At 52.6% G+C, this 60,948-nt stretch overlaps 5 protein-coding genes across 10 annotated transcripts; 2 read left to right on the forward strand and 3 right to left on the reverse strand.

Annotated features, from left to right (window-relative positions):
• Positions 1 to 11,200: 11,200 nt before the first annotated feature.
• On the forward strand, positions 11,201 to 17,615 carry ZBTB45 (zinc finger and BTB domain containing 45). The gene is made up of 3 exons (XM_047094415.1): positions 11,201 to 11,441; positions 13,594 to 14,875; positions 16,744 to 17,615. Exons 2-3 carry the CDS (start codon positions 13,594 to 13,596, stop codon positions 16,998 to 17,000), a joined length of 1,539 nt encoding a protein of 512 aa, XP_046950371.1. The 5' UTR covers positions 11,201 to 11,441; the 3' UTR covers positions 17,001 to 17,615.
• A 1,226-nt stretch (positions 17,616 to 18,841) lies between these two features.
• SLC27A5 (solute carrier family 27 member 5) lies at positions 18,842 to 25,975 on the forward strand. 2 transcript variants are annotated; one of them, XM_047094400.1, is made up of 10 exons: positions 18,842 to 19,520; positions 19,815 to 20,024; positions 20,388 to 20,546; positions 22,379 to 22,503; positions 23,295 to 23,489; positions 23,569 to 23,659; positions 24,396 to 24,594; positions 24,837 to 24,934; positions 25,132 to 25,262; positions 25,350 to 25,975. In XM_047094400.1, exons 1-10 carry the CDS (start codon positions 18,842 to 18,844, stop codon positions 25,524 to 25,526), a joined length of 2,064 nt encoding a protein of 687 aa, XP_046950356.1. In that variant the 3' UTR covers positions 25,527 to 25,975. The 2 variants fall into 2 exon arrangements, with proteins under 2 accessions (XP_046950356.1, XP_046950357.1); XM_047094401.1 differs by having other exon boundaries at positions 18,842 to 19,267; positions 19,814 to 20,024.
• Positions 25,976 to 28,340: 2,365 nt separating this feature from the next.
• Positions 28,341 to 60,252, reverse strand: LOC124522782 (zinc finger protein 324A-like). 2 transcript variants are annotated; one of them, XR_006964841.1, is made up of 5 exons: positions 59,430 to 60,252; positions 57,805 to 57,931; positions 57,360 to 57,476; positions 55,122 to 56,952; positions 28,341 to 30,225 (listed from the first exon to the last, which is right to left on the reverse strand). XR_006964841.1 is itself a non-coding variant. In XM_047094403.1 (4 exons), exons 1-4 carry the CDS (start codon positions 59,460 to 59,462, stop codon positions 55,514 to 55,516), a joined length of 1,716 nt encoding a protein of 571 aa, XP_046950359.1. In that variant the 5' UTR covers positions 59,463 to 60,252; the 3' UTR covers positions 54,123 to 55,513. The 2 variants fall into 2 exon arrangements, 1 of the variants encoding a protein (XP_046950359.1); XM_047094403.1 differs by lacking the exon at positions 28,341 to 30,225 and having other exon boundaries at positions 54,123 to 56,952.
• LOC124522683 (zinc finger protein 324A-like) lies at positions 30,217 to 33,968 on the reverse strand. The gene is given in 3 exon segments (XM_047094271.1): positions 30,217 to 31,334; positions 31,337 to 31,709; positions 33,936 to 33,968. Coding segments are annotated over 3 exon segments (1,104 nt in total). The 3' UTR covers positions 30,217 to 30,636.
• On the reverse strand, positions 45,741 to 52,304 carry ZNF446 (zinc finger protein 446). Of its 4 annotated transcripts, XM_047094414.1 has the most exons (7): positions 51,677 to 52,304; positions 50,002 to 50,382; positions 49,724 to 49,925; positions 49,313 to 49,407; positions 47,645 to 47,729; positions 47,326 to 47,418; positions 45,741 to 47,187 (listed from the first exon to the last, which is right to left on the reverse strand). In XM_047094414.1, the coding sequence occupies exons 1-7, from the start codon at positions 51,713 to 51,715 to the stop codon at positions 46,661 to 46,663; spliced, it is 1,422 nt and encodes a 473-aa protein (XP_046950370.1). In that variant the 5' UTR covers positions 51,716 to 52,304; the 3' UTR covers positions 45,741 to 46,660. The 4 variants fall into 4 exon arrangements, with proteins under 4 accessions (XP_046950370.1, XP_046950368.1, XP_046950366.1 ...); XM_047094412.1 differs by having other exon boundaries at positions 45,741 to 47,415; XM_047094410.1 differs by having other exon boundaries at positions 45,741 to 47,418.
• Positions 60,253 to 60,948: the final 696 nt, after the last annotated feature.

Genomic DNA, 60,948 nt, shown 5'->3' on the forward strand with positions numbered 1-60,948 from the left:
AGCTACAAGATGAGGTTAGGGTTTACTGTTTGTTTTTGTTTTTGTTTTTTTTATTTTAAGTAGGCTCTATGCCCTATGTGAGGCTTGAACTCATGACACCAACATCAAGAGTCACATGCTCTACTGACTGAGCCAGTCGGTCACCCCTGGGCTATCTTACTTTTTAATCTTTTTTTTTTTTTAATTGAGTTACAATTCACGTAACATCAAATTTATCATTTTAGCTTCTTTTTTTTTTTTAATGCTTATTCACTTTTGAGAGAGAGAGACAGACAGAGTGTAATCGGGGGAGAGGCAGAGAGGGAGACACAGAATCCCAAGCAGGCTCCAGGCTCTCAGCTGACAGCACAGGTCCCGATGCCAGGCTCAAACCCGCAGACTGCGAGATCATGACCTGAGCCCAAGTCAGATGCTTAACCGACTGAGCCACGCGGGTGCCCCTCATTTCAGCTATTTTAAAGTATACATTCGATGGCATTTCATACATTCACAATGTTGTACAATCACTACTTCTATCTAGTTCTAAAATATGTTCATCACTTCAAAAGAAAACCTTGTATCCATCAGCACTCACTCCCCATTCCCTCTCCCATCAGACCCTAGCAACCACTAATCCACTGTCTCTATGAACTCTTTAATTTTTTGATAAAGGCTTATAATATGGAGAGAAAAGTTTTATTTATTTTTGAGAGTGCAGCAGGGGAGGGACAGAGAGAGAGAGACAGAGGATCTGAACTCTTCAGCGCAGAGCCCAATGTGAGGCTCAAACTCACAAACCATGAGATCATGACCTGAGCTGAAGTTTACTTAATGGACTGAGCCACCCAGGCACCCTATGGTGAGCATTTCATCACGTATATAATTGTTGAATCACTATGTTGTATACCTGAAACAAATATAATATTGTATGCCAATGACACAAGTAACTTTTTTTAATGTTTATTTATTTTCGAGAGAGAGAGAGAGAGAGAGAGAGAGACAGAGCACAAGTGGGGGAGGGGCAGAGAGAGAAGGAGACACAGAATCGGAAGCAGGCTCTGAGCTTTCAGCACAGAACCTGACATGGGGCTAGAACTCACTAACCATGAGATCATGACCTGAGCTGAAGTTGGATACTTAACCGACTGAGCCCCCCAGGCCCAATTTTAAATGAGGGGTAACTGGGTAGCTCAGTTGGTAGAGCATGCAACTCTTGATCTCAGGGTTGTAAGTTCAAGCCCCATATTGGGAATGGAGCCTATTAAAAAAAAATTTTTTTTTGATGTTTTTAAATGAGACACTAGAGAGCTTGCTGTGGTGACAAAGAAGAGCTTATGTGAGCACACAGTGATATAGCAGCCTCCTACCAGCCAAGAGAAGAAGCCTAAGATTGACATCTACTTTGCCAGCACCTTTATCTTGGACTTCCCAGCCTCCAGAACTGTGAGAAGTAAGTTTGGGTTGTTTAAGCCACCCAGCTATGGTACTTTGTAATGGTAGCTTGAGCAAACTGGTTGTCAAATTTCCCTCTGCCTCACTCTGATAAGGATGCGTGTGATTTTACATTAACAGCCCACCCGAATACCTCAGGATAATTTCCCCATTTCAAGATCTTTAATTACAATTGCAAAGATTCCATGGCAACGGATGCAGCAGATCCAGAACCACGACTTCCGCCCGAAGCGGAGGAGCAGGACGTCAGCGCGCTGCCGCTGCCGGTGTCCTGCGCTGGGGAGAGCAGATGAAGCGCCCCCGGCCGCCTGGATTTAACGTGTAGGTGCCGCTCCTGGAGCTGTTAACTTCGAGTCTAGCTTGAATTATGGGATTTGGGGGGACCGTTTCACTTAATTACCACTAGTTTTGAAATGTCTTTGTGAGTAGGGTTGGCACGGATGCACCAATACGGAAGGAGAGGGGTCACTTATCTTTGTTCCTATGGAAACTATTTGAATATTTGTTTTATATGGATTTTTATTCACTTCACTAAAGAATGCCCCTCAGCTGCTGAGCAAGCGTTTGTAGCTTGTGCGTCGGCAGAATGGGCCGAAAGCTTAGTGCTGTGACTTGTTTTAAAAATAAAGTATCTTGGGGGCACCTGAGTGACTCAGTCGGTTAAGCGTCCAACTATGGCTCAGGTCATGATCTCACGGTTTGTGGGTTTGAGCCCCACATGAGGCTCTGTGCTGACAGCTCAGAGCCTGGAGCCTGCTTTGGATTCTCTGTCTCCCTCTCTCTCTCTGCCCCCCCCCCCGCCGTCTCTCGCTCTCAAAAATAAACATTAAATTTTTTTTAATAATAAATAATAATAAATAAAAATAAAGTATCTTGAAATAATTGGGGGAAAAAACACAACAATTGCAAAGATTCCTTTTCTTAATATATAACACTTCAAGGGGCCAGGGATTAGGATGTATATATTTTTAGGGACCATTTTTTTGCCTCCTGCAGTCCACATTTCACAGATGGGAAAACCAATCTTCAGAGAATAGGAGCTGTCCATAGCCCCACGGGCTGCAGGAGTCCAACCCACTTTGGTCTCAGGGTGCCCTCACCCTTTCCATCTGCTTCCTTCCCAAGGGAATCTGCGACTCCCAAGCAGGGCAAGGAGGGAAAGGACAGGAGACTTCCACAGCCCAGAATTTCATCCCTTTTCCTGCAGAAAGGAACCACGCTCCTGGGAGAAATGATTGATTCCAAAACTAAACAGAGAAAGTCCCAGGTGAGCCTGCAACATCTTGTTATGCCACAAAATAAACACCCAAAGAATAACAGGAATATATTAAAAGGACACAGAAACCAAACCTGATGTCACAACTCAAGTATCAGAAAAATACTGATGGTCTTTGGCTGACATACAATGAATCCACCCTACACGAGTCCTTAAGTGTTCTCAAAAAGGAGAGAGCCAGGAAAGTAAGCCCATCTGTCACCATATGATATCACTTTTGACTGGCCCCTTGCTCTGGGAAATCCACACTGATCCTGCCTTTCCAAGGGGAACTGTATTTGATGGTAACACGTGGCCCCAGTTCTTGCTTAGATAATTAAATTCTGGAATTCATAAAATATCATTTTCCAACCCATTGTGAGATTCCTGAGCAGGTCAAGATTATCAATTGTATACAATATGAGGTGACTAGAGGGTGTGGTATGAATATGATCATCTGGGAGGGGACACATGAGTGGAAGTAGACAGTCAGGCTGTCACTACCCCCACATTAGGGTCAGAAACACTAAGATCCTTCATGAGATGCAGTGGGACCCATCCAACATGCTCTGACAGGTTGTAGCCAGTAATGTTTGGCCTGAAACCCAAATCTCTAGATCTAGTTTCTCATCTATGAAATGCTGGAAGAAGGGAGAGAAGTAGCCAGTGGGCCCATCCAGAAGCAAGAGATGTCCTACCAGAAACTGAGGTCCACTGTCCTCTATTTGTTTTCACAGAGGGAACTGTAAATCTCTAGCCAGACACCAGATCAATGGCTTCCAGGGTGGAACAGAAATGGATGCAGACTGTACAAAGGAAGTTTTAAGGTGAAGGATAACGTTCTAAACCTGATTGTGGTGGTGTGCCTGGCTGGCTCACTTGGTGGAGAATGTGACTCTTGATCTCAGGGTTCTGAGTTCACGCTGCACGGTGGGTGTACAGATTACTTAAAAAGAAAAAACTTGGAGTGCTTGAGTGGCTCAGTTCGTTGGGCGTCTGGCTCTTGGTTTTAGGTAGGTTCATGATTTTACAGTTTGTGAGTTTGAGCCCCTCATCGGGCTCTATACTGACAGTGCAGAGCCTGCTTGAGGTTCTCTCTCTCTCCCTCTCTCTCTCTCTGCCCTTTTCCTGCTCTCTCTCTTTCAAAATAAATAAATTATATAAATAAATAAGCAAATAAATAAATATAAATAAATAAATAAATAAATAAATAAATAAATAAATAAATAACTTTGGTGTGGGGCACCTGGGTGGCTCAGTTGGTTAAGCATTGAACTCTTGATTTTGGCTCAGGTCATGATCTCACTGTTCGTGGGATCAAGCCTTACATCAAGCTCTGTGTCGGCAGCACAGAGCCTACTTGAGATTGTCTCTCCCTCTCTCTGTGCCCCTCCCCTGCTTGTGCATGCAGGCACACACTCTCTCTCTCAAAATAAATAAAGATAAAATATTTTTAAAAAAACTTTTTAAATAAAAATAAATTAAACTGGATTGTGGTGATAGCTGCACCATGATGAATATTAATTTGCTCAGAAGCTTTGAAGGCTACCTGCAATGGGTGTATTTTATGGCATATAAACTATACTTTATGGGCATCTGGCTGGCTCAGTCAGAAAAGCATCCAACTCTTGATCTTAGGGTTGTGAGTTCAAGCCCCACATTGGATGTAGAGATTACTTAAAAAAAAATTAATTAATTAATAAAAAAAAATAGTTTAAACTAGGTGCGCCTGGGTGGGTCAATCGGTTAAGCATCTGACTTTGGCTTGGGTCATGATCTCACGGTTTGTGAGTTTGAGCCCCATGTCCGGGCTCTGTGCTGACAAACGGCTCAGAGCCTAGAGCCTGCTTCAGATTCTGTCTCTCTCTCTCTCTCTCTCTCTCTCTCTCTCTCTCTGCCTCTCCCCTGCTGGTGCTCTGTCTCTTTCTCTCTCTCAAAAATAAATAAACATTAAAAAATTATTAAAAAATAGTTTAAACTATACATTAATACAACTTTCATACAAATGGCATGGACAATAATAACATGAAAAGAAATTCTACATTATTCGTCATAAGGGAAGTGCAAATTGAACCAGTTCACATCCACTTAAAAAAAAGAGAGAGAGAGGGGTGCCTGGGTGGCTCAGTCGGGTAAGCATCTGACTTTGGCTCAGGTCAAGATTTCATGGTTTGTGAGTTCAAGCCCCGCCTCGGGCTCTGTGCTGACAGCTCAGAGGCTGGAGCCTGCTTTGGATTCTCTGCCTCCTTCTCTCTCTGCCCTTCCCCAACTTGTGCTCTCTCTCTGTCTCTCAAAATTAATGTAAAAAAAAAATTTTTTTAAAAAAGGACAATAGCAAGTGATGGAAGGGATATGGAGGACTTGGAATACTCCTTTATTGCTGGTGGGAATGTAAAATGGTGCACTACCTATAAAAAAAAAAGTTTGGCTATGCCTCAAACAGTTAAACATAGATTTACCATATGATCCAGCAATTAACTTATAGGTATATACCTCCCCAAATTGAAAACATGTTCAAACAAATCCTTGTACAGGAATTTATAGCAGCACTACATAGCCAAAGGTATAAACAACTCAATGTCCATCAAACGATGGCTGGAAAAATGGATAAATAGATGTATTTCCATACAATGGAGTCTAATTCAGCCGTAAAAAGAAATGAATTGATACGTACTGCAACATAGATGAACCTTGAAAAGATCACACCAATTAAAAGAAATCAGACATGGGTCGCCTGGGTGGCTCAGTCGGTTGAGCCTCCGACTTCAGCTCAGCTCAGGTCATGATCTCATGGTTCGTGAGTTCGAGTCCCGCGTCGGGCTCTGTGCTGACAGCTCAGAGCCTGGAGCCTGCTTCAGATTCTGTGTCTCCTTCTCTCTCTGACCCGCCCCCGTTCATGCTCTGTCTGTCCCAAAAATAAATAAACATTAAAAAAATAATAATAAAATAAAATAAAATAAATAAAAGAAATCAGACATGAAAGATCACATATTATACGATTCCATTTATATGAAATATCCAGAATATGCAAATTTATGGAGACAGGAAGTAGATTAGTCATTGCCAAGGGCTGAGGAAGGGGAAAATGAGGAGTTACTGCCAATGGGTACAAGTTTTTATTTATTTTTTTAAGTTTATTTATTTATTTTGAGAGAGAGAGCAGGGCAGGGGCAGAGAAAGAGGGGAGAGAGAATCTCAAACAGACTCCATGCTGTCAGCACAGAGCCTGATGTGGGGCTCAAACCCACAAACCATGAGATTATTACCTGAGCTGAAACCAAGAACCAAATGCTTAACTGACTGAACCACCCAGGCTCCAAAACAAGTTTTTATTTTGGATTGAGCAAAATGTTTTGGAACTTGATAGAGATACTGGTTACATAACATGTAACTATACTAAAATCCATTGAATTGTTCACTTTAAAATGGTTAATTTTGTGTTATGTGAATTTCACCTTAATTTTAAAAGGGTGAGGGAGCTTCTAGACCAACAGGGAGCAAGGAACCTGAGCAGTTCTGAATGGGTTCCTGGCAGAGACAAATCACCTGTCAAAGCTCATTTGTGAATAGTTGGTGACTTGGGGATGGGGACCAAGCATGCTAAGGAATGAGGAAGCTTCCAAAGACAGGCAACTAGGAAACCACCCTGGTTTTTAAAAGATGCATCCTGACGTTAAAAGAGAAGGATCGATACAGTGTCTCAAGCACGAAGAGGGTAGCATGGAGAATAGACCAAGTCATGAAGGAGGGCATGGGTCCAGCAGGAGGGCAGCTGAAAGAAGCAGGGCTAGAGACTTGTCTGCCTCAGTTGCCTACCGTGACAGGGAAATGCTTTTTAGACCAAAGCCAAGGGCACAACCAAAAATCCAACTAAACAAATTTAACAACATCTAGGTGGCACAGAAGCCTAAAGCAAAGTGACCCAGACCTCGTATTGTGTGATTTCATTGATGTGAAATGTCCAGCACAGGCTAATCTACGGTGACATTAGATTAGTGGTTGCCTGGGACAGGGAATAGGGAATCACAGCAAATGGGTGGAGGTATCTCATTGGGGATGATAGAAATGTTTTAAAACAGGAGGATGCTAAGGATTACACACATGGTAAGTTTACTAAAAATGACTGAATTTTAGGGACACGTGGCTGGCTCGATCAGAAGAGCATGCAACTCTTGGTCTAGGGGTGGTGAGTTTAAGGCTCATTAAAAAAATAAGTAAACTTGGGGTGCCTGGGTGGCTCAGTCGGTTAAGCATCCAACTTCAGCTCGGGTCATGATCTCACAGTCTATGAGTTGGAGCCTCCCCCCTCCCCTGTTGGGCTCTGTGCTGACAGCTCAGAGCAGATTCTGGTTCAGATTCTGTGTCTCCCTCTCTCTCTGCTCCTCCCCTGTTCATGCTCTGTCTCTCTCTGTCTCAAAAATAAATAAACGTTAAAACAATTTTTTTTTAAATTGTTACACGTAAATAAAAACATATTAATCTGGATTCAGTGGATCCTTTAAACTGGGGGTAGGGGTGCCTCATGGCTCAGTCAGTTAATCTTTATGATCAGGTCATGATCTCAGGGCTGGTGAGTGAGTTCGCATCAGCTGTGCTGACAGCTCGGAGCATGGAACCTGCTTCGGATTCTGTCTCCATCTCTCTCTGCCCCTCCTATGCTAACGTCTGTCTGTCTGTCTGTCTGTCTGTCTCTCTCAAATACAAATAAACATTTAAAAAATTTTTTAACTTGGAGTAAAACAAGAGGCCTTTAAGGGACAGAAGTACCCAGGTGTGCTACCTCGAGGGGCTTTCTTCTTTGCCTAAAGGCTTTACTTAAAAAAAAAAGAAAAGAAAATTTTAACTTTTGTTTTCTTGTGTGTGTGTTTATTAAAAATAAGACCAGGGGCGCCTGGGTGGCGCAGTCGGTTAAGCGTCTGACTTCAGCCAGGTCATGATCTCGCGGTCCGTGAGTTCGAGCCCCGCGTCAGGCTCTGGGCTGATGGCTCAGAGCCTGGAGCCTGTTTCCGATTCTGTGTCTCCCTCTCTCTCTGCCCCTCCCCCGTTCATGCTCTGTCTCTCTCTGTCCCAAAAATAAATAAACGTTGAAAAAAAAAATTAAAAAAAAAAAATAAGACCAAAAAAAACAAAAAACAAAAAAACAAAAAAAAAAACCCAAAAAAACAAAAGGGACAAAACAAGAACATTGCTAATTTGGGGATGTGAGTGCTCCAGTGTAGGAGCGCTATATTGTATACGCTACATTGTACTGTAAACACTATATTGTACTCTGCATTTCTTTTTTGTTTTGTTTGTTGTTTTGTTTTAGTTTTCAAAATTAATTCAAAGGCCCAGTACAGGACCCGGTTAAGGGACCCAGAAGAAGTGACAATGGTAGTTGGGTTATTATGATTATTTAGTTTAGGTCTCCTACTTCCTACGTGATTTCCTCAGGCTTTGGTCCACAGACTAGTAGGATGTTCTTGTTTTTTTACATATGAAAGCAAATTAAACTTTTTCTATGTTGCAAATATTCCTCACCCCCATCTCCACCTCCACCCCCTCCTCAACGGTCCTTGATCTTGTCCGGATGTTTCTTTTTTGGTAAGTCCTGTAGGCACCTTGCTTCATCTGACCCATTGCTCCTATCACCTTTATACACTCCACCAAGGCCTGGGTCCGGGTTTCCTGCCAGCCCTCATCCAAGCTGCAACTTCCAAGACCTTATTGGTTTAGAAATGGGATCCTGCCACTGCCCTTCCCCCGTCCCCAAAGGCTCCTCATTTCCTCTCAGTCCTGTCAGGAGAGCTAAATCCCCCACTGCTGGTACCGGCCTTGCCTGGGACGTCCCTCAATCTCTACCCTATCTGCCTTGTACTGGGAAGCATTTTTCCAGAGACGAGCTTTATGGCTGACCCCTGGCAAGGGGAAGCTCCTGACAGATAGAAGTGTGTGAATGCAGGTGAGTCTTGGGGCCTGCGTCCCACATCTGGCACTATCCAGCCCCGCTGGCACCGAGCACTGGGCTTTACCTGGGGGCAGTGGCTGCCACGGAAGGAGGCCCTGTGTGAGAAGCTGGCCTAGTAGTAATGGAGGGTGGAGGGAGGTTGGGAACTCTGAGCTGGGAGTAGAGACCGAGCCTTCTGGCCTAAGCTGTGTGTGTGGTGGTAAGGGTGTGGTAGGGGGTGAGGGGCAGGCCCTGCCTCCCCCGGGCAGCTGATGAGGCCCAGTCAGTTAGGAGCTTAATATCTTCTCCTTTCATGTGTCTGTGACCATTGCAACCTTACAGGTTCTTCCCTTGATGGTCTGTCAGCCAGCGTCACCTGCCTCTTCTCGTCACCTACTGGTTCCAAGACTCCAGGACCTGGCTTAGGATTTTCAACATTTGCAGGTCACGTTGACCCCCCTTGGCTTATTAAACGTGTGTCCTTTGATATACTATTTATCCCTCCAATTGCATGCACAACTACTGAGACAAGGTCTTTGGAGAGGAAAGCAAAATAGATGTCTTCTTGAGGCTTGTGTCACTGGAGGCTGCAGCTCCCACCTCCCTGGCTGCCTGAGCAGGGTCAGGGTTTGTGTTTCTCCCTTCTGCCTCCTACTGGGCCAGTTACTCCATCTCACCCTCAACACTAAGACCTTCTCTGAAGCCACCATGTCCTCTCCTTCCTACTCTGTGTCTGTCCCCTTCTGGCCTTCCCACTAAGGTCTGAGCAGCCATTGCTGTCTTTTAAGCCTCCTGTTTTGCTGCCCCACTAGATCCACTACCTTCCCCTCAGTCCTTCAAACCTACAGATGGGACTTTGGTCCTCCCCCCCTCCACTCTCAACATCCGCAATCTCCATAGCAACTCCCACTGGCCTCACCCTAGGGAAGCCACCCTCCCTCCTCAGAGACCTCATACACGCTTCTCTACTGGCCTGATGCTGTTCCAGCCATGTGTCTGGATGTCTGTTTCCCTCTCTCACCCCCAAGTGCCTCTGCTTGTAGGACGGAGTAATGAGACCACCAAGCTGGATGCTAAATGCTGGTGAGGCAGAAATGAAGCATTCAGCAAGAGAGAGGCAAGGGGAAAGGATTCCTCAGATAGGAAGACAGTGGCATTATCAGACACTTACTGTGTGCAGGCCCTAAGTCTCTGGCAGCTGTATTCATTTTCTATTGTTACTTAACAATTACCACAAATTCAGTAACTTAAAACGACACCCATCTATTAGCTTACTGTTCTGCAGGTTAGACACCCAGGCAGTGGCCTCTGATCCAGGTCTCACAAAGGCTGCAATCAAGTTTGGGGCAGGGCTGGGCTCTTATTCAGAAGCTCTAGGGAAAAATCAGTTTCCCAGTTCATTCAAGTAGTTAGCAGATTGCAATTCCATGCAGTTGTAGACTGGGGCCCCTATTTTTTTTTTTTTTTTTTGCTAGCTGTCATGTGGTCCTCTTCTCAGATTCTAGAACTTCCCCCTATATTTCTTGTCACATGCCCCCCTCCAGCTTCAAATCCCCTGGAATCCTTCTAACTTCAACACATCTATAGATGTGCCCAATACAGTTGCCCAGCAGCTGACCAAGGTGGGAGGCAGGTCCTCTGATCTTGTCCCCATACTGGAGGCTAAGTCAGCACCCCTCCCCCCATGCTGGACCCCACACCTGCTGCATAAGGCATGGGGTCCACTGAGGTCTCAGGGAAATCTGACCTTTACGTCCTCCTGCCTTGCCTCTAGACCCCAGGAACAAAGCATAAGGCTAGGCCAGCCCACCACTCCAGTCTCACCATCCAGCCTGGTTCATAGGTGTCCTGGGTAGCTAGCCCCATCTCAGGGTCTTTGCAGACCAAGTCTGTTTCCTCTGCCCACACAACTCTTCCCACATATTCTGTCCCCTAAAGTGACTTCTGATCTTTGGAGTCTGGCTGGACACCACGGTCTTGGCGGATGTACTATCCATCTCACCCCCACTTTCCTTTTATTCTGAGGTGTGTCCCAGAGCGCTGAGTGCAGAAGGCATTCAGTTCAATATCCATTCATTCGTTCGTTCATTACTCGCCCTGGGGTGGGTGGGCCTGGTGGGTGTGTGAGGAGGTAGGGGTCATAGAGACAGGTTGCCTCCACCTTCTACCTGGGACACAGGCTTGAGGGGCGGAAGGGGTGGAAGATGGGAGCCAGGGCCTGGGGTGGTGTCTGCTCCCTCATTCCACTCGTAGCTACCGGCAGGTGTGGAGTTCGGCTGCAGGAATATCTCTTTTGCAGTCCACGCAGGGCTGGAGTCCGATGGACCAGGGGTGAGCCCTACTCCTGCCTCCACTCTTGCTCTGGGGAGAAGGCCGCCACCTGGGGTCGCAATGGAGTCTAAACCAGCCGAGACCCATCTAGGGCTTCAGACCGCCTTCCCAGCCTTTGTCGCCCTGCAGCAGCTCTACACAGCCGGGAGCGCACGAGGGCGTGGCCCGCAGATTGACAGCGCAGGCCCCGGCGCATCCCAGTCCCTAGGGCGACGCCGGAAGCGTGTCCTGGCCGAGACATTCCTTGCTGCCCCGCAGCCCGAGCCTCGGCGACTTTAGTTGCGACTCGGTCGAGAGCAGGAAGTTCAATACCTACCGGCCTGAAGCGGCGGCTGATCGCCATAGAAACACCGGAAACGTGCTCCGACCTAGCGCTTCCCTGCGCCACAGCGGCTGCGGACTTCGGTTCCGCCGGCGTCGCAGCCTGAAAGTGTGGCCTTGGCGGTGGTGAGCGGGAGAAGGCCAAGTCCCGGCCTGGTGCCTGAGAAGGAGCCGGAGGTGGGGTCGGGCGGGCATCCCCCTGCTGCAGGGCCGGCGGGCAGGCCGGGGCGTGCCCAGGGGAGGGCGCCGGCGCTAGGTTTGGAGTGCACGCTGTGGACGTGAGGGGGCGCTGCAGGATGGGGGCATGGCTCTGGCTAGCGCGCGGAGGCGGGAAATACAGGTTGGCCTGGTCTGGAGCGGGGGCAGCCCGAGCGGATCAGAGAGGGGGCTTTGGGGTTAGGGTAGGGAGCGAGCAATGGAGCAGAGTATGGGAAAGAGTGCTTGGAGCAAAGCGCATGGCGTGGGCAAAGGCGTGGCAGCGAGAATGCGGCGCCATACCCGGGAGGGTGGGCCTTTGTTCTGAGGCGCCAAGAAGACCCTGCTGCGTCTGGACTGAGAGATCACAGACCGGGAGCAGGGTGGAGGTGGGTCGGAAAAGGCAGGCTTCAAGCCGTATGGGTTGATGCGCAGGTTTCTGCCCCAGTCGCCCAGACACAGATTTGAAGGTCTTTAGACGGTGGGTGAATAAAGACGGGGAAAAGTGCTGTGGCATAGATAACGATATGTGCAAAGACTTGGCTTTTTTGACCAATTGCCAAGAATTAATTCATCACCATGGAGGGCTCTGAGCAGAGGAGGGTCCCGATCTGTCAGGTCTGAACAGGCTCCCTCTGGCTGTCGCGTGGGGGAATAGACCGAGGGGGGGGGGGGGGACACAAGGAAATGACTCCCATCAGCCTCCACCAATGGTACCGGGGCAGTGGAGGTGTGCGAAGTGATTTGAGGGTAAGATATAGAACATGCAAGAAAGGGAGGGGTCTGGACCCAGAAGAGGAAAGGTGGTTTGGGTAAGAGGAGCCAGAGGGGGTGAGTCTGAGACCCCATTAGACCAGGAAGGTTAAGAGAAGCCACACTCCAGGGCTGTGTGACCCGGCCTGAGCTAGGCTGGTGGAGTGAGAGTGAGTGTCAGGGTGTGACCTGTGTCCCGACTGTCCTCCCCTAGACTGGAGTTGTGTGTGGCTTGGGTACAGGATGAGCCAAACCCATCTTTGTTTGGTAAAGGGGAAACTTAGCCTAGTGAGCATGGTGCCTACTTGATGAGTGATGACGGGTGAAGTATCAGAGCTTCTCAGATTCCCAGAGTCCCCTGGGGAGCGGTGGCCCCTCCCCTTTCTGGTGTCTGAGCGTGGGCAGTGCTGGGATTAGGAAGCTAAAGTTTTGACAAGAATCATCCGGGTTGCTCAGACATGCTGATCTGGAGGCCGCTGCTATTCCACCTTTCCCTTCCCAATCACACACCCTTCAAAGTCCACACAAGCCCCCTCTCTACACCACACCCACACCTTGTGCCCTCCAGGCTATATCAAGATTCCAAGATGCACCAGGCTGCAGGGGGCACCTCCCTACCTGCTGCGTTGGGGTCTGCCAGAGACCTTGTATTTTTTCTTCTGTGGAATGCCTGCCAGGCTAATGCCCAACTTACTCTCAACCCTTTGTGACCACGCACACCCTGAAACGCTTAGCCCAGGAGGCAGGTCGTGCCATCCCGCCCCTGCGAAGACCTCTGTATACACTAGTTAACATAACCCAATTCCGAGGCAACGGACTTTGGTCTCCACAGGGTCTTGAATGCTCCAAGGTTGGATGATGTAGTAAAGGGAGATCAAAAAGAAGCCGAGAGTGGGAGGAATCACAGCCAGCCCTGATGCGGAGTGGATAAGGTGTGACAGCCAGTTCGGGATGGGCATCCCTGCCCTCTTCTCCACAGAGACTTCTCCACAGTCCCTGGAAGGGGGACATGGGGAAGGTTTATGGATACTGGAGTTAGGGCGAGGAGGGTGTGAACCAGTATAGGGGAAGCTGAGCTCTGGACCCTCCGCTGGGCAGTAAGCAAGACTGGGAGGGAGCCAGATATTTGGTATTCCCAACCTTCTCCCAGGGGTGTGCTGGGAGTTTCCTAGGTGGAGCTGCAGAGGTCCTGGAGTCTGGGGGTGGGAGTTGGGGGTAGTCCTGTATATGGGAACAGGGCTCGAGGGGCCTTTTGGGAAGGGCTGGGACTGTGGTGCGCCCATGGGCCTTGTCCCGCAATAAGGGCTCAAGGGGCAGGGACAATGAGGCAGGGAGGGGGGGGGCCCTGGCTGACCTTCCCCCCCCCCCCAATCCGGTGCAGATGGCTGCAGCAGAGGCGGTGCACCACATACACCTGCAGAACTTCTCCCGCTCGCTGCTCGAGACCCTCAACGGGCAGCGGCTGGGTGGTCACTTCTGCGACGTGACTGTGCGGATCCGTGAGGCTTCGCTGCGTGCCCACCGCTGCGTGTTGGCTGCCGGCTCGCCCTTCTTCCAGGACAAGCTGCTGCTCGGCCACTCCGAGATCCGCGTGCCGCCAGTGGTGCCGGCGCAAACGGTGCGCCAGCTCGTCGAGTTCCTCTACAGCGGCTCGCTTGTAGTGGCACAAGGCGAAGCGCTGCAGGTGCTCACGGCCGCGTCGGTGCTGCGCATCCAGACGGTCATAGACGAGTGCACCCAGATCATCGCCCGCGCCCGAGCCCCGGTCCCCGGCGCGCCCGCGCCCCTGCCCACGCCCGTGCCCCCACCTCTTGCACCTGCGCAGCTACGCCACCGCCTGCGCCACTTGCTGGCCGCGCGCCCTCCGGGCCACCCCGGTGCCGCGCATAGCCGCAAGCAGCGCCAGCCCGCGCGCTTGCAGCTGCCGGCGCCCACTGCGCCCACCAAGGCCGAGGGGTCGGAAGTCGACCCCTCCCTACCCGCGGCCACAGACGACGGCGGTGACGGCGAGGAGGACACCGACGATGAAACCGACGGCGAGGACGGCGAAAGCGGCGGCCCAGGAGAGGGCCAAGCGCCCCCTTCCTTCCCAGACTGCGCTGCCGGCTTCCTCACCGCCGCCCCTGACAGCGCGTGCGAGGAGCCGCCCGCACCCGCCGGCCTTTCGGACTATGGCGGCGCCGGCAGGGACTTTCTTCGGGGCGCTTCGGCGGCCGAGGATGTGTTCCCCGAGAGCTACGTCTCCGCTTGGCAAGATGAGGATGGCACCGCGGCGGAAGCCTGTCCCGCCGAGACGCCGGCCCCGCCTGACTGTGTCCTGTCTGGATCCCGAGCCCCAGGCGTGAAGACCCAGGGGCCACCTGTCTCGCTTTTCCCCTTTCATCTGGGCGCTCCTGGGCCACCTGCGCAACCTCCTCCCGCACCCTCGGGGCCTACTCCTGCGCTCCCTTCCGCCTTCTATCCCACACTCCAGCCGGATGCGGCCCCTAGCGCTCCTGCTCCTCCGGGGGAGGCCCCAGCCCCGCCCACCGCTCCCGCTGCGGCCCCCTCGGCCACCCCTGCCAGAGCCCCGGGTTCCGAGCCGCCTGCCTATGAGTGCAGTCACTGCCGAAAGACGTTCAGCTCGCGGAAAAACTACACCAAGCACATGTTCATCCACTCGGGTGAGCCAGGATGGGTCTCTGAGCCCTTTGGTCATTGGAGATTCAAGCCTGAGGGGTGATTGGGCACTAGGCAAGTGGGGTGGAGGCACTCATGTAGTTATGTTGCTTTTTCTTGACCCCAGTGGAACCTGGAAATTGAGCCCCAAGTGCGATGTGTGCGGGGGAGGGGAAACCCCGTCCACATGGAGAAGCAGGTTCTCCTGCCCAACCCCTATTTCAATGTATTGGTGCAGGGAGAATCCTCAGGCTAGGTTAAGGAGCAGGAACTTGCCCGGAGCTTTTGGAAAGCTGGCAGTGGAGCTTTTAGTCACCACGATGAAGCTTGGGATGGGCAGGAGGGATGGAGCCTTGGCAGGAATATGTGGCCAGGTAGGGGAGTCTCCTTGGTCTCCCTGGCTGTCCGTGGGTCCTGTGACTGGCACTGGATGTGAGGGGAGAGTGGGTTTGCTGGCCTAGCCTTCGGAGCTGGCAGAGAGGTGGCCTGATCGCGGCTGGAGGGAGATGGGGCTGCAGTGTGGGGACCCCACAGCTGCAGAGGGAGGAAAGGGGAGCTCCTCGAAGACCACTGAGAGTACCCCAAAAACCCTTGGAGTGTCTGGGAGGTGGCTCTTTACTGGCTCAGGGAGAGGTAGAGAGTGTGCTAGATGGTGCACTGGAGATTATGGAGCTGGGGCTGAGGTGGTGGCTGGCAGGTCCTGGATGTGTCACAGGGTGTTCAGGGTGCTCCCTAGAGACTCAGGTAGAGGACAAGGGTATGGAATGTCAAAGACTGCTTGCAGGGCCAAACTGGACGTTGTTAGGAAAAGCAAAGGTTTGGCTGGAACACCTGTAGGAGTGGAGTGGGGAGTTCTGCAGGGCCAGGAACTTGGGATTTCACTGGGAATGTTGGAGAAGGCATCAGTGATCTGAGGTGGGAAGTGAGTGAGATGTGATTTAGTTTTAAATCCCTACCTGGCTGTCTTGGGGTTGAAGGAGAGAGGATATAGATGTAGCCTGTGGAGAGCTGTCAGGGGCCCCAAGGTAGTGACAGCCAAGATTTGCCAGCGTCATGTGGCCTTAGCCAGGTGCAAGGCCTGGTCTGGGGGAACTCCCTGCCCAGGCACTGCCCTGCAGCCCTCCGCCGCTGAGATAGCTGGGCGTTTTGTTTTGTTTTGTTTTGTTTTTCTTTGTTAATACCTGATGAATGTAGGGGCCAAACAGCCAGCCTCCCCCTTCTCTGATCAGGGGAAAGGGGGCAGCCTACTCTGGCCACCCCAGGTACGTCATAGCTGCCAGCAGACAAGGGTTTTCTGGGCAACGGGGCTTCCAGCAGGAACCGGGCAGGTATGCCCGCGTCCCTCACAGTGTAAGTGTGCTGGGCCTTGCCAGGCTGTTTCCAGAATGGTGGCCAGCGATCGAAGTACAGAATGCTCCATGGGCATGGCAGGAGTTAGGGGAAGGGAGGTTCCTGGAGGTGGGGGAGACCTCAGCGGTCAGTCCTGTCAGGCAACGATGTCCCAGACCAGCAGGATTCCCTGTTGGGAGGATACCTGTTAGAGTTGAGGGCCCCTGACGGTGGTATCCTGGTATTACGGTAAGGGTCCGGGAAAGCGGCATCCCCGCTGAGTGGGGAGACATACTGGGTCGTGGCCGGGGGGGGGGGGGGGGGGGGGGGGGGCGGGGAGGGGCGGGGGGGGGAGGGGTTCCCTGTTGGGCCGGAAGGTCCAGGAGTGAGGAATGGTCCGGGAGTGGAAGGGGTGTCCCTTAAGGGCAGGGGGATTCAGGGTTGATGGGCAGTTTGGGAGGAGAGGGGAGTCCCTGCCCGTCAAAGGCTCCCCGGGGCTCCTTCCCAGATGACATACGTGCGCGGCATGCCCTGTCGCCCACAGGGGAGAAGCCCCACCAATGCGCCGTGTGCTGGCGATCTTTCTCGCTGCGCGACTACCTGCTGAAGCATATGGTCACGCACACAGGCGTGCGCGCCTTCCAGTGCGCTGTCTGCGCCAAGCGCTTCACGCAGAAGAGCTCACTCAACGTGCACATGCGCACGCATCGGCCCGAGCGCGCGCCGTGCCCCGCCTGCGGCAAGGTCTTCTCGCACCGCGCGCTGCTGGAGCGCCACCTGGCCGCGCACCCTGCACCTTGATCCAGGCCTGGGCCCGGCCACGCCTGCCGCGGGATTGACCACGCTCCCGCGCCGTAGGCCAACCCCTGCAGGTCCGCGACCTCCTGTGGAACTAGGCCACGACCACTGCGGAACCGGTAACACCCCTGCCGAGCCGCTTCACACCTGCCTAGACGCCTTGACCACGTTCCCGCTACCAAACCACGTTTTCCCCAGAGCGCAGGCCCTCCCTCTGCTACCACCCTTCTTTCCAGACCTGACCAGGGGTTCAGCCTGCCTTACTACTGTACTCCTTCGTACTCGGACCCTCCTGATAGTGGCAGGCTGGGGATGGGGTTGGTCAGAGACCCGACCATCCCTGAGAACTGGATCATCTCCAGCCGAAACTGGGCGCTCAGACCCTTGGGCCAGGCCCAAGATTTGTGGCTCTGACTCCTTGCGTGAGTGTGGGTTCTGGAGCTGCTCCTCTCTGCCCCGGTGTCAAGCTGGGTAAGAACCCTGGCTCCCCACCCCGAACTACCCCTCCCTCAATCTGGTGTCTAAGGGGGCTCAGTGGACCCATCATGGACTGGGGTCGGGCCTCGGGACTCCTGCTCTCTAATAAAGTACTGTGGGCCATGGGTCCGAAACCCGGAAGCTCTGAGCTCCCAGATGGGTGCGTTTCTGTCCGTCACACACTGGCTGTGGCAGTCGGGACTCAGTGCCCCCGGCTCTGGGCAACACTGCTGCCACCTACTGGGCTCCCTGGGCAGAGACAGGACGGTAGGCTTGGCCATTTCAGGGAGGGTGTGGGATGCACAAATGACTGGTGCTTGACTCTTCTAGAGCCCTTGCCCTGTGGGGAGAGGTGTAGGCCAGGCCTGAGATGGGTCTGGGAGAGAGAGGCCACATGTGGGAAACCCTCAGAATCCCAGCTGCTGCTGTCCAAGATGCAGAACTGAGGCCCTTCCCCCTAGATCTCACCACCCCCCCCACCTCCGGAATCTCAAGGTCCTTCGGATTTGAGTCTTCCCCTCCCCCATTCTGATGGGCACGATGGTTGAGCACCTTACTTTTGAGGGGGTCCAGGGAGTCTTTGGGGTTAGGCTACCATGTGGGGATCTGAGCCCCAGGATACCTGCCTCGGCCAGTAACTTCTGAAGTGCCAGGCAGGAGGTGGGGGCAGCGGCCAGGACCGTTGGGCTGCCCACTGGGCAGCTGAAGATACTGATACCCAGTAGTGAAGCAGTGTCACAAGACCCCGCATCAGTTCAGCTGCCAGCCAAGAAAGCGGTCACTCTTCTTACTCCAGAGCATTGGCGGCACCTGTCAAGGATTTGAAGCAGGTGGAGAGGGGATTGAGCTGGAGGGTGGTGCTCCGCCCTGACCTGTAGGCTCCTGGGTCAATGGCAACGCCTTTCTGAGCTCCCCCTCTGTGACTGCCTCCCAAAGGTGAAGGGTTAAGGCTTTTCTGTCCAACCATTCATAAACTGCCCTGCCCATGTTCCCCGGGGGGAGGGGGAGTTCAGCCTCCTGAACCCCGAAGACAGTCCCCATCCATGCCAGGGGGGTGAAGCACAGTGTCATAGGGCCCAGCCCATGGGTGGGGATGGGGACATCAGAACTGGGTTTGCATTCAGGCACTGGATTTGTTCATTCAAGTATTTACTCGATGCCTGCCACGTACCTGGTAGGAGGTAGGCACAGTGAAACAAACAGGTCCAAAATGGCTGGGGGTAGAGTCCGGAGGGCGGGAGCATCGCAGTCAACAGCTCCTGGGCTACCGCTAGGGGGTGGGGCTGAAAGGTCAGAGATCAAAGCCAGGCAGCCCCTGGCAGAAGTTACCATTCTGTGGAAGCTTCTCTGAGAAGGGAGCAGGTGCGATGGGCGTCTGGCTGCGACTGGCCATTTTACTGTTGCTGCTGCTGGGCCTGGGACAGTCCGCATGGCCTGCTGCGGTGGCCCTGGCACTGCGCTGGCTCCTGGGGGACTCTATCTTCTGTGTGCTGCTCGGCCTGGCCATGCTGGCGCGGCCCTGGCTCTACCCCTGGATGCCCCACTGGCTGAGTCTGGTGGCCGCGGCACTCATGCTGGCTGTGTTACCCGCACGGCCACCCCCAGGGCTGCGCTGGCTGCCTGCAGACTTGGCCTACGTCTTCGGGATCCTCCACCTGGGGCTAAACATCAAGGCGCGCATGAGCCGCCGGCCGCCCAACACCTTTGTGGATACCTTTGAGCGGCGAGCACAAGCACAACCGGACCGGGCGCCCTTGGTGTGGAAGGGTCCGGGGGGCCGCTCGGTCACCTTCAGGGAGCTGGACGAGAGAGCATGCCAGGCAGTGTGGGCCCTGAAGGCCGAGCTGGGCAGCCTCACAGGCTTGCTTGCTGGGGAGCCTGCCGCCCTCCTAGTGCTGCCCTCCCAGACCATTCCGGCCCTAGGTTTGTGGCTGGGGCTGGCCAAGTTGGGCTGCCCCGTCGCCTGGATTAATCCGCATGCCCGGGGGGCACCCCTGCTACGCTCCGTACTGAGCTCTGGGGCTCGGTTGCTGGTGGTGGACCCAGGTGAGGACCTCAGAGGCTAGTAGAGGACAGAGGGGGATGGAGCAGGGGACAGACTTGGAGAACTGCTGTTCAGTGGTCCTGGTGGGGGCTGACTTTTTTCTTCACCACGTCTGTTTCGATCCTTTTTGCCAACAAATACTAATTATGGGGCTCTTTACATAAGAATGCAAAAGTTCTTCTCTGGGGGCTGCTTTCTGTATTGCTTGCAGTAGACTCTTCTCCCCTATCTTTGGGTCTTGGGTCTCCCCTCTTGATGTCAGATATGGGCCTTTCCCCAATTTCTTTTCCCTGCAGACCTCCAGGAGAATCTGGAAGAGGTCCTTCCCAAGCTACAGGCAGAGAACATCCAATGCTTCTACCTCAGCCACTCCTCCCCAACCCCAGGAGTGGGGGCTCTGGGGGCTGCTCTTGACGTTGCACCCACCGACCCTGTGCCCGCTGACCTACGTGCTCGGATCACATCAAAAAGCCCTGCCCTGTTTATCTACACCTCAGGGACCACTGGTGAGGGTGCCCAGCAACGCTAGCCCTGACCTCTGAACCCTTATGCTGCTCTGACCCCAAGTTGACATGTGCCTCAAACTTGACCTCTGAAACCCATCCTGCCCTTTGATTGTGACACCTGGCCTGAACTCTGATCCCCAGTGTGAATTGAATGGTCAGCACCAGAATCCTGCTTCTGCCCAGTAAACAGCCACTAAATTTGGAATTTTTCTTCCCTGAGCCCACCCTCAAATCCCCATACTTGACCACCTTCTAAGAGCCTCAAGCCTCTCACTGCAGACCTGACCACAGAGATCCACTCCTGCATGCTGGTCCCTCTTGCACTGTCCTTTCACCACCCACCCTTCCCACTCCATTCGCCAGGACTCCCAAAGCCAGCCATTGTCACACAGGAACGGCTGCTACAGATGTGCAAGATGCTGTCCCTGGGTGGGGTCACAGCTGATGACGTGGTCTACACAGTCTTGCCTCTGTACCATGTGATGGGGCTTATCCTTGGAATTCTTGGCTGCCTGGAGCTTGGTAAGACCTTTTCTGAAGACCTCTCCAATCCATGGGACCTCCAGACTCAATATCAGAGTGGGCTTTCAGGGTGACAAGTCCCCACAGGTTACCCAGCACCAAGGTTCTCACCTTTGACAAGGGACACGCAATAGCAGGCCCCAGGGCTACTGGGACAGAAACTTGGTCACTTAGTCCCTAATGGCTTTGCTGTGGTCCGAAGGTAATGAGGTGGTATGAATGCTGGGATAGTCAGTGAAGGGTAGGTATTCACCAAGAATTCCACTGGGCTATCATCCTGGACACCTGATTAGCAATTCAGACTGGGACCTCTCTAATATTTTCTTTTCAATTTTTTATAAAAATTTTGAAACACATACAAATTTTTAGATATTTCTACATGATCCTCATGTACCCAACCACCCAGCTTCGGCCACCATCAGCATTTTGCTTTCAAATATACACAGTAAACAAAAGTAGAGAAAATAGTTTGATGATATCCCACATATCCTCATCCACCCTTGACAATTGTTAACATGTTACTAGTTTTATTTCATATATAATTCCCCTCTTCATTTCTGGATTATTTTAGAACAAATTTTAGCCACTGTATCTTTTTGTTTATATCAGTATGTATCTCTAATATATAATGACAAAAACTGTCACCATAGAGGTGGCTGGGTGGCTTAGTTGGTTAAGCATCTGACTTTGGCTCAGGTCATGATCTCATGGTTCATGGGTTCAAGCCCCGTATTGGACTCAGTGCTGACAGCTCAGAGCCTGGAGCCTGCCTCAGATTCTGTGTATTCCTCTCTCTCTGCCCCTCCCCTGCTCGCACTCTATCTCTTTCTGTCTCTCAAAAATAATACATAAAGCTTAAAAAAAAAAAAAACCTGTCACCATAGTGATATCACACCTGACAAAATTAACAGTAACTTTAATATCATCTGATGCACAGGTCATGTTCAAATCTTCCCAATTGTCTAATTGTCTTTTTACAGTTAAAGTCCCCTCACAGTACTTGTTTGTTCTTTGCTCCCCTTTACCCTGCAGATTTTAAAGTTTTATTTATTTATTTATTTATTTATTTATAGAGACAACAGGAGTGGGCAGGGGCAGAGAGAGGGAGAGAGAATCCCAAGCAGGCTCCACACAGCCAGCACAGAGCCCGACGTGGGGCTTGAACTCACAAAATGGGGGATCATGACCTGATTCAAAATGAAGAGTTGGACTATTAACCAACTGAGCCACCTAGGTGCCCCTCCCCTGGAAATTCCCTCTAGAGATATTAGATTCAGTTCAATTATTAGATTCAGTTCAATTATTGTTGGCAAGAACCTTGGTGGGGTGCATTGTACTTCCTAATACATCACATTGAGGGCAGCCCATAACTATTATCCTACCTTAGGGAGGCTAAGATAAATAGGGGAGATTGATTGATTGATAGTTGGCACAATGTTACACTAGTTTCAGGTGTAGAACCTTATGATTTATATACTGGGGAGCTTTATTTGGAAAACTCCCTATCAACGTTCCCCCTGGTTTTACCAGTTCTTGAAGACCTTTATGACATTCATAAAACATTTCTAATAATCATTAATGGTTAATATCCATAGCCCTTACTTAGCAGTGCTCACTTTGTACCAAGCATTGAGCTTGGTACACATTCTGAAGATAGGATTCGAACCCATGCCCATCTATGCTCGTCTCATGCAGGTAGTCCTGGCTCCACCAGGGACACACAGATCGGCTCCAAAACCTGTGCTTCAGAGGGTCACAGTCATATGATCAGAGCAGCTTATCACAGTGGCACGGAAGCATGACCTGAAACCCTTTCTTCTCTCCCCTCTCAGGAGCAACCTGTGTCCTGGCCCCCAAGTTCTCTGCTTCCTGCTTCTGGGATGACTGTCGGCAGCATGGTGTGACTGTGATCCTGTATGTAGGCGAGGTCCTGCGGTACCTGTGTAACACTCCACAGGTGAGGTGCTAATATTAGGGCTCCATGGTGAACACCTAGGGTATGAAATCCCAGATGTCATACCAGGTAAAGGTTTCAGGTAGATTCACATACAGGAGTCAAGCAAGGTCCCTTAGGTAAAACTCCCCAGGTAACAGCCACAGATGATGAATCTCACACAAAGTTTCCAATCATGGCTCCTTTGATGATCAGCAGTGCTACCTTGGGCAGGTGACTTCACCTCTCTCAGCAGCCTCAGTGTCCTCATTTGGAAAATGGGGAAAATAATTCAAAGGGAATATTTGTGAGAATAAAACATATATAAAGAGCCTAGAACAGGGGGTGGCTCAGGGTAAACTCACCAGATGTGAACTTATACAGCAATGAGGTATGGATCCCAGGTAAAATGCTCCACATAAGGCCCCCAGGTATCACCTTCCCCAAGGTGAAGTTTCAAGTCACTCCCCAATTTGCCTCTAAGAAAGGCCCCTGAGTAACCCCTCCAGATAACTTCCCCCAGGTAAAAGTTCCAGGTACTACCCCTATATAAAATCCCAGATAGTTCCTCTAGGTAAGGACCTGGATTAGCCCTGCAGTCACCCCTAGGTATCTCTCCAGGTAAGGCTTCTAGGTAACTTCCCCCCAGGTAACCTCTGCAGGTAACCCTCCAAGTACAGACTCCAAATAAGAACCCTTGGTAGATGCCCTAGGTATAGACCCTCCAATCGCCTCCCAGGTAAAGACGGAAAGATGGAAAGATAGCCTCCATCCATAGTCACTTCCTCTTCATTGTTCTTGGGATGTTCCTGCAGCGACCAGAGGACCGGACACATACAATCCGCTTGGCAATGGGCAATGGACTCCGAGCAGATGTGTGGGAGTCCTTCCAGCAGCGCTTTGGCCCCATTCGGATCTTGGAAACCTATGGCTCCACGGAAGGCAACATTGGCTTCATCAACTATCCAGGGCGCTGTGGGGCCCTGGGCAAGATGAGCTGCTTGCTTCGAGTGGGTTGGGTGGGACAGTGGCCCTGATTGAAGCTGAGCTCACAGGACCTCTGCTGACCCTTCTCCATCCCCCACTCAGATGCTGTCCCCCTTTGAGCTTGTACAATTTGACACGGAGGCTGAGGAGCCTGTCAGAGACAGTCAGGGATTCTGCATCCCTGTGGGACTAGGTACGAGGGTCAGGAAGCCTTCCCTGGGTGTGGGAAGGACGGGGATCATCTGCTTCTTGGCTGGAACAAGTTGCCCAAAGCCTTGAGTTCAGTGCTCTGTGGTGGTGTCTACTGCCTCACCCAGAACCTGTCCTTGGCCTGTCTGACTACTGCCTGGGACCCTCTACCTCTCAGTTCTGCCCAGCTACCCTGCCTGAATCTCTTTTTCTGCTGGGTCTCTGGGTGTCTATTTGGGTTGTTCTCTTGAGCTCTCAGTGGAAGTCATGTCTTCCCAGGCATCAATCTCTTGTCAATATCTTCTCCTAGGGTCTTCTCTCTTGGGGGGTCTTACACAGTCCTGGCTATATCTCTTTCTTCCCAGCACCATTTGTCTCTGTCCTTCCTCTACCCCTTGTTATCCTTTTTCAAGATTTTATATTTCATCTCATCTTATCTCATTTCATGTAATCTCATTTCATGTATCCAACATGGGGTTGGAACTAACCACCGAGATCAAGAATCACATGTTCTACTGACTGAGCCAGCCAGGTGCCCTGCTTGTTATCCTTTGTCTAGGCATCCCAATGCCTCCTTCTGTCTCTCCCTCCCTCTGTAACTCCAGGTCTCTTTCTGTCTCTTCTCTGGCAGGATCTCGATGATGGAGTCCATCATGGTTGGAAACCTCCTGGCTGGGGGCTAGTGGGCTCCTGAGGTTCTTTACCATTGTTAATGCCCTAATTCCTGCTTCTACCCCCAGGGGAGGCGGGGCTCCTGTTAACCCAGATAGTGGGCCACCACCCTTTCCTGGGCTACCGCGGGGCACGAGAGCTGTCGGAACGGAAGTTGGTGCGGAATGTGCGGCGCAGGGGCGACGTTTACTTCAACACCGGAGACGTGCTGGCCATGGACCGAGAAGGCTTCCTTTACTTTCGGGACCGCCTGGGGGACACCTTCCGGTCGGGTCCCCAGGGAACTGGGAGGGCGGATGGCCCGGGTTCCCCGATTCTTTGAGGGAGCCAGGCCGGAGAGGCGGGATTTCCGGATTCCAGAGGGGGATGGCTTCCCGATCCTGAAGGATCCTGAAGGAGTTGGGCAGAGCCGGCAATCAGATCTCGTTGGAGGAGGGGCTTGGTGGCCAAGAGGCGGGACATCCTGTTTGCCAGGGTTGTGGTCACAAGCATTGGCTTCAACCCCACAGATGGAAAGGTGAGAACGTATCTACGCGGGAGGTGGAGAGCGTTTTATCCCTTGTGGACTTCTTGCAGGAGGTGAACGTCTACGGCGTCTCTGTACCAGGTGTGGAGGATTCAACTCATTAAACCTCCAAGAGCTTTATCCAGATTTTATCTGGATTTTGTCTGTGGGTGTTATCCAGATTTTAAAGGTGGGGGAGCTGCAGGGGCACATCCAGTGAGAAGAGATGGGCCAAGGAAGAGGGTCAGCCATGAGCACTGTGAGGTGGGTGAGTGGAGAATGACTGTTGTGCTTCTCAGGTTGTGAGGGCAAGGTGGGGATGGCTGCTGTGCGGCTGGCCCCAGGCCAGACCTTCGATGGTCAGAGGATGTACCAACATGTCCGCACTTGGCTCCCTGCCTATGCTGCACCCCATTTCATCCGTATCCAGGTGAGCCCAGGGTGGTGGAAGTAGGGGGGGGGGGGGAAGGTCTTGGCCAGGGATCCACAATAGGGATTATGCTTACTGTCCCTGCAGGACGCCCTGGAGATCACAAGCACGTTCAAACTGGTGAAGTCCCGGTTGGTGCGTGAGGGCTTCAATGTAGGCGTCATTGCTGACCCCTTGTTCGTGTTGGACAACCAGGCTAAGACCTTCCAGCCCCTGACACCGGAAACGTACCAGGCCGTGTGCAATGGAACCTGGAGACTCTGACCATCTGGCCTGTCCACATCTGAAGTGGCAGTGCCCAATGCAGACTACCACTCATATTGGCAGGATCCTCTCCACCACCAATCTGCTGAGGGTTATCATGAATCGCAGCCTGGCCATAACCCCAGTTGAAGAGAGTAAGATAACTGTGGGCCCAGTAGTGGAGTGAGAATAAACTTGGATGTGTACACACATGTCTGCGTGTGTAGGGCTAAGGGCAGGCAGCCCTAAGATGGGCCATTTTGGCATAAAGATGATTTTATGATAAAAGCAATAAAAACCCGGCAGATTCAGGAGTTCTTTATCTCTCCCACAACTGTCTAAAAGGATTTGATAGAGGATCTGCTCTAAGAGAGCTATCACCACAGATAACTACATTATGACAGAGAGGAACCAAGGAAGGCCTTTTTTTTTTTTTCAACATTTTTTATTTATTTTGGGGACAGAGAGAGACAGAGCATGAACGGGGGAGGGGCAGAGAGAGAGGGAGACACAGAATCGGAAACAGGCTCCAGGCTCCGAGCCATCAGCCCAGAGCCCGACGCGGGGCTCGAACTCACGGACCGCGAGATCGTGACCTGGCTGATGTCGGACGCTTAACCGACTGCGCCACCCAGGCGCCCCAAGGAAGGCCTTTTTAATCGAATTCTTGTGTCCTGTTTCTGAATGCCCACCCCCCAAATATTTACTTTTTCATCTTCCTTTTAAAAATTTTTTGAGAGAGAGAGAGAGAGAGAGAGAGAGAGAGAGCAGGGGAGAGGGGCAGGAGAATCTCAAGCAGGCTCCACTCTCAGTGCAGAGCCCAATGCAGCACTTGATCAAGAACCCTGGAATTGTGACCTGAGCCAAAATCAAGAGTCAGACGCTCAACCGACTAAGCCACCCAGGCGTCCCTTTCATTTTCCTTTAAATTGCATTTCTTCCTATTGCAGTCATGGACCCCTACACCTTTCTCTGTTTAGTATGATATATGCCTCCTTTTGCCTGTCTTTGGAATTTTATGGCTGTGTGCACACTGTATATATACCAAATTAGATCTTCTCCTGTTAACATATCTCTTGTCAATTTGATTCTTAGACAAGCCAGAGAGACCTTGAAGTGCAGAGGAAATTCTTCCTCCCCAACAGTGGATGGAGATACAAGCGAGGAATTCAGGGCCTACTGTCCTCCAGAGACCTTACTTCAGGGTTCCCCCTGCTTCCCTACCAAGGATCTTGACAAGCCTCAAGGAATGGCCCTGTCTGGGCAAGGCCAGAAGTGTGATAGGATTCAGCAGCCTTGAAGCCATTCCAGGGTTGAGAGATGAGGCTAGCCTCAGGCAAAACAGATAAGTATATGGTCTGTAGGATGTAAGATGTGCTATCATGGCAGTATGACAAGGACATCAGGCTAAGCCAAGAAATGTGGGCAAATAACTGGAAAAAGAGCATCCATGGAAGAATGCACCTGCAAAAAGGACGTGGAACAGGTCCAGAGCCCTCTGGTAAACGAAATCCAGTGTCTTAGGGGCCAGAAGAGCTCTCTGGGCACTGTAGGCAGGTACACGCTTTTGCTAGTTTCAGAAAAGAGTAGTGCATGCTGTGTTGGGGGCTTTAAATGTTACTTGATCATTATGGGAACTATGAACTGTAGGCCAAGGGAAAGATGTTGTCGTGAGTGGCAAAGCCTAGGGGAAGTGTAGTCCTCACTGTCTGAAGAACTGGAAGGGCTTCTTTGGAATTAGGATAAATGCAGATAGGAATTTGAGGGCACTGAACCTCTGGTTAGTACATTCCACCCATGTCTGGGGCTTTAGGTGCTGCCCAGTGATGTTAAGACCTGTAGACCTGGAAAAGGGGAATAGCACATATTAATCCTCAGTGAAGTGGTCTGTGCCCTCTCCATGGCAGGAATCACACCTGACCATTATGGGTGTTGTAGGCTGGGGCACATGTGCGTGTCAAGACTGAGATGACATAGGCCATGAGAGGTCAGATACTGCAAGTGACACCTGGGTCATTGTGGGAGCTGTTAGGTATAGTCTAGTGGTCATGAAGAACTCTATGATGTATATATTCCAAGTGGGCTCAGGGCTTGAGCTGCTGTCTTCAAGTCCTCTGGAGTTCTGCAGCATAAGCCTGAAGGGACCACCCTCCACTTCCCCCAGTGCCAACTTTGTATGTGGCTTTCACTAAATCAGTGAAAGCTCACCCATGCCCATCTGATTCTAGCTTCAGAATGCCATTTCCTGACACCTCTTACTCCATCCTCCTATTTGTAGGTTTATGTTCTGAAGACTCCTCCCTGTGGATTCATTGGGTTTCTGAACCAAGTAAGATGTGTTTGTTTTATCCATCTTGCACCAGAAAGCCAGGGAAGCCACAGCCAGCTCTAGGTTAAGAGCAGAGGGGTCAGCCTGGCAGCAGAGGGCCCAACATGAACACATTAGTTTGGAAGAGGGCAATGTAAGGGCCAAGACATGGGGGAAGGCAGGTGATCATAGTTGTTTCCATAGGATCCAGATGGGAGCCACTGACCAGACCTGGGCATTGGGAGGGGTGGATTTGAGGAGGGTGGAGTAAATGAGTGATAGCAGGAGCCAACCACACAGGTGGGAAGGAGACTAGTGGGGAGATGGGCAGGGAACAGGCTGAGCTCAAGGGATCAGGAGGGATTAGGTTGGAAACAGCTCCAGGAACTTCAGTTCAAGATGCAGAAAAGCTTGGGGCTACCTACATTGCTCAGGTGGTTGAGCGTTTGACTTCGGCTCAGGTCATGAACTCATGGTTTGTGACTTTAAGCCCTGCATCGGGTTCACTGCTGTCAGCACAGAGCCAGCTTCCAATCCTGTGTCCCTCTCTTCAAAAGTAAACCTTTTTTTTTAATCTTAAAAAAAAAAGATGCAGAAAAGATTGTATATGACTTGCTGAATACCCACTAGGTGTTTGACACATGCCTTTGCTCCTTTCCCCAGAAAGCTCTCTATCAGTTAGAGTGGGGGATGTGTCTGCATTTCACAGCTGTGCAGACTGAGTCTGTGACCTAATCAAGGCTCCCTCGTGGTGGTGAATCTGGGGGAAGGTGTGGAGGGGATAAGACCAGAGTGTGCACTAGAGAAGAGAGGATGAGTACAGCAGAGGTGGGCAGTTCCTCAGAGGCCTACAGGGTACCAGGAGGCTTACTTCAGTGGACTTGCACTCCAAGGATCTCGGAGAGCCAGATGCTGCAAGACAGCTCTCCCTGCCACCCTATCTCCCCTGCTTGTAGGACTTGTGAGGCTCCAGAAGTGGAAGATGGGTCTGAAACTGTTGGCAGGTGGGGAGTGAGGAAAACGTCATGTCTGTGCTCACTCTGTGTGGCAGATGGCTGCCAGACCTTGCAGGTGATGGGACTACAGAAGCACCTTGCCTCAGATTCCCAAGTCTGGATCCATAGACTCCTCTCCTGGTAGAGCTGAGACTTGGGGTAGCCTCACGATGTCCACCTTGCCCAAGTCTCCTAGAACACTGCCCCCCACACACACCTCTGGTTGCCAAGAAGATACGTCCCAGCACCTCACTGGGAAATAGGCAAATTTCATCTCTACCCTTTGGACTCTCACAAGGACATGAATTGAAGCCAAGGCTTCAAAGTTCTGTGATGATCATACTTAAATTGTGTTGTTAGGTGCACCTGGCTGGCTCGGGATCTTGGGGTGGTGACTTAAAGCCCCATGTTGGGTGTAGAGATCACCTAAATAAATAAACTTAAAAAAAAAAAAAGATGATATTGTTAAACCCTTCTGAACCATGACCTGGAGGCTGGGAGGAGAGACTGAGGTTGTGGATTTCCACAGTGCTGTGCAGGGATTTACACAATGTACATCCACTCCAACTTATAATTTTTGGTCTTTTCTTTTTTGTTCCCAAGAAAAGAGACCACTAACATCCCTAGGGGTGAGGCCTGAGGTCAAGACAGGGCCTGCTCTGCTGAGGGCCACAGGGAGAAACCTGGGCCCCAGTCCACCACGTGTCCCAGCCACGTGGAGGTGTCCCATGATGGGAGGGCATCACACACACGTGGCCTTAGGTAACAGCAAATCCTCTTTCCAACTGAGGGAAGAGAACAGGTGGGCACCTGCCCACTGACCCTGCAGAAACAAGTAGTCCCATCTGGTCTCCTCCAACCTGTTACCGTGGTCACCTCTCACCAGGGCAGTGGGGATATAGACACCCCTGTAATGGTGACTTTGGTAACAACAGGGCATGGCCAGGGCTGAGGCTTGGGTGAAACCTGAATGAACACATTGATGTTTGTCTCCCTCCTCCCACCCCAGGGACCTCCACCTCTACTTCCTCCACGTCCTGTGGGACTGCCATGTGCAGGAAGCCAGGCCTGGCATCGCCCAGCCTTCACACTGGCAGACTAGAGCACGAGTGCCAGAGCATGGGGGCAGAGAGATGAGCTGGGCCTGTGACCTGGATTTAAGTCCTGGGCTCTGCTCTGTGCAGCAGCACACTCCCACTCTCTGCCTCAGTTTCCTCAACTGGGAAGTGGGGATACCAGCCATAGTAGCCATCTCACAGGACTGGCAGTTGGCACACGTTGGCCCTTATCGAGATCCTGCTTGTCACGGTGCTGCAAATACCCTCTGTAGCCTGACTCTCTCTCCCTCTCTCTCCCTTTCTTTCCCCCAGAGGTGGAAACTCAGGCTCAGAGCCCAAGGCCAACACCAGACCCCAACCTGACTTCCTATCCACTGGGCCTGCTCCCAGAAGCCTCTGATGAACTGAGGTCTTGAGAGAATATCCTGAGGGTCAGCCTGTTGGCCAGTACGTGCGCGGGCGGCAGAAATTTCTAGGACTGCCTCCCCAACATTCCAGCATTCCCCTCCTCACCTGAGTGCTCACAGTCATAACAGGCATGAGGCGGCACTCTGATTGCCCAGTCTCTGCCCACCAGAGTCCCAGCCTGCACGTCCATCCCCCTGATCTTTCTGTAGTCAGATCTCTTAGAGTTGGAGTGAGCTGGTGCTGAGATGGCAAATATCGTCACCGTGTGCAGACGGCACCACAGGGCACGCACAGGGCTTCTCCAGAATGTGCAGGGAACAAGGGCATTTTCCCACAGCCTGGGGGAGGCTGGAGCTGTGAGCTCAGGCGTCGGCAGGCTTCGCAACTGCCGGTGGGCCTGAGGTGGGAGTGGGCCCAGCTACTCTGCCCAGCGTGCCCTCTGATGGTGCCCCTGAAGAAGGCCTGGCCTGGGGGCACAGGCCCGCCCCACGCCGCGGTCGCCGCACGGGCTTCTCTCCCGTGTGGATCCTCTGGTGGTGGAAGAGGGCCGGGCGCTCGCGGAAGGCACGGCCGCAGTGTGCGCACACAAAGGGCTTCTCGCCCGTGTGGATGCGTCGGTGGCTGAGCAACACTGCGCCCTTGGCGAAAGCCTTGCCACAGTCCCCGCAGCGGAAGGGCCGCTCCCCAGTGTGCAGCAGCTGGTGCTGCGTGAGGTTAGAGCTGTGGCTGAAGGCGCGGCCACACTGTGTGCAGGCGAAGGGCTTCTCACCCGTGTGCACGCGCTGGTGCTTGAAGAGGGACGAACCCTGGCTGAAGGCGGCACCACAAAGGGCACAGGTGTAAGGCTTCTCACCCGTGTGCGTGCGCTCGTGCTGGATCAGGTGCGAGTTGCGGCAGAAACGGCGGCCACACTGAGCACATGCGTAGGGCCGCCCGCCTGCGTGGATCTTGCGGTGCTGGCTGAGGTTGGAGCCGTGGCTGAAGGCCTTGCCGCACTCGCTGCAGCGGAAGGACTTCTCAGCGGTGTGTATGCGCTGGTGCCGCACCAGCGAGGAGCTATGCCACAGGCCGGGCACGCATAGGGTGTCTCACCGCTGTGGATGCGCTGGTGCTGCGTCAGGTGTGATGTCTGGCTGAAGGCCTTGCCACACTGAGAGCACTCGTATGGCCGCTCTCCAGTGTGGGTGCGCAGGTGCTTGAGCAGGTCAGAGCTCTTCAGAAACACTTTGGTGCACGCCCTGCATTCGAAGGGCTTCTCCCCGGACAGGAAGCTGGGGCCTGTGTGGAGGGCCTTGCCCAGCTGATCCCAGGTGGGGGGCTCTTGGCTAGCAGGGAGTCCATGAGGCTTCTCACAATCCACCCCTGCTTTTCCTCCATACCTAGCACAATTAACTTCGAGGTCTGGAATACATGGGAGGACTCTGCTACTGGCCTCCTATGAGTATGGCTTCTACCTATCAGATGCCCTCGGGTGCTAGCCTGGCGAGAGGGCTTCTATGATGGCCAAATCCCTGGGTTGGCCATCCTGTGGAGTCCTAAGTGATGAGGTCAGCTACAGGTTAACAGTAGCCTCACCAGAGCTCTGGATTAGGAGAAGTCTATCCCCAAAAATACAGACACCCCTGTGGTCTTTTTCTCCTGAGAGAGGGAGGTGCCCTGCCAACCCACTGAGCTTTTCCCACGTTCACAGGTACCTGTGAAGGTAGGTGCTGGAGGGGAGCCATTCTAGAATGTCACTGGCAATGCTGCTTCTTCAAGAACAACCTGTCATATGCAGAAGAAGGCATAGAAAAGATATATACTGAGTCATCCTGGCCAAGAGGAGGTGATCAGGGAAGGCCTAGTGGGTAAGCAAGGGGGATTCTAAGGATGAGGTATGCAAGCCAGGGAGAAAAGCCATGGCCAGACACCTTTCCTGTATGTAGTCACTTCCATCTCAGGGCACTCCTCAAGCCTGCTTTTGCTTGAGGCTACCTATCCTATAGGCTTTACTCACAAACCCCATTTCCCCAATGCCTCTTCCCTAGTGTGGTGAACCCTATGAGGGCAGGAGCAGGAGAGACCTGCTAGATAGAGGCTGTGCCCCAGTGCCTGGAATGGGGTACCGTGGGAGCTCCCCCTTGAATGGCAAGCCAAGGCCAGAGCCGCCAGGAGAGGCTGATGGTAGGAAAACAGGAGGGAGTCAGGTCGGAAGCAGGAGATGAAAGTGTCCAGGAAAGCAGGGACCGGGGGACAGAAGCCTGGCCATTGGTTAGCCCCAAGCTCACACCCGCTGAGCCCCCACTCACCAGGGCTGGGCTTTCTCTGAGCATTCCTGGCTGGTGTCACAACTGTCCCACTGAGAACCCAGGGCTCCTCGCCACGCTCAAGCTGCAGGACCACCCGGGGTCGTGAGGCAGAGAGTCCTGTGAGAAAACACAAGCAAGTGAGGGGCCAGGCCCAGCTCAGGACAACCTACTGCCCAAGAGATGGCAGGGGTGAGGGGCTTTGTGGGACATAGATGGTGTCATCTGATGCCTCACTGCAGGGCAGGACTCACAGGAAAAGTTCAATGGTCCCTGTGAGGAGAACTGTGTTGGCAGCACCAGATGAAAGGGGCCGAGCCTAGACACAGGCGCCACAGTGGCACAGGGACACTCAGCCAAATGGTGTGATAATCCCCTCCAGTCACTATAGGACTGGCCCCAAGAGTCTGGTCGCCACACAGGAAGCCAGTTCCCCTCTCCCTCTATAGCCACGTGCTCCTCGCCCCGCATTTCCTTGGCCAAAACCCTCCCTTCAGCCACTTGCCAGACCTCCCCTGAGAGCCCCAGGGGCCACCAGCCTCTTTGCATCTCCCTGGAGCACTACCCATCCCTGGCTGAATCTACCCTATTCCCTCCTCCTAAGTCTGATTCCCAGGCCCTGCCTTGGTTCCGAATACCAGGACTCTGTCCTTGGACACCTGCAATTCCAGGTCCACATGATACCTCCACTCTGGGACATCACAGACTCCCTGATTTTACTCTGAAACCTCTTTTCCCTTCAAATTCCTGTTTCTGTCTACAGCAACTCCATTCTCCTGGGTGCTCAGGCTTAAACACTTGGGACTGTGCTCCACTCGGGGCACTCGCTCACACGCCGCACCTGAGACATCAGATCGTTCCAGAATCCAGCCACTTTCCCATCTCCACTGGCCCCGTGTGCAGCGGGTGCCGTCTTCGGCCACCTGGACTGTGGTGCTGCCTGCTCCCTGCACACAGCCACCCCCTCTGCGTCATTCCTCCGCCAAGCAAACGGTGGGTTACTTTAAAGTCTCTAACTTAAAGCACATCCAGGCTCTGTTAGAATCATCCCATGGCCCCCGATGCAACTCAAGCCTGCCATTTCTCTCCCGTGCTCACGTCAGGAAGCTCAGCTCCGGAACCACCTAGGCTCAGTCTCCCCTCCCAGCTTTTGCACGTGCGGGACCCTCTGCTTGGAACTTCCTTCTACACCTCACTCCCTTGGCTGCCAGAAGTGGGGATCTCACACGTGCACGCTCCACTGGCCTGAACGCCGGGGCCTAGGACGAACCGACAGGGGAGACAAAACGTGCAGGTAAAGTCTCTCCCTGCGTCGAGGATCGGGTCCTTCGAGGAGGGATCCGGGCGGATGGGAGCCTTACGCTTCCTCTACTCACCTGGGCCCGGTCTGTCAGCGCCGCGGTCGCCATCAGAACCTGTACTTGGGGACTCGCCGGCTCCTGGTCTCAGCCTCCCGGGCCGTCTAAGGCAGGGTCGCTCAGGGCGCCGCCTCCCCCGCCGTCCCGGGGTCGGACAGCACGTGACTCGGGGCGCCGCCCCACAGCCCCGCGGAGCGGCCCAGGCTCCTCACGGAGAAGCCTAGGCTCGGGGCGCGACCGTCGCCCGCAATCAGGGCGTGCGCGAGACGGTCCACCGCTCGGGTCTTCCTCCCAGCCCTCGCCTCGGGTCTCCAAACCTTCTAAGAAACCGGCCTGGGGGCTCGCGGCGCTCCAGTTCACCAATACCGGTGCGGCCCAACGCCCGGTAGCAAAGTGACAGTCCGGGACGCCGGAAGTCCAGCCCCCGAAAGTCCTCATAGGCCCAGTGCACGCTGCGGACGCACGCGCGGCGGCTTCTGGGAAGCGCAGTTCCCGTCCCGCGTGGGCGGAGCCCGGCTTGATCTCCGCGGCAACGTCTAGGCATCCCCGCGCGGCGCGCTGGGAAATGGAGTCCCGCAGGCGCTCCCCAGCTTCCGTGGATCCCGGGGAGTGAAGTGTGCGATCGCCCGGCTCGGCGTCCTGCGCTCGGGGTCCTGGGCTCTAGACGCTCGCCCACGCGGCGGACTAGACGTAACGCGGGACGCGCAGAAGCGGAAATTGCTGAGGTCCCTGGAGGCGACCCCGGCACCGGGCTTTAAAGACAAAGCGTGAAGGGGGGGAGCGGGGGGAGAAGACAAAGCCTGATAGGGGCCCCTGGGTGGCTCAGTTGGTTGAGCAGCCGACTTCGGCTCAAGTCATGATACCGGGGTTTGTGAGTTTGGTCCGTCGTCCGGCTCCTTGCTGACAGCTCAGACCCTGGAGTCGGCTTCAGATTCTGAATCTCCCTCTCTCTCTGCCCTCCCCTGCTCGTTCTCTCCCTCTCAAAATATATAAACATATATATTCTTAAAAAATATATATCCCTCTCAAAAATAAATAAACAAATAAATAAAAGGACATAGCCTGATGAGAGGGGCGAGTTAGGAGGGACGGTGCTTTGGCACAGAGCCTGGCTCTACCTCTGGAGGCCTGTGCCCTGGATTGACCTCTCCGTGTTTTGTAAAGGGGTTAACATCAGGTTTGCAAGCCCCTAGGCTAAATTTTTCTGGAGTCTGAATTGTTTTCTGACACTTTGCTAAGCCATCTGTTTTCCCTGCTAAACTGGACCGCGCAAAGTGTACTTTCCCAGACTTGCCTGTCTTTGGGTCGTCTAGGTGTGGCTGGCACATCAGGATATTGATGCCTTGGTCCTGTCTCCCGGGGACCAACCTGAGTTTCTGCCACACGTGAAAACAAAAGGAAGGGCGGTCTCAGTACACGCCCACGACTGCTGGAGAACGAGAGCTTTCCTCTTTGTTGCTCTAGTGTGAGGGTTTGTTTTAGGTTTTGTTGTCAGGGTCCTTCATCTTCGTACATAAAATGGTACAATGACGTTACCCATCGTAGAGCTGTTATAAGGAAATACGGAATTAATCTGTAGAGTTCGTTCATTCTTGCCGCCTTCCTTCCTCCCTTCCTCCGTCCTTATATATGCATCTATGTCAGCAACAACTGTCCTTAGAATTAACACTATTTGTAAATCGTCGTAATGCAAGAGAGCACGGTCATATAGATTTAAATAGGACACATCTAGCAATATTAATGAGTCACATTATACTACAAGTGAGGTCACACAGTTCATATCTGATTACTCCCACGAATAGAAAGGCAGCAGCTGATGTAAAGGTGCAGCTAAACCAAAGGCCGATTCTTAACCACCGAAACCTGTTTATGTGCTTTCATTTCATACTTGTGTCTAAGTATTTAGGTGAGAATTGATGTAAATTCACATGAGATAAAGAAATGTGCTCTCCAGATAATCACAATGCAAGAGACCACAACAATTTTGGAATATTTGTGTGTAAATGTTGCTCACTTTGAAAGAATTTAAGAAAATGTAAGTATTAAATTCGTGATTTTATCCAAAGCTTAGAGGCTTAACATTTCAAGCACTCTTTGAATGTTTGGAGACACTTAATTTCTTATTTAAAAAGTATCCCTATGGGGGCACCTGGCCGACTCAGTCACTAGAGCTTGCAACTTTGGATCTCAGGGTTGTGAATTTGAGCCCCATGTTGGGTGTAGAGGTTACTGACAAATAAATCTTGAAAAAATAAAGTAAAATAATATAAAATCATCCCTATAATGTGGAATTAGTTAGACTACAGGGATCTTGATGCCTAATATTGAGAGAAATGCTCATTGTTTGATAAATTCATAATTTAATGAATTGGAAATGAATAGCAGCAACAAATCTTCCTCTGTACACAAAATAGCTCCAATACATATACCTGGCTCCCATTCTACCCTGAACAAGATGGCACGGGAGATGGGGGGTTATGGGGGGTGTTGTCTGTGGCAGGTGCTTGGACCCTAACCACTTGGTTGGACATCTGTGAGCTCCTGTTCCCCTATCAGTAAAAGCAAAACAGATAGTAGTAAACACTCGCCTTGGGCTGAATTGTGTAGCGCACTGATTCTTTCCTTGGCTGGGTTGAGCCTACTGATGAGCTCATTGAAGGCACTCTTTGTTTCTATTACAGTGTTTTTTATTTCTAGCCCTAACTTTTGATCTTTTCTTAAGAGTTTCCATCTCTGCTCACATTATCCGTCTATTCCTGTATTTTGTCAATTTTTTCATCTAGAGCCCTTAACATCTTAATCATTGCTATTTTACGCCCGTCTGATAATTCCAACATCTGTTCACATCTGAGTGTCATTCTGATGACTGCTTTGTGTGTCTTCGGGCTGCCTTTTTTCTTGCCTTTTGACATGCCTTGTCATTTGTTGTTGAACACCAGACACATGTTTGTTAAGAGGAACTAAGGCGACAGGAGGTTTGTATGAGGATTTATGGTAATATGGATAGGAGGAGGGCTGTGTTTAATGTTTGCTGTAGCAGGGGGTGCTGGAGGCTTCAAATTCCTCTAGTGCCCTAGTTGTTGTCTCTTCTCTAGACTTTGTGCTCTGGTAAGTATTCTTCTTTGGAGAGAGTCTGTGTCTTGCATCTGTTTTAGTTATAATGCACTGTTGTTACACTGGAACTCCACTGATGTGGTGTATGGGTGACAGGGGAGAGGAGCATACTAAATCTCCCAATGACTACTCGGTCTTTAGTGGGACTGGGCCTCAGGAGTATATCTCCACTCCTATAGTTTTCTTCCCTTCTTTCTTTCTTTCTTCTTTCTTTCTTTTTTCTTTTCTTTCTTTCTTCTTTCTTTCTTTCTTTCTTTCTTTCTTTCTTTCTTTCTTTCTTCCTTTCTTCTTCTTGACCCCAATTGCCTTCCCTGGCATTTCTCAATGTATTTCCTTGTAGCCCTGGCCCCTGTTGACTATGACCTCTCTCACTTAGGTGAAAGAAGAAGACTAGTGGGACCTGGAATGGGAGCACTGTCTTTCCCCAAATGGAAATGGCTCCACAGTCTTTATTCCTGTAGTGTATGGAAGTATAACAAGGGTTATCTCTCTGTTCATATGACACCTCCTCTTCCTCTGCTCCATGCTAACAACTTAAAAACAGGAAATGCCAGTTCACTGAGTGCATATTGGACATACCCAGTATAGAGTCCATGGGGTCACTGTCAAGTGGCCAGGAATTAGGTTCACTGCAGGCCTGGACAGCCCAGACTTGGGGCCCCTCAACAGGTGCGACTATAAAGTGATATGGTAATTCTCTTGCTCACTTATATGTTTGGGGGATTTGGTACAGCCTTAACCTCTGGTCACAGGGGAGCACCATGTTGGGTGGTAGGTCTTTGTGCTAGGTATACCTGGACCCTAACCCCTTGGAATGCACAAGTGGCTGTCATCCAATAGCATGTTAATAAGACATTTCAAAGATGCTTGACCAAGTCAGGACACACTAAGGGGAGACTGGTGTTGGAAGACCCGAGATAAAGAGATCAGGGAGTGAGGGGAAAGGGTGAGATATGAGCCTCAGATGGTGGGCACAGCATGGGGCTGGAATCAGGAGAGAAAAGGAGAGTGGGAAGACAATCTGGAGTGTCCAGTGTATAAAAAGACACAACAAGCCCTAATCGGGTAACTTGCCCCCATCAAGACAGCACACATAGACACAATTGAACCAAAGTGGCTAAGTAATAGGATACGTATAATAGAATATGTATGGGCCACCTGGGTGGCTCAGCCTGGTAAGTGTCTGACTGTTAATTTGGCTCAGGTCATGATCTCGCTATGGATGTGCAGATTTACAGGTTCATCAGCACCTTATACAAATCCCTGCTCCCCCAAGCCCAGACAGCTTGGGGCATTCACTCTTTTTGCTATTATATTTGCAAGGTTTAAAACATAATTATCTACTTTTCTTATTCCCGCCCCAGACTAGAAACACAATGAATTAATATTTATTTCATAGATCACACACATATTTTTTTTCTTTTTCTTTTGTTTTTTAAAGTAAACTCTGCACCCAATGTGGGACTCAAACTCAAGACCCCGAGATCAAGAGTTGCTAGCTCCACTGACTGTACTAGCCAGGTGCCCAGATCATACACATATTTTTTTCTCCCCCACCCTAATCACACACATATTTTATTCTTACTTTATTCAATTGATGTTTCTGAGTTTTTTTGTTCCACACCACTCTAATTAGCATGGCTTAGTAATAAGTTTTAACATCTGAAAAGGAATTTTCTCCTTACTTAAAAAAATATTTTTTAAATTTTTTGAAGTTTATTTATTTATTTGGAGAGCAATAAGAAGTGTGAATGGGGGAGGGGCAGAGAGAGAGAGGGAGACAGAGAATCCTAAGCAGGGTCTGTCCTGCCACCACAGAGCTTGATGCGGGGTTCGATCCTATGAACTGTGAGATCATGACCTGAGCTGAAACCCAGAGTGGGTTAACCAACTGAGCCACCCAGGCGCCCCTAAAGTTTTTTCTAATTAAAATTTATTTATTTATTTTGAGAGAGAGAGAGAGAGAGAGACAGAGAGAGAGAGGGCCTGAGCGAGGGAGTGGCAGAGAGAGAATCCCCAGCACGCTCCACACTGTCAACACGGAGCCGATGTGTGGCTCGATCACATGAGCCATGGGATTATGACCCAAGCTGAAAACAAGAGTAGGATGCTCAACAGAATGAGCCACCCAGGTGCTCCTCTCCTTACCTTTTTTTAAAGTTTATTTTTTTTTATTTTGAGAAAGACAGAGAGAGTGAGCAGGGAGGGGCAGAGAGAGAGGGTGGAGAGAATCCCAAGCAGGTTCCGTGCTCAGAGGGAGGAGCCTGATTAGGGTTCAGTCTCATGAACCATGAGATCATGACCTGAACCAAAATCAGAGTTGGACTCATAACCAACTGAGACACCCAGGCGCCCCATCCTTACTTTTATTTCAAAATATGCTTAGGTAGTTTTCTTAGTCTGTTTGGGCTGGTGTAACAGAATGCCACCAACTCAATGGCTTATAAACAACAGAAATTTATTTCTAACAGTTCTTGAGGCTGCAAGGTCCAAGATCAAGGCACTATCATATTCATTGTCTGGTGAGAGCCTGCTTCCTGGCTCACAGAGGGCCATCTTTCCACTGGCACAAGAGGAAAAGGAACTTTCTCGGGTCTCTTTTATGAGAGCACAATTTCACTCATGGGAGCTCTGCCCTCATAACCTAATCACCCCCCAAAGGCCCATCACCAAATACCACCACATTGGGGATCAGCCTTCAATATGAATTTGGTGGAGACACAAACATTCAGACTAGAGTAGCACTGGTCACGTGTCAGAACTCTTCCCCAGTTCTTCCTTCCATCCCCCAACAAAAACCCCACTGCTTAAGTGAAAGGTAGTAGAGGCACCATGCTTTTGTTCTGTTCTTATAGGGTGGCTGCTGTGGCAGGGATCCCTGTACGGGGTGGTGGACGCCCTTGTAGTTGGGCCATGAATCCCAGGAACAACAGATCCTGGCCTAGGGAATAAATCATGCCTGGCACATAAGCATGTGAGCTTTCCAAGTACAGTCAGAGGCTATAGTGATGACTTAGGTGGTGAAGTTTCTTAAAGACTACCAAGTCCACAGGGTCTTCTTGTCCCATCTTTCCCTTACTATTCACTCCACCCCCTTCCCTCTTTGGGCTCCACTTCCACCCTCTTCCCTCTTTGGGCCTCTGCTTTCAGGTTTAATGATTCTAAATGAGATTTTCTCTTTCAGTAAATGAGCCGTGGTGATAAACAATATTGATAACTAGAGGCATCTTATGTTTGTCTCCCTCCTTCTTCTTTGGCTCTTTTCTCTAGACTGCTTGTCCCTGGGGAAGGGGTTCTGAGGAGATGTGGACGTGGTTGCCAGCTGCCCTGGAGTGAGACCTCACTGAATTTGGGTCTCCTGTGTTTCCTGACGTGCCACCCATCCAAGGAAGGCCAGGCAGAGCCACATGGGTTGGAGTTGTGGCCAGGTCTCTGCTGTGAGAGGTTGGGTGACAGGAGGCCCACAGGGAGAAACTTCTGAGAATGGTGTGGTGCAGGGAAAAACCTTTGGAAAGGGTAGGGTGGGAAGTTCTTCTGGGAATGGTGAGGTGGGTGGGACTTCTGGGAAGGGTAGGCTAGGCAGAACATTCTGGGAAGGGTATAGGGTGGGGGGATCTTTGGGGAAGAATGGGGGGACTATTCATGGCTTGAGAGGCCAGATCTTAGGGGACAGCAGATGTGGTAGGAGAGGAGGTCTCCAGGGTGTGTTTAGTGCTGGGGAGTAGGAAAGGCAGACATGGTCCAGACAGCCCATTGCAGAGTCAGGACAGGATGGGTGGGGCCTTCACAGAATGGGAAGTGGGGTGGAGCACATACTCGTGGGCAGACACTTGTTCAGATACCCTTAGTATTTCTGAGACCATGGGAAAACACAAGTCTCCTGTAAAAGTGAACTGCCTCGTTGAGGACCCATGGCTCATTAGGAGACGGGTCCACCCATAGGCATCTGCCATTGTAGGAAGAGACTGTGGCCTGTGCAGACCCCAGAAAAGCCTTTGATTCTCCAAAAGATGGTGCTCACTTGAGGGGTGTTGGAGTTGGTGATGGGCACGGGTGGGTGAGACTTCCCAGGTGTGGTTTAGGTGGTAAAACAGGATTATGTGGATGAACATCTGTTAATTTAGAAGTTCTCTATTTTAAAGTGACTGGAAGAGTGTTTATTTGTTTATTGTATGATGTGAGTTTGCTTTATAATTAACGTATGGATCTTTTGAAAGAAAAGTATGTCACAAACAAAGCTGATGCTCCAAGGAGAAGGGGATGGGTCCACCGGTATAGGGCATAGTGTGTATCTAGCCCACTGCCCTCACACAGGAGACCTGACCTTTCTTGGGCTGTGTCTCCTCATCTGTCAAGGGGATAGTTGTGCTTCTGGTATAGGGAAGGGTTGGGGGGGGGGGGTGTTGAGTATAGTGCTCAGAGCAGGCCTAGCATGTAGATAGTACTGGAGTGCCATCTGCCCTGGTGTAGCATCTGTCAGTCCTTCATTCCTTGTTTTTGCTGAATGCTATTCGCTATTCCACTGTATGTTTATCCCACAATTTATTCATCCATTTCTCTGTTGATGGACATTTGGGTTGTTTCCACCTTTGGCTATTTTGAGTATGAACTTTGTTTTTGGTTTTTGTTTGTTTGTTTGTTTGTTTGTTTTTTTTGGATGAACATTCTTTTAATACATTTAAATTTTTTTTACCTTTATTTTTTGAGAGAAAGAGTGAATGTGAACAGGGAGTTGGGGCAGAGGGAGAGAGAGAATCTTAAACAGGCTCCATGCCCAGTACAGAGCCCAATGTGGGGCTCAACCAACTAAGCCACCCAGGTGCCCCAAGTATGAATAATCTTGTACATGTACTCGTTTTGAGTACCTGTTTTCAATTCCTTGTTGTATATATCTGGAGTACTGACTAAAGCTTTAGCAGGACCCCTTTAGCTGTTGTGGAGCAAAAAGAACATGGAGGACAGGATGTGGTGAGAGAGAAGCCAATTCAGTTAAGGGACTAGTGCCATGATATGGGAAACAAGGATGGCAGCAGTGGGAGAGTGAAGGGTGATCAGATCGTGGACCCCAGATGAAGATTATGGGGGCCCCCTTTGTTTCAGCTCTGAGCAACTAGAGGGAGAGAGTTACCACTGAGATAGGAAGTGGCTGTAGGGGTAGGTAGCATTGAGCCAATAAAGTCTAGGCTGTCTAGGGACTTCTGGGTGGGACTGGAGGGGCAGTTGGCCTGGGGAATCAGGAGCTGAACATAATGTGACTGTGGTATAAGGGCTGGCAAAAGTGGAGGGGAGGGAAGAGCATGTCCCCAAGGCAGGGATAGACCAAAGGTGCAAGGGATGAAGAGCAGTCTTGTGGGTGGGATGGAATTCCCTGGGAATGTGTGTCCACTCTTCCAGTGCCTCTCTGGGCTGGGGTCCCTCTCATCTCTGGGCACTATGGAATCCTGCCTGTTCTGCCCCCTCCCCTGAATCCGCTCAAAGCAAGGATGGAGAGGAGATGACCTAGGTCTGGCTGGACAGATGTGTCCCAGTCCCAGGGACCTGTGACTTTTGAGGACATGGTCATGGCCTTCACCAAGGAGTGGGGGGGCCTGGGGGTTGCGCAGAGGACCCTGTACTGGGAGGTGAAGCTGGAGAGGCTTTAGAACTCTGCACTGCTGGGTGAGGTCAAGCCCTGTCCCTCCCTTCCATTCATGCATGAGATTCAACAGTGTTGCATGTAGCAATCACTTGTTTTTGGCCATTACTGTCTGCATAGTATTTCACTGCATGGATATCCAGTGTAATTATCCACACTGCTATTGGTGGGTATATCAGTGAGTGTCCATTCAGGAGGCAGAGGAAATTTTCAAACAGTAATTTGAACAGGGTAAATTTGATATAAAAAGTTATTAATTAGGGGCATCTGGGTGGCTCAGTCAGTTAAGCATCTGACTCTTGATTTCGGCTCAGGTCATGATCTCCTCGTTTGTGGGTTCAAGCCCCGTGTTGGGCTATGCGCTGGCAACGCAGAGCCTACTTGGGATTCTCTCTCCCTCTGTCTCTGCCCCTTTCCCCACCAAAATAAACCAGTAAACTTAAAAAAAGTTATTAACTCTAACAGGGATAACTCTAAAAATTCTAGGGTTGAGAGAGAGAGAGAGTGCCAAAGGTAAGAATAAACTTTCAAGGTGGGAGCTCTGTCCTCAAGGTTGGGGGTTGGGGTTCAGACTTTGTTGGGGAAGGTGTGTTTGGAGCGCACTGGGTGGCAGAGAAATTCTCTGGGTTGCCCAAGCCAAGCAGGAATCACCACCTTGGTGTGGCGGTAGGCCAAGGCTACAAGCAGGCATGCAGAGGGGATTAAGATGCCACTACACGTATGAGGCCTACAGCATGATGTTATCTGTTGGGAGAGGCATTGGGAATGTCCTGCTAGCAGGGCACCTTGGGGTGCAGGGTATCCACATCAGGAGGGCCGTGGTGAGGTGGTTACTAGGTCAGGACAAGGCTTGGAGCTTGCCCAAAGAATGCCTACTTTGGGCAGTCTTCCACATGTGCCGCGGCTGTTGTGCAGTTGCAGGAAGAGAAACAGACACTCTTGTGGTTCTCCTCCAGTGCCCTCTGCTGACAAAGCTTAACAATGTGCTTTCTGCAAAGGAGAAATGCCTACAGGGTCCAGCCCACTACTGCAGAGCAGGTAAGAACATGGAGCTGAGAGGCAATAAATTGATAACTGCAGTGGGCTTGGGGCTGTTTTCTGATCTTTTACTTTTATAAACAGTTGCTCTAAATGTTTTTGTACACGTGTTTTGGTGCTCATAAGCATTCATTTCTGTTGGGTGCATACCCAGGAGTGGAATTGCTGAGTCAGAGTACACATGTATTTAGTTGTAGTAAATACTGCCAAAGTTTTCCAAAATCATTATGTGCTTCATTTCTTAGTCTTAAAAATTTTATTGAAAAACACTATCACCATTTCACTCCACGCTCCATTCATCACCAGATACAGGCCCGTTTTCTACCTTTGGCTATGAACAGTACTAAACCCATTAATTATACATTATTGTATTAGTTTTCTATGCTGTTTAACAAATTGCCACAAACTTGGTGGCTTAAAACAACATCCATTCATTAGCTCACAGTTCTATAAGTCAGAAGTCTGGGAGATAGTGGCTGGGTTCTCTGCTCAGAGTATCACAAAGCTGAAATCAAGATGTTGCCTGGGCTAGGCTTTTACCTGGAGGACCTGGGAATTATCTGCTTCCAAACTCATTCAGGTTGTTGGCAGACTGCAGTTCCTTGTGGTTGTAGGACTGAGGTCTCTGTTTCTTTGCTGGCTGTTGATTTCTTTGCTGGCTGTTTAGCCAGGGGTTGTTCTTACCTTCTAGAGGCCACAATGTTGTTCCCCTATCTTCAAAGCCAGCAATGCATATCAAATTCTTCTCATGCTTCAACTCTTTTGGACTCTTTTCTGCCACCAGCCAGAGAAAACTCCATGCTTTAAAAGGGTTCATGTGATTAGGCCACACCTACTGGAATCATTTCCGTATTTTAAGGTCAACTTAACCCAATGACAAGAGTGATAGCTCATCATATTTACAGGTTCCAGTTCTGAGCTTCCTCACCAATATTTGTTATTGTCAGGGTTCTTATTTGCTATTTTGAAGACTGAGAAACCCATCATATTATTTAAGATTTGTATCTTAATTATTCACAGTGGCCATGCTACGAATACCAAGCATAATGCCAGGAGCAGGTTATTAAACACAGCAGGCCAGGCCCTGCCTTTTCAGCACTGGTATTTCTCTGATTACTTCTGAGCATGTTTGTCTTTTCTGGTTTGTTGGTCCAATCAAGTTTTTTTCTGATGTGAATTACTGATTCACAGCTTTTATCCACATTTCTAATAGGTTTTTAGTCATTTTCTTATTGATTTCGAGTTAAAAAATATTTTTTGTTGGAGAACTTCTTGGTGTTGTGGGGGGAGGAGAGGACTTGGAATTGGGGCAAGGAATCCAGTGTTGTTTCAAGGGAAAAACAAAATGAAACAAAAATCCCATGTTTCCTAAAACTCAATCCCACTTTGAGAGATTTACTCTAAGGAAATAACGCCTGGGCGCCTGGCTGTCTCAGTTGCTAGAGTGCACAACTCTTAATCTCAGGGTCATTAGTTCAAGCTCCACATTGGGTATACTTAAAAAAAAACAAAAAACAAAGAGAAAACAACAACAACAACAACAAACAAACAAAAGAAAATAACCAGAGTTGCATCCAAAGTGTGTGCTCAGGAGTGTGCATCACAGTATTGGACACCATGAGGCAGAAAATGAAATATCTGGGCTTGGTAGAAATGATAGTGCTGGACAGACGGGGAATTTTCACCCACGCATTAAAAAACATGTTTTTAATAACAGGGAAATGAGGGAGTGAGAAAAGCATGACATACACAGTATCTCCACAAGAAGCTTTATCAAACACCCTTGGAGTGCCCAGGTGACTCAGTCACTTGAGCATCAGACTCTTGATTTTGGCTCAGGTCATGATTTCACAGTTCCTGAGTTCGAGCCCCAAATCAGGCTCTGTGTGGACAGTGCAGAGCCTGCTTGGGATCTGCTCTCTCCCTCTCTCTGCTCCTCCCCTGCTCACTTGCTCTCTCTCAATATAAATAAGCATTAACAAAAACACTCCTGCAAACACCTGGAATAAGCACTGCTATCAGACAGTGGAATTGGGGATCATTTTCATCATCTTTGCCCTCTTATAGATTTCAAATTTTTCTAAGTGAACACCAACTACTTTAAAATCACATGGCCTACGGGACATCTGTTTGTGGCCCCTTTTCTCAGAGACCACCCTCCTTGTCCATCCATACTTGCAAAGGAGGTCCCCTTAGTGTCCACTCAAGCTGGGACTCAAGGGCTCAAAGGACAAGGACAAGGAGGCCAGGGAGTGATGTGGGTGGCTCAGGAACAAAGTCGGGCGGGATACCAGGACTGCTGGCCCTTCTGGTGAGCACGGCCTGCTCTGTGGCTCCAGCTGCCAGGCAGGAGAAGTGCCGTTGCTGATATTATGGCCAGCAAGAAAGCAGAGATCGGGATTCTTATGTAGAAACTTCCCATTATAGAAGTGCAACTTGTTACAAATCTAAAATGTAGAGGGCCATGAGTTTTCCACCTGTCTGCAAACAAAGCAAGGCATGCTTTCCTGAGCTTTCTGGACTGTCTACGCCAAGACATCAGGCCCAGCAGCTTCGGAAGGGGTAGAAAGGGCAGTTTTTGAGCAGCCACCTGGGGCCAACAAGGTCCCAGGGGTAAGGAGAGTCCTTAACCTGTCCATCTGCATCAGGTCACAGCTGGGGACCTCGGAGCTTGGAAGTCACTCAGCTTAGGCAGTTTATTGCGGCCCAGGCCTCGCTAGGCTATTGAGGGAGCAGTGGCTTCTTTTACTTACACCCAGGTGGCTGTTTTGGGGAGACTGAACTGGGGTCAGGGGACTCTCCTGGGAACTCTGATTCACGAATGTCCTCTGTTGCCTCCACATGTCTCACACGGAGACCAAGCAGCCCAAGGAAGGCTGGAACCAGATTGCCAGGAACTGTGTCCAGGACCTGGAGGCTGCAAGGCTCCCGAGACGAGGCTGCCTTCTGGAGCCACTCATGGGGCCTCCGGCCGGTGGCTCTTCCTGTGGATGACCAGCTGGGACTTCCAGTCGAAGCTGCGGCCACAGTCGCCACAGAAGTGGCGCCGCTGGCCTGCGTGGCTCTTGCGGTGGATGACCAATTGAGACTTCCAGCTGAAGCTGCGCCCACATTCCTCACACGCATAGCTCCGGGGGCCTGGGAGTGCACGCCGGGGGTGGCGTGGTGTGCCCGGCTCCCGGGAACCTGGTGGCAGCTTCTGAGCACCCCCAACAGCCAGCACCGGGGCCCGCGTGGCCTGCCCATCCGCATGCGTCCGGTGGTGGATGACAAACACCGATTTCCAATCAAAGCCTCGGCCGCACAACTCACAGGTGTAAGGCTTCCTCCGCGGGGCGCCGGCCTCCAGCCCTGCTCCCGGTGTAGCCCTGGTGGAGACGGAGGCCCCAGATGGGCCCTCCCAGGTGACAGGCCCGGGGCCCTGGGGTGGCTGGGCCTCTGGGCAGCGGGGTGGACCCTCACAGTGACTCTCACTCTCATCTCCTGGGGAAGGAGAGTTGGCAGTCCCAGGTAGCCCAGCATCCTTGACATTCCCATCCCCTCCCACCAGGTGTGTGGGGGCAGACAAGCTCCCACTCCACCAGGCAACAGGCGGTTCAGATCGCATGGAGAAGCACTCACCCGGGTGGAGGCTTCTTTGACCCTCTGTCCCCGAGCGCAGTACCCCTGGCTCCGACTCAACCCGTGCCTCTGGCAAGGGGGCCGGTAACCCTGCTGGGGTGAGGGACAGTCAGGTAGCAGTCCTGGCATGGGGGCCGGTGAGGGGTTCTCATACATTAGGGGCAGGGGTGGGGATCCTGGCAAATGACAGGGTGCCCCTAGGTAAGGAGGGCAAACATGAGTAAAAGCTGGGAAGCGTGCACAGGAAAGGGTCGGGCAGGGAGCCCTATAGCCAAGGTGGTACACAGGCACCAAAGGAGGGGCTGTGGCTGGTCCTCACCCAGGGAGACCACCGTGCCATACTTCTCCAGCATCGCGTCCCAGTACAGTTCCTTCTGTGACCGGTCCAGTAGCCCCCACTCCTCCTGCCAGGATGCAGCCCATCACCCTTGGTGCCTGTCCACCCCGCATCCTCTTCCCTGCTCTGCAGTGCCCTACCCTACCCATGTTCCCTGGCCACAACCTTACTAGTTACCTGGGGAAGCGGCCAGGTTACCTAAGGCTCTTTGCTTCTTAAGGATGAAGCTGAGAAAGGTGTATGAAGGTTGGGAAATAAGGCAGAGAGGAGTTGTCCTTCAGCTCACTGGGGGGTGGGGTGGGGATGCTACTAGCACTTGTCCCCCTGAGAAGCCCCACGCCATATTCTAGTCAGACGCTTTGAAGCTGAGGACCCCTGGATGGGTTTTGGGGGAAGCCTAGGTGGGGACAGATGTGGCTGGCCTCACCCTCTTGCCTTGAACAGTGTGTGATGCACCGAGACCAAAAGGCCTGGGGACCCAAGAGGACCCAGCCACCTCTCACCGAGCCTCTGGTTACAAAAGTAACAGAGATCCTCCCTGGGGGAGCTGCTGAGGGCTGTCAGCATTCCTAGACGTGTCGACCTGGCTGTGGAGAGGTCGAGGGCAGGAGGACTCACGTCAGGAGGTGCAGCCAAGCATCTCAGGCTCAGGTGACGTACGTGGGACAGGTGGTGGGCTGGCTCCTGCCTGTTGCCAGAGGGTGAACTCTGGTAGTTGAAGCTGGACCCCTGTGGGCTTCACCAGGTGATGCACTCTCTGTTCCCAGGTCTGCTCTCCTTGCCTCCCCAAATCCCATCATCTGGGGCTTTGCTGGGGTGGGAAACAAGCCTGACAGACAAGCCACTGCAGCTCCAGGGACAAGAAGGTGGCAGCCACTGCTGGAATGCTACCGGAAGTCAAGAGGCTCTGGAGGGAGTGGCCTTCCCACCCAGTTGTTTCCCACTGTACCATCAGGCTGTGGAGGGCCTGGAGGGACTTTTTAGCCTTGAAGCACATCTCAACTAGCTCTTCCCTTGGGGACGGTCCCCAATGGAATGGCTTAGGAGCAAAGTTGCTAGGAGAGGACAGGACCCCTGCTGTCCGCACTCAGGAACCAAGCGTTCCAGGTAGCAGGGGCCTCAGTGGAGTTTCTGTGCCCAGCTGGCCACAGCCCAGGGCTGGTTGGCCTTTTAGAGAAGCCCCAGGAAAGAAGTGGCTGCAGGTTATTTCCTAGGTATCTCCATTCTGATCTCAGGTGTGCAGGGGAGGCCAGACTGCTGTGTGAAGCTCAGGCTTTCCTGCCAGGGTTCGTCATCTTGACCCCTCACCACCTGCATATGAGGGTTCAAATCTCCAGGGGCCAGCTTAAGACTGCTGGAAACATCAAAATCACCATTTCCCTGTAAGTGAGGGAGCCAACCCCTACGAATTTCAGTCACTCAACCAGATTCCATGGCCCGAGGTTCAAATCCTTCCCAATTTTAGAGACCACCGGCCTGTCCCTGTCTCCCAGGACCCACAGGAGGGACCCTGACAGCAACTCCACTTCTGGGCAGCAAAGAGCACAAAAGCTGCTGGCCAAGAAGCCTGAAAAACTGACAGAATAGAGTGTCCACCAAGGACATGCTCCTCCCACTGGGGGCCTGTACCTCCCACCTGGGGCTGCTCACCTGAATCCTGGGTGGGTGGAAGGAGGTGGCGGCTGGTTCCCGGTGTCCTGGGTACCCCTCGCGGGACTGGGATGGATGTGGGGGGCTGGAAGGTGCTAGGAAATGAGGCAGGCGAGGATCATCAGGTGGGCCAGGGCAGGTGAGCTGGTGTTGGTGCTGCAGCTTTGGCCTTCCTCTGCCAGCAGGCAGGAGGCTACTCTGTGTGTCAGTGCCAGCCAGTCCTTTCCTCCTGCTTCCTGGGGACCCATCTCTGAAGTCTGCAGTCCCTCCTGAGTCCCATCGAGGACATTCACATTCCCCCTAGGAAACCCCCAGCCCCAGCACAACCCCTCCTAGAATCCCCTACCCTAGCTAGCGATGTCCACATATCGTCCAGGAATCCCCTGGACCTCATGTGGCTCCCACTCTCACCCATCTCCTGCCCATCAGCATCAGGCTCCTCCTTCACACTGCAGCTGAGCTGGGGAGACCCCTCCATCTGGGTGTCCTGTGGCTCCTCCCCAGAGGTTGCCCTGAGAAGTTCCACTGTCCCTGAAGGCTGGGGTCTCCCCAAGGACTCCTCTATCTTCTGTGCCGCTGGGAGCACCACTTGCTTCAGGACATGGGCTGTGATCTGAGGGGGAGAGGCAAGTCACAGAGGCTCTAGTCTTGCTCTGTCCCTCCAAGAAGTCAATGCTGGCCACACTCACCCAGCCCAGCAGCTGCCCAGGGTTATGCTGTAGGCCCTCGACCAGGGCTACAGCCTCCTCAGGGCTGCCTGGCCGCTGGCCCCGCACCCAGGCCTGGATCTCAGGGGGCAGCGTGCCCAGGAACTGCTCCAGCACCAGCAGCTCCAGCATCTGCTCCTTGGAGCATGCCTCCGGCCGCAGCCACTGGCGGCACAGTTCTCGCAGCCGCGCCAGGGCCTCTCGGGGACCTGCCACCTCCTGGTAGCAGAATCCCCGGAAACGCAGGCGTGCTGCCTCGGGCTCCTCCAGAGTGGCCACAGGGTCCACAGAGGGCAGGCGTGGGGGGCCCAGTGGGGATGGCATTGTTGTACTGGGTGTCTTCTTGTAGCCAACAAAAGAGACCTGCAGGAAAGGAGGGGTCAGGGTGGGGGCCAAGAGGCCATGGCTAGGGTAAGGCAGACAGGCCCAGCCCAGGGGGCTGGTTCAGAGAGGACTCTTGCCACAGGGAAGCATGAGGCTAGGAAAACTTCAGGGAGGGAAGGGTCACGGGAGCTGGCTGCTGAAAGGAACTGAATGCAGAAGAAAGCCTTGTGGATGAATGCTTGGAGGCAAGTTGTCCAATGGCATTTCCAGGAAACTGCAGGAGATGATGGTTAAGAGGTAGATAAGTGAAAGATCATCACAGGCTTCCAGGGTCTGACTCAGGAGCCAGGGAAAGTGAGCAGCACAGGAGGAAGGGGAGTGGTCAGTCAGGCAGGAGGCCAAGGGACAAGCAGCCAGGGAGGGTCCTGGTAGGGCCTTAATCCCTGGTGAGCAGGAGAAATGAAGGTGGGAAGAGCCATGCTAGGTTATGGTGGAATGTATGTCCCCACGATCTCCAGGACATCAGGACATGTTGACTTAAGTGGCACGTCTGCGCCATGGATCGAGGCGGGGGGTGGACTCTGAAACACCGTGCTCGCTAACCACAGAGAAATGTGAATGACTCACGCCGCCTGCACTAAGCACGTGAAAAGCAAAACAAAACAAAACCACGAGTTGCAGTTGCGTGGAGTCGTGAGCGGACACCGTGTCCCGGCCCTCAAGAGGTTCTAAATGAAACACGCCCACCTGGGCGGCCTGTCAGACCAGCTACACCAAGGCCTGACCCCCCGGAATCTATCTTCCAAAAAGGATAGGAGAGAAGACGTTCTGCCCAAGGACGGGGAACCTGTTGTGGGCGGAAAGGCCTAGGCCTAGGCTCGGAGGTGGGGCGCGACGGGCAGGTCGGGAGGTAGGCGGGCACTCTGGAGTGCAGACAGCATCTAGCGGCCGGGTCCCCAGGGGGTGGAAAAAGCCGCGCCCAATCCGGCCAGGCCCGCGCTCACCTCAACCGTTGTGTCCTGGCCGGGAGGCCACTTCCGGTAAGAGCCCCCGCCACTCCCGCCCCGCCGCGCGTCGCCATGGCGACTTCGCCCTGGCCAATCACATGCCTGCTCGGCAAGTACGGCCCCCCCCCCCCGCCCCCTTCGGACTACGTTTCCCGTGAGACCCAGCAAGCAAGGACGGGCGCGGCCTCCGCCAGCGGATGCTCATTTCCAAAGGCCTCTCAGAACTGAGAGCTGTTCCTCTTAGAGGAATCTGAAGAATCGCAGAGTTTGGGGGCTCCCTCCCGTCACTAGCTACCTCTTCCTTTGCATCCGAGCCCTAGACTCACCAACAGCCGTGATGGAGGGTACGTTAGGATCCTGCGCATGTGCACAGCGGACCCGGCTCCTATTGGCAAGTGAGGTGGGGGGGGAGGAGCGTGACCTTATGGCCATTCAGAGCTAGCACCCCACCTCCGCCCCTCCCCAGCCCCCTCTTGTGGCTTAGTTCTTGTCGCGGAGCTATCCTCTTGGTAACCGCTAGAGGACACCAGCCCGCCTCCATCTGTTTCCAAGGCAACGGCCAGAGCGTCACCCTGTCCTCCTGGGAGGCCGGAAGTGATGGCCTGGGTAGTATGGTTTGGCAGAGACTCGCCTCCCGGCGGTCCCTGAAGGAAGCCGACTCCGACCCATTAAGACAGCCTGATCTGTCGACCTCTGCCAACTCTCGAGCATGACTCCAGTGAGTCCCCTGATGGGGTCCTCCATTCGACCTCTGCTGGGGACATGCGGGAACAAGGAACAGGGAACACTCATTTACACATCAAGAAGCTGTCCCATGATTTATACACCCTCAGAGTCTCAGACGTGTCTTCAGATGCCAGTACTGCAAAGTGAGGGATGATTTCTATCCAGTTATGGGACGCTAACTTTTTACTTTGGGTACCAAAGCTAGTAAGAATGATCTTTAGTTTAAATCTCAGTAGGCAAAGTTAGTTTGTTAAAATCACTGTGGAAAGGGGTGTTTTGCTTCCAGGAATCAAGTAGTTGAACAGTGACTTATTCAATCCTAATTTGCATATGCGTGTTTTGATTTCTTGTGATACCTAGTAATCCCTGGCTACAAGCACTCAATAAACAGCATTGGTCTTACACACCAATTGGAAGCTCTGACCATGTGCATGGCTGGGACTTGTCAACTCTTCTAAGTAATGTCATCAGACTGGGCTGTTTTGTGGGGACTTAGATCGTTTCTCTGTGTGGATTCCCCAGAAACGACTCTTCCACCAACCACTCTATGGGGAAGAACTGGTGTTCTAACAGCTTCAGTAGTTCTCTTTCTAGCCCTGTTTTAGGACTCCTCTCCCAGGGGGCTGCTGGTTTTCAAGCCTTCTGGAGTTCTGCAGTATAGGCCTTAGGGGACCTCTGTCCATTTCCCCCAGTACCAAATCAGTATTTAGCTTTCTCTAAATCAGAGATAGATCCCACATCCACTTCTAGTTTCAGAATGCCATTGCTGTTGACCTCTTTCACCATCCTTATACTTGTGGGTTTATGTTCTTAAACACTCTCATCTCTGTACCTTCGGTGGGTTTCTGAACCAAGTGAAATGTATGTGTTCAATTCATCATCTTGACCCAGAGAGCTCAAGGACACTTTTACACTCAGCCTGTTTGGGATAAAGAGCAGAAGGATTAGCCTGACAGGCCAAGGTCCAACATGACCACAGATGTTTGGGGGAGATAAATGTAAAGGCCAAATCAAGGGGGAAAGCAGGTAATCATGGTTGCTGCTCCTTAAGGACCTGGGTGGAGGGCACTGACCAGACCTCAGTACTAGGAGGGGTGGATTTGAGGAGGGTGGAGGAAGTGAGGGATAGCAGGGGCCAAACGCACAGGTGAAAATAATGGTTAAGTGGGGAGGAGACCGGTGAGGAAATGGGATAGGGCATCAGGCACAGCTCAAGGGGTCAGAACTCCAGGAGCTTCAGTCCAAGATGCAGAAAAGGTTGGATAACACTTGCTGAGTACCCACTAGATGTTTGACAGATGCCCTTGCTCCTGAATACCATGGGCTCCTGAGAAGAGCTATCAGAGTGGGGGTTGTCTGCATTGCACATCTGGGCAAACCGAGGCTGTGACCTAGGGACCCTCATGGAAGCCACTCTGGGGGAAAGATGGGGGTGACGCAAAAGTGTGTACCAAAGCAGAGGAGAGAGAATGAGTCCAGGAGGGGTGGACAGTGGTTCAGGGGCCTGTAGGATACCACGAGGCCTGGCACAGAGGACCTGGACCCAAGGATCTTTGGGAGTGGGTCCAGCAGGACTCCTCTCCTTGCAAGAAGTGAGATTCCAAAAGCAAATGACAGGTCTGGCCCTGATGGCAGGGTGCGAGAATGGGAGGGTGAAAGGTCTGTGTGCATTGTACATGGCACATGGCTGCCAATCTTGGAGGTGGAGGGACTAGAGACCCACCAGGCTGGAGTCAATCTTTCTGGCCACCACTGGTGAACCCTGCCTCAGATTCCCCAACCAGATTCACAAAGACTCATATCAGATAGAATTCCTGCTTGGGGCAGCCCCATGCTATCTACCCTCCTGGCTGGTGCACACCCATTCTGGCTGCCAAGGGGCACAGGTATTCCAGCCCCTCAGTGGATCTCAGACAGGCTACATATGTAGCCTTTGGTCTCTCAAAGATGTGGAACAAAGCCAACCCTGCAGCTCAATGACAACACACAGAAGGCATGACTACAATGTCCTAGGATGAAACAGGCATCAGACTGTTACACCTCACATGTTTGACAAAGAAATTTTTATCAGGAAGCCTCTCTAGACTGTGTTGTTAAAGCTGTCTGAACCATGACCTGGAGGCTGGGAGGAGAGACTGAGGTTGTGGATTTCCACAGTGCTGTGCAGGGATTTACACAATGTACATCCACTCCAACTTATAATTTTTGGTCTTTTCTTTTTTGTTCCCAAGAAAAGAGACCACTAACATCCCTAGGGGTGAGGCCTGAGGTCAAGACAGGGCCTGCTCTGCTGAGGGCCACAGGGAGAAACCTGGGCCCCAGTCCACCACGTGTCCCAGCCACGTGGAGGTGTCCCATGATGGGAGGGCATCACACACACGTGGCCTTAGGTAACAGCAAATCCTCTTTCCAACTGAGGGAAGAGAACAGGTGGGCACCTGCCCACTGACCCTGCAGAAACAAGTAGTCCCATCTGGTCTCCTCCAACCTGTTACCGTGGTCACCTCTCACCAGGGCAGTGGGGATATAGACACCCCTGTAATGGTGACTTTGGTAACAACAGGGCATGGCCAGGGCTGAGGCTTGGGTGAAACCTGAATGAACACATTGATGTTTGTCTCCCTCCTCCCACCCCAGGGACCTCCACCTCTACTTCCTCCACGTCCTGTGGGACTGCCATGTGCAGGAAGCCAGGCCTGGCATCGCCCAGCCTTCACACTGGCAGACTAGAGCACGAGTGCCAGAGCATGGGGGCAGAGAGATGAGCTGGGCCTGTGACCTGGATTTAAGTCCTGGGCTCTGCTCTGTGCAGCAGCACACTCCCACTCTCTGCCTCAGTTTCCTCAACTGGGAAGTGGGGATACCAGCCATAGTAGCCATCTCACAGGACTGGCAGTTGGCACACGTTGGCCCTTATCGAGATCCTGCTTGTCACGGTGCTGCAAATACCCTCTGTAGCCTGACTCTCTCTCCCTCTCTCTCCCTTTCTTTCCCCCAGAGGTGGAAACTCAGGCTCAGAGCCCAAGGCCAACACCAGACCCCAACCTGACTTCCCAGAAGCCTCTGATGAACTGAGGTCTTGAGAGAATATCCTGAGGGTCAGCCTGTTGGCCAGTACGTGCGCGGGCGGCAGAAATTTCTAGGACTGCCTCCCCAACATTCCAGCATTCCCCTCCTCACCTGAGTGCTCACAGTCATAACAGGCATGAGGCGGCACTCTGATTGCCCAGTCTCTGCCCACCAGAGTCCCAGCCTGCACGTCCATCCCCCTGATCTTTCTGTAGTCAGATCTCTTAGAGTTGGAGTGAGCTGGTGCTGAGATGGCAAATATCGTCACCGTGTGCAGACGGCACCACAGGGCACGCACAGGGCTTCTCCAGAATGTGCAGGGAACAAGGGCATTTTCCCACAGCCTGGGGGAGGCTGGAGCTGTGAGCTCAGGCGTCGGCAGGCTTCGCAACTGCCGGTGGGCCTGAGGTGGGAGTGGGCCCAGCTACTCTGCCCAGCGTGCCCTCTGATGGTGCCCCTGAAGAAGGCCTGGCCTGGGGGCACAGGCCCACCCCACGCCGCGGTCGCCGCACGGGCTTCTCTCCCGTGTGGATCCTCTGGTGGTGGAAGAGGGCCGGGCGCTCGCGGAAGGCACGGCCGCAGTGTGCGCACACAAAGGGCTTCTCGCCCGTGTGGATGCGTCGGTGGCTGAGCAACACTGCGCCCTTGGCGAAAGCCTTGCCACAGTCCCCGCAGCGGAAGGGCCGCTCCCCAGTGTGCAGCAGCTGGTGCTGCGTGAGGTTAGAGCTGTGGCTGAAGGCGCGGCCACACTGTGTGCAGGCGAAGGGCTTCTCACCCGTGTGCACGCGCTGGTGCTTGAAGAGGGACGAACCCTGGCTGAAGGCGGCACCACAAAGGGCACAGGTGTAAGGCTTCTCACCCGTGTGCGTGCGCTCGTGCTGGATCAGGTGCGAGTTGCGGCAGAAACGGCGGCCACACTGAGCACATGCGTAGGGCCGCCCGCCTGCGTGGATCTTGCGGTGCTGGCTGAGGTTGGAGCCGTGGCTGAAGGCCTTGCCGCACTCGCTGCAGCGGAAGGACTTCTCAGCGGTGTGTATGCGCTGGTGCCGCACCAGCGAGGAGCTATGCCTGAAGGCCTTGCCGCAGGCCGGGCACGCATAGGGTGTCTCACCGCTGTGGATGCGCTGGTGCTGCGTCAGGTGTGATGTCTGGCTGAAGGCCTTGCCACACTGAGAGCACTCGTATGGCCGCTCTCCAGTGTGGGTGCGCAGGTGCTTGAGCAGGTCAGAGCTCTTCAGAAACACTTTGGTGCACGCCCTGCATTCGAAGGGCTTCTCCCCGGACAGGAAGCTGGGGCCTGTGTGGAGGGCCTTGCCCAGCTGATCCCAGGTGGGGGGCTCTTGGCTAGCAGGGAGTCCATGAGGCTTGAGGCTAGTTCCACCCTTTTCTCTTTCCCCAGAGGTGAGACCAGCCTCAAATTCTGGAATTTTGGGGCAGCCTCTTCCAGGGCCATCCTGCCCAAATGGCTTCTGGCCCCCATATGGCCTCGGCTGCTTGTCTGGCATGGGGCGGTTCATGAGGGATTTCTCCCTAGGCGGGCTGTCCTCAGGAGTCCTCAGTGGAGAGGTTAACCGCAGACTGACATTGGCTTCCCCGCTGCCAGGACCCAGCAGGAGCCTTTCCCAATAGATTACCGACACGCCTGTGGACTTTTTCTCCTGAGAGAGGGAGGTGCCCTGCCAACCCACTGAGCTTTTCCCACGTTCGCAGGTGCCTGTGAAGGTAGGTGCTGGAAGGGAGCCATTCTGGAAGGTCACTGGCAAAGCTGCTTCAGGAACAACCTTGTCATATGCCAGATGACAGGGACCTGAAGGCATAGAAATGGTATATCCTGGGTCATCCTGGCCAAGAGGGGGTGATCAGGATGGGCCTAGTGGGTAGGCCTTCGCTGGAGGCTACCGAATCCTATAGGCTTTACTCACAAACCCCATTTCCCCAATGCCTCTTCCCTAGTGTGGTGAACTCTATGAGGGCAGGAGCAGGAGAGACCTGCTAGATAGAGGCTGTGCCCCAGTGTCTGGAATGGGGTACCCTGGGAGCTCCCCCTTTAATGGCAAGCCAAGGCCAGAGCCACCAGGAGAGGCTGATGGTAGGAAAACAGGAGGGAGTCAGGTCGGAAGCAGGAGATGAAAGTGTCCAGGAAAGCAGGGACCGGGGGACAGAAGCCTGGCCATTGGTTAGCCCCAAGCTCACACCCTCTGAGCCCCCACTCACCAGGGCTGGGCTTTCTCTGAGCATTCCTGGCTGGTGTCACAACTGTCCCACTGAGAACCCAGGGCTCCTCGCCACGCTCAAGCTGCAGGACCACCCGGGGTCGTGAGGCAGAGAGTCCTGTGAGAAAACACAAGCAAGTGAGGGGCCAGGCCCAGCTCAGGACAACCTACTGCCCAAGAGATGGCAGGGGTGAGGGGCTTTGTGGGACATAGATGGTGTCATCTGATGCCTCACTGCAGGGCAGGACTCACAGGAAAAGTTCAATGGTCCCTGTGAGGAGAACTGTGTTGGCAGCACCAGATGAAAGGGGCCGAGCCTAGACACAGGCGCCACAGTGGCACAGGGACACTCAGCCAAATGGTGTGAAGCTGCTCACAGGCCAACAGGAGAGAAGGGGTTAGTGCTGGCAACGACTGAGCTTCCCACGGAAAACCCAGGGCCTTACCCAGCGAGGACACAAGCGCGAAGTTCTCTAACATCACGTGGCAGTACAAGGCCCTCTGGGCTGCGTCCAGGAGCTCCCACTCCTCCTGGGAGAAGTACACGGCCACATCCTCAAAGGCCATCAGGCCCTACAAGAGTGGGCAGGGGAAGGCAGACACAATCTAAGCTCTGGCTGTGGGACCCAGGACCCGCCTCCCTGTCCCAATGGCTACCCCAACTAGTGTCCCTCAGATGCTTACCTTCCCCCCGGCCCCACCCCAGGGCTCTGCAACTCTGCAGACGAAACTTCCCTCCCCTCCCCTCCCCTCCCCCCTACCTGTCTAGGGCATACAGGTCTTCTCAGACTCCCTACTAGCCACTCTATACAAGGCAGCCAGAGCGAGCCCGTGGCCTTCAGATGGCTGCCACTCCAAAGGCAGGCCCAGGTGTCCACTCGTGCTCCAGTCTTTGCACAAGTTGACCCTCTCCAGACGTGCCACGCCCTTACCTGTTCTTGTCATTAGCAATTGTACAAGTCCTAGCTGTGGACCCAAGAGACATGCCCATCCCCGTAAGGATGCCCGCCTCTGCTGAACCTGCCTGACATTCCAAGGCTGCTCCTTCAGCCTCAAGGACCGGCTAATCCCCTCCAGTCACTATAGGACTGGCCCCAAGAGTCTGGTCGCCACACAGGAAGCCAGTTCCCCTCTCCCTCTATAGCCACGTGCTCCTCGCCCCGCATTTCCTTGGCCAAAACCCTCCCTTCAGCCACTTGCCAGACCTCCCCTGAGAGCCCCAGGGGCCACCAGCCTCTTTGCATCTCCCTGGAGCACTACCCATCCCTGGCTGAATCTACCCTATTCCCTCCTCCTAAGTCTGATTCCCAGGCCCTGCCTTGGTTCCGAATACCAGGACTCTGTCCTTGGACACCTGCAATTCCAGGTCCACATGATACCTCCACTCTGGGACATCACAGACTCCCTGATTTTACTCTGAAACCTCTTTTCCCTTCAAATTCCTGTTTCTGTCTACAGCAACTCCATTCTCCTGGGTGCTCAGGCTTAAACACTTGGGACTGTGCTCCACTCGGGGCACTCGCTCACACGCCGCACCTGAGACATCAGATCGTTCCAGAATCCAGCCACTTTCCCATCTCCACTGGCCCCGTGTGCAGCGGGTGCCGTCTTCGGCCACCTGGACTGTGGTGCTGCCTGCTCCCTGCACACAGCCACCCCCTCTGCGTCATTTCTCCGCCAAGCAAACGGTGGGTTACTTTAAAGTCTCTAACTTAAAGCACATCCAGGCTCTGTTAGAATCATCCCATGGCCCCCGATGCAACTCAAGCCTGCCATTTCTCTCCCGTGCTCACGTCAGGAAGCTCAGCTCCGGAACCACCTAGGCTCAGTCTCCCCTCCCAGCTTTTGCACGTGCGGGACCCTCTGCTTGGAACTTCCTTCTACACCTCACTCCCTTGGCTGCCAGAAGTGGGGATCTCACACGTGCACGCTCCACTGGCCTGAACGCCGGGGCCTAGGACGAACCGACAGGGGAGACAAAACGTGCAGGTAAAGTCTCTCCCTGCGTCGAGGATCGGGTCCTTCGAGGAGGGATCCGGGCGGATGGGAGCCTTACGCTTCCTCTACTCACCTGGGCCCGGTCTGTCAGCGCCGCGGTCGCCATCAGAACCTGTACTTGGGGACTCGCCGGCTCCTGGTCTCAGCCTCCCGGGCCGTCTAAGGCAGGGTCGCTCAGGGCGCCGCCTCCCCCGCCGTCCCGGGGTCGGACAGCACGTGACTCGGGGCGCCGCCCCACAGCCCCGCGGAGCGGCCCAGGCTCCTCACGGAGAAGCCTAGGCTCGGGGCGCGACCGTCGCCCGCAATCAGGGCGTGCGCGAGACGGTCCACCGCTCGGGTCTTCCTCCCAGCCCTCGCCTCGGGTCTCCAAACCTTCTAAGAAACCGGCCTGGGGGCTCGCGGCGCTCCAGTTCACCAATACCGGTGCGGCCCAACGCCCGGTAGCAAAGTGACAGTCCGGGACGCCGGAAGTCCAGCCCCCGAAAGTCCTCATAGGCCCAGTGCACGCTGCGGACGCACGCGCGGCGGCTTCTGGGAAGCGCAGTTCCCGTCCCGCGTGGGCGGAGCCCGGCTTGATCTCCGCGGCAACGTCTAGGCATCCCCGCGCGGCGCGCTGGGAAATGGAGTCCCGCAGGCGCTCCCCAGCTTCCGTGGATCCCGGGGAGTGAAGTGTGCGATCGCCCGGCTCGGCGTCCTGCGCTCGGGGTCCTGGGCTCTAGACGCTCGCCCACGCGGCGGACTAGACGTAACGCGGGACGCGCAGAAGCGGAAATTGCTGAGGTCCCAGGAGGCGACCCCGGCACCGGGCTTTAAAGACAAAGCGTGAAGGGGGGGAGCGGGGGGAGAAGACAAAGCCTGATAGGGGCCCCTGGGTGGCTCAGTTGGTTGAGCAGCCGACTTCGGCTCAAGTCATGATACCGGGGTTTGTGAGTTTGGTCCGTCGTCCGGCTCCTTGCTGACAGCTCAGACCCTGGAGTCGGCTTCAGATTCTGAATCTCCCTCTCTCTCTGCCCTCCCCTGCTCGTTCTCTCCCTCTCAAAATATATAAACATATATATTCTTAAAATATATATATCCCTCTCAAAAATAAATAAACATTAAAAAAATGTTTTTAATGAATAAATAAATAAACAAATAAATAAAAGGACATAGCCTGATGAGAGGGGCGAGTTAGGAGGGACGGTGCTTTGGCACAGAGCCTGGCTCTACCTCTGGAGGCCTGTGCCCTGGATTGACCTCTCCGTGTTTTGTAAAGGGGTTAACATCAGGTTTGCAAGCCCCTAGGCTAAATTTTTCTGGAGTCTGAATTGTTTTCTGACACTTTGCTAAGCCATCTGTTTTCCCTGCTAAACTGGACCGCGCAAAGTGTACTTTCCCAGACTTGCCTGTCTTTGGGTCGTCTAGGTGTGGCTGGCACATCAGGATATTGATGCCTTGGTCCTGTCTCCCGGGGACCAACCTGAGTTTCTGCCACACGTGAAAACAAAAGGAAGGGCGGTCTCAGTACACGCCCACGACTGCTGGAGAACGAGAGCTTTCCTCTTTGTTGCTCTAGTGTGAGGGTTTGTTTTAGGTTTTGTTGTCAGGGTCCT

The sequence above is a fragment of the Lynx rufus genome, unplaced genomic scaffold (genome assembly GCF_022079265.1).
Source record: "Lynx rufus isolate CCGP_SWC_20201006 ecotype Redwood Valley unplaced genomic scaffold, mLynRuf1.p SCAF_39, whole genome shotgun sequence".
NCBI lineage: Eukaryota > Metazoa > Chordata > Mammalia > Carnivora > Felidae > Lynx > Lynx rufus.

Excerpts from the sequence above, each read along its gene's own strand:
- ZNF446 (XM_047094410.1), bottom strand. The coding sequence starts at position 51,715 with ATGCGCAGGATCCTAACGTACCCTCCATCACGGCTGTTG. Across the intron at positions 50,383-51,676 it reads ACCCTCCATCACGGCTGTTG|GTCTCTTTTGTTGGCTACAA; the intron begins GTGAGTCTAGGG and ends CCTTTCCTGCAG. Across the intron at positions 49,408-49,723 it reads TGCTGATGGGCAGGAGATGG|CACCTTCCAGCCCCCCACAT; the intron begins GTGAGAGTGGGA and ends CTCATTTCCTAG.
- ZBTB45 (XM_047094415.1), top strand. The coding sequence starts at position 13,594 with ATGGCTGCAGCAGAGGCGGTGCACCACATACACCTGCAGAACTTCTCC. Across the intron at positions 14,876-16,743 it reads GCACATGTTCATCCACTCGG|GGGAGAAGCCCCACCAATGC; the intron begins GTGAGCCAGGAT and ends TGTCGCCCACAG.
- LOC124522782 (XM_047094403.1), bottom strand. The coding sequence starts at position 59,462 with ATGGCGACCGCGGCGCTGACAGACCGGGCCCAG. Across the intron at positions 57,932-59,429 it reads CGCTGACAGACCGGGCCCAG|GGCCTGATGGCCTTTGAGGA; the intron begins GTGAGTAGAGGA and ends CCACTCTTGTAG. Across the intron at positions 56,953-57,359 it reads TCAGAGAAAGCCCAGCCCTG|GTCCCTGTCATCTGGCATAT; the intron begins GTGAGTGGGGGC and ends CTATGCCTTCAG.
- SLC27A5 (XM_047094400.1), top strand. The coding sequence starts at position 18,842 with ATGGGCGTCTGGCTGCGACTGGCCATTTTACTGTTGCTGCTGCTGGGC. Across the intron at positions 23,490-23,568 it reads AGATGAGCTGCTTGCTTCGA|ATGCTGTCCCCCTTTGAGCT; the intron begins GTGGGTTGGGTG and ends TCCCCCACTCAG. Across the intron at positions 24,935-25,131 it reads CTACGGCGTCTCTGTACCAG|GTTGTGAGGGCAAGGTGGGG; the intron begins GTGTGGAGGATT and ends TGTGCTTCTCAG.